At 47.5% G+C, this 71799-nt stretch overlaps 1 protein-coding gene across 1 annotated transcript; it reads right to left on the bottom strand.

Moving 5' to 3' along the window:
* Window positions 1–2636: 2636 nt before the first annotated feature.
* PARP1 (poly(ADP-ribose) polymerase 1) lies at window positions 2637–44141 on the bottom strand. Its single transcript, XM_061187355.1, has 23 exons — window positions 43849–44141; window positions 39265–39430; window positions 32191–32306; window positions 30665–30879; window positions 28983–29082; window positions 27013–27129; window positions 26207–26383; window positions 23716–23860; window positions 21915–22055; window positions 20984–21226; window positions 20612–20680; window positions 20292–20424; window positions 18208–18403; window positions 14028–14156; window positions 10920–11003; window positions 9321–9443; window positions 8634–8762; window positions 7040–7138; window positions 6385–6537; window positions 5286–5413; window positions 4441–4502; window positions 3748–3862; window positions 2637–3453 (listed from the first exon to the last, which is right to left on the bottom strand). The coding sequence occupies exons 1-23, from the start codon at window positions 43966–43968 to the stop codon at window positions 3372–3374; spliced, it is 3042 nt and encodes a 1013-aa protein (XP_061043338.1). The 5' UTR covers window positions 43969–44141; the 3' UTR covers window positions 2637–3371.
* Window positions 44142–71799: the final 27658 nt, after the last annotated feature.

Genomic DNA, 71799 nt, shown 5'->3' on the forward strand with positions numbered 1-71799 from the left:
TGCTTCCCAGACCATAGACTGGTCTCTGATCTTAAGCATATACTGGGATTGGGATTGACACACACACATGACTATATAGAAAATAGATAACTAAGGACCTACTGTATAGCGCAGGGAACTCTACTCAATATTCTGTAATGGCCTATATGGGAAAAGAATCTAAAAAGAGTGGATATATGTATAACAGATTCACTGCACTGTACACGTGAAAACTAATACAGTGTTATAAATCAACTCTACCCCAGTAAAAATTATAAAGAAGAAAAAAAGCATATTCCGGGGCCTAGAAGCTCGAGCCCCATCCCCTCAGGGTGCTGCCTCACAGCCGAAGCGTCAGAAGCCATTCGGCCTTCAGTCAGGCCACTTCCGAGGGACGGCGACTGTGGCAAAACACGGGGACTCACGGGCACGAGCCCACTGCTGCACGCACCACCTGTGCTGGGATGAGCCCCTCGCCCAGAAGCAAGGCTGCGCACACAGCATGGTGGTGGAGCGGGGCTAATGTCCGGGTGTCCCCATCGCCAGCACCGTCCACCAGTCGGCAACCTCTTACCTGAGGAAAACGTTTGCAGGCCCCGTTTTCTTTTTACTTTTCAAAATGAGGCTCCCCAAATCTACCTGCTTATAACCTAGATCCTGGCTTGGCTCTGCTCTCTTAAGCCAGAGAAATGGGCAAACTGAGGCTGCTGTCCTATCTTCCAGGCAGAGGTTCAAAACTGGCTATTAACCCCCAGTAAGTCACAATATAAAAGGCCTTGTTTGAAGTGGTAGAAACACTATTCCTTAAAAAAAAACAACTCCCGATCTTTGGGGAGTTGAAACACAGAATTGAAGGGGAAGGAAGTGAGGCCCCTTTGGAAATGTGAAATCCTTGAAGTAGCCGGGTGACAAGGAGCCCAACAGGTTGGAGATAACCGCTCCTGATACTCAGATCTCCATGGAGAGAAGACAAGAGGTGTCTGGAGCACCTTACACGAGGTCTAAGAGCTTTCCGCGTGAACACTGAACACACGGAGCACACACTCTGCACACGCCACGGGCTTCACTCAGGCGACTCCCTAAAAGCACAGTGCTTTGGGGTTCACCCCAGTGCGAAGTTCCAGTCATGCCACTACAGCAGCTTCACAGGAGTCCTCTGGGCTGTCGGAGGAACTGTTCTCAGCCTCCAAGAGAGAGCGGCAAGAGAGAAGAGCCAACGCCAAACCCATTGGCTAACACATCGGATCAGTGGGGGGGGGGGGTGCTCTGCTCAGAAAGTTTAAACCTCGGGCGTGTGCTACACGGTGTGGAACGGTGTGGACTGAAACGTGAGCCACGTGCTGCCTTGGGCAGACGCGGCTGTCGTGCAAGGGCATTTCCAGGCCAAGGCAGGAGGGCTGGCAGCTCCCAGGAGAGGTCGAGGGCAGTACCTCGTCTCACCGGGCACCCTGTGCTTCTGTATGATTTAAATTTTAAACTAACTGCGCACATTTTCGCTGCTACCCGGAATTTTTATAAAGTGAAGAAAGAAAACCAAAATATGAATACTGAATCATAACATGGCAGGTTCCCTCTTTTACAAGAAAAATACGGCATCAGAGATGTGAATCTCTCTTTAAGAAAGAAATCAGTTTTGATTACAGAGAACCTATGAAGCTATCACTCCAACCTGAAAATACTGTCTAATCGGGGGGGGGGGGTAATTGCCTTTCTCTGTGCTGATCAAAAAGGCGAAGAATACAGAATATTCAGGATCTACGGAGCCTGAGAGAATTACTGAATGGCTGGCTGATCGGGAGAGGGGCCCTCAGGTCAATGGTGCTAAGGATTTTCATCAAAATTTAAGGACACTGAAAAAACACAGAGACTGTTATCAAGTTGATTTGTCCGTATCTGAAATCCGACACCCTAACTTGGTTAGGGTTTGTGTGGCCCTCAAAGTTTGCTGACTGCAGAAAGTCACAAACATGCCTATGACGGGACACAGCCACAGTTCATAAACTGCACCTGCCATTATAATCACTAAAATGTAGCTCAGCTCAGAGAAAATGTGTTTTTCTTCTTTCCTGTCTAGAATGATGTCTGTCCTTTGTTTCTCTGACCAAAGATTCCGGTGCAACTTTGGGGTTTGAGACAACAGCTCACTCTGCTGCCTTCTCTTGCCTGTGACTCTACCTTCTGGCCCACGCTTCCTGTTCTCCTCTGTAAAAGGTCAAAAGTGTCATAAGATACCATCCTGGCTTTCAGGGAACTTAAATGTAAATATTTAATAAGCACCACACTCAAACATACAGTAGTAGTATGAGGCAATATAGTATATGTAAAATAGTACCCCACAGAATAGAACAACATGCTGACACGTGTTGTATCACCACTAAGTATCCGATAAACTGAAGAAAAAGAAGAATGCCCTCCTATGCTTGGTTTTCTGTCACTCAGACACGGCATTCCTACTGGGCACTGCCATTTGTTGCCTGGCACATTCTGTGGTTTCATAGATACGGGTACAAACAATCCCCCTATAGTCTTTGTGGACCTTGCACTGTGAAGATGAATAGATCTGCACTCAGAATGAGACCAGACACACAATACACAAGTACAGAAGCCATTTCAATTTTAATTCAGAATTACTATTAGCCCTTTGGTATTTTGGTGATATAGTTTTAAGTTAGAAGACAAAATTGTTGAGAGGGAAGTTGAGAATTTCAAATGCAACTTAAAATTACTACACTACATATTCTGAGAGCTGCCACGTTCCAGCGTCTCTAGAAAAGGAAAGCACTTTTCGTTTCTAAGTATGAGAAATTGTTCATGTGCTTCCCTTTGGTCTCCTCACACTCCTCACCAAACACCACCAACAAAAAGCTAAAAGGATGACAACAAATGCAAAATAAAAAAGGAAATTTAAATAGTATGAAATTAGTTTTTATTTTAACCTCAAAATAAATGCTTAACATTTTTCCAAAACTAAAGATGAACACTTAGAAATAAGGGTGGAAGATTATTTTTTCCTTCCCTGGGGAAACCAGTAAGGCAGACGTTCTAACGTGGCTTGCAAGCTTCTTTCATTGGACTAGTCTAGACACACAGAAAAACCCTCCCCAACTTTTCCTCTATTGTTAGGTGTACCTACCAGGGTTACGGCTGGCAGGAGAAAAACCCAAAGCAACCCCCCCGCCCTGCGCCCCGCCCCCGAGCAACACAAACAAGGGATTTGAAAAGTTGGGAGAATCATTTAACATGTGACCTAGTGTCGTATAAAATCCCTTCTAAGGAGGTTTAGTGAAGGTACTATCCCTCGGCAACTCCGCTGAAGTTTCTGCCTGGTCGGTCGGTGCCAAGCACGTCAGGCGAATTCACACCGCAGTCACTGGGCTGCCACGCCTCACAGCTCACCACAGCGATGTCTTAAAGTTGAACTTCAGCTTCAGCAGATACTTCAGACTGACCTGAGCAATATCATAGACGATGTACCTGGAGGGGAAGCATGTCAAGGTACAAACGGTTCCACGCGGAGAGTGCGCTTGCTGCCCCTAAGCCGGCCTACTGGCCACACCCTGCAAACCCTCACGGGGTGGCGGGGGGTGGGGGGGGGTGGTCAGGTCTCTCACCCCGACCAGGGAGACCACTGAGAGGAACTCTTCACCATGAGACACACCACAGGATAGTCTCTAGCCAGCCCACCCCAGGTTAACTGGCTGCGTATCAGTGACTCCACAGCCCCAGAACATTCCTTTGGGCTCACACAGCACACCCGCAAAAGGATACTCGTTATACAGCAGACAGGTGTCGTTAACACCAGATGAAATCCCGGTCCCAAGAGGAACCTCTACACCGTCCATAGTAATACTAGCTGAAGGGTCAGGGGTAGTTTTGCCTAAACCTGCAAAACAGAAGGCAGAAGTGATATGATTTGTGGCAACAGATGTTGAAAATGCTCCAGAGAGATGAGATCTATGTGTTCATGTAAAAGACACACAAATCCCATCCCGTACTGCATCATCCTTCTTCCAGACATAAAGCTGTAGGTACGTTATCAAGTTCCAGGGTATCAGCCTTAACTGATCTTCATAAGCATAGTAGTGCCCCTGCCCCTCTTTCTGTTGAGCAGAATTCCAAAGCCCTCGCTTCAACTAGGCAGTAGGAGGTCCTAATCATCACGGGCTACGAGCTGCATCAATTCAAGAAGCTCCAGGTACCACTATGCCACCAGAGGTCCCTCAATGCTGAAGCTAAGAGTCAGGTTAAAACCCAGAGCCAGTGCCCCTGGTTACTGGAGCTCCAACCAGGACTCTTCTATGGCATTTGCGATACTAGCGGCAGCCACAGAGTCTTTTTTTTTTTTTTAATGAACCTGTAATAGCTAGCCACAGGAACTGTGGCTTTGGGGGAAAGAAAGCCCCCTCCCTGCGCCATCCAGGGTGCCTGGGGCTGCAGCAGCAAGCTTCTGAAACACATTACCTTTGACACTGTGCTTGCCCTTGGGTAACTTGCTGATATGCGAAGCGTGCTTCAGTTCATACCTATTGAAGAGAAGACAGGTTCAGAAGAGCCTCCAAGGTCACTGGGCTCTCAGACCAACAGTATGACTAGCCCAGCAAGGCCACGGGAGCTGCTGAGATAAACACTCAGAGAACCCAGTCCACCTTCCCTGCTAGGAACTCCCTCCTTCTCTGGTTCTAGAAACTGACGGCGCAGCCCCTTTTGAACGGTTTATGCCCGTGATCACGGCCACGGGGCCGCTTTCAGGAAAGGGCCCGTTTAGAGCTGTGGTGTGGCTGGCCGTTCTGGAGGTTTCTGTCCAGCTCATGAACCTGGGACCCCTCCTGGTCTGTTACATAACCCTGCTCTCTTTGGGTTATGGTTGATAGGACCAAGGTGGACAGTCAATCCAAGCTGGGCCAATCAGACTTTCTCTGCAGGGAATCTGGAACTGGGATTGAGATGCCAGTTCAATCTGAGTTGGTCTCAGACAGAAAATGTACACATCAGCAGGGAGACAGGGGCCGTGAGGTGGCCATCCTTTGTGCAAGTCAACCTCTCTGTTTCGCAGTCCACAGAAAGAATGGACACTGCCAGTTCCTGAGGCCCGGCTGCATTCCTGTCCTTGGGCTTGTGAGGTGTTCCTGTATCTTGTTTGCTTAACATGCACTGGCGTCTGATACCCACTGCCTAACTGGTGGGTCCTCTTAATCATGGTGGGGAATTTTCAGGATCAACCCCCAGCCAAGGGAAGCTCTCCTTCCTACAGCTCACCCCATCCACCCCCATCAAGTGCCACCAGCCCCAAAGCCAGGGTTACTCACATGTTTCCAAGGGCAACTTCTCCCAACAGGATTAAGCCTATTGGGTCTCCCTGGGATGTGTGGCAGTAGTTGGCACTCTTAGAGACCATGTCGGCGAAATAGATGCCCTTACCGAACATGTAGCCCGTCTGGAGGGATGGAAAAGGGACAGCTGAAAACCTTCTCAGGGGAAGTTAGCAGCACCACCTACTGAGTGCCTGTCCCCACTTCCCACAGCGCCCCCGGCAGGCGGTAGAGGCCCATGCTCAGGAGCAGGCTGTTCAGATCCCAGCTCTGCCGGGTACCCAGGGGCTGGGAGAAGTTACCTAATCTCTCTGGACCCCACTTCCTTCTCTGAACTGGGGAAAAGCACCCCAGGGGGCTGCTGTGAAAATTAAATGAGTTAATAACAGCTTCTTAGACCAGGGCCTGGCACATGTGAACACCCAGTAAACATGGCTATTATATTTATTCCTTTTTGTAAGTGAAAACGAGGTTCAGAGAGATTAGGGCGTTTGCTACCTACCACACAGCACTCATGAGTCCGGTCATTAAGCCTCTTCGCTCCCCCTCTTTTTACAAGTACAAAACGAGGGGCTTGGAAGACGAGGGGCTTGGAAGACTATTCCTAAGTCCCTGCCTGGTGGGTCACGTCTATAACCCAGCAGGTGACACAGCAATCGCTCAGGTCTGGGTCAGGCTCTACTCATTTATCAGCACATTTCACCGAGGCATATGCTGAAGCTCAAGGAGGTCCCCCGCTGGGAGGTGTCAGAGGCAGGTCTGAACTCAGCCTGGCCTGCGGCCAAAGTCTGCTCTCTGTCAGTCAACACACCCAATTAGCATTCAAAGCAGGGCCCGGACACTTTACTTCTTTTGTTCCAGAAACTGTGCTTGATACGTTTGCAGCTATGCTCTCGATAGTGAGGGTCAGGAGAGGGACATCTGGCAACATTCACCTTATCAACCATGGCTACACCTACATCTTTAAACAAGGCCCCTTATTCACCGGGGCATGTGCACTTCTCACGCGAGCACCCACAAAGCTCTGGTGGAGACAGCAGCAGAAACAGGCACTGCCCACCCCTCTCTCCCCACAGCTCCCGGGCCAGGCACGTACCACAGGTGCTTCAGGTGGGGCTATCCGGAGACCTTGGGACAGGATGCCAGCGAAGTTGGTGGTCCTGGACCCGTGCCACAGCAACCTTCGGTTATGCAGCTGCTTAAACGGCTTGTAACGCCGGCTCTCTCCTTCACGCTCTATCTTAAAGATCTGGTCAGAGTATTGAATAAAGGAGAGAGGCAGGAGGAGCCACTTGTCACTCTGGTTAACTGAAAGATCTGACTAGACACAGGAGGACCGACCAGCTGTCCCCAGAGCTGGAACGCGTTAAGGTCTTTTGCAGTATGTAAGGTGCTTCAATCAGGCTGGGACGGAGCAACGCTGCTAGTCAAGGTCCCATTTAGCAGAGACTAGCTATTAAAATTAATGCTACGTGTAGATGCACACTTGAGGCTCTTTATTTGGGATCTCTGATAACAGTTCTGATTGCAAAACTAGGTTTTGGGGTAGGAAATGTCTTTTAAAAACAGAATAAAAAGCCAACCCCAAACCATAGGACTATGAACTTTTGTGTTCTACAAACAACTGAGTCACTTCCTCTGGTGATTTAAAGCAAAGTTAACTGCTCCTTTCTACCCAGGCCCAGGTCGGAGGAATAAGCAGGGAAGAGCTGGCAGGACACAAAGGGGGCGGAGAGAGGAGAGAGCCTTACATCGACGACTTCCAAGTCATATGCGTTGTGTGTGGTCGCGTGAGTGTTCTTAACATACTTCCTAATGATCTCAGCCTCTTCAGAATCTTTGTCCACCACCTAGAAGAAAGGCGTCTGGAAATGAGAGCAAGGGAGACCCCAAGAGAGCCACACAGAGGCAGGAGGAGCAATCACAGGCTCAGCTGATGCACAGGTAATAAACAGCCCACGTGGAGCCCGGGCGGGACAGAGCCAGCAGAGCCAGCCTGTGTTCCGAGCCCTACCACGCTCGCTCCGGGGCAGGCGCCAGGCCAGTGCCCCCACTTCCCCAGGCATCGGCTTCTGCATCACCTATTTGGATGAGCCCAGTGTTCCTTCCGCCTTAAAACCCTGTGCTTTGGGATATCAGGAAAGCTAGAAACACGGGGCTCACTGTCTGGGAACAGGGAACCTCTAGAACAAGGAGCTGGCTCTCAGGTAACGGTCCAGCTCACCATGAGTTAACACACCGGGGCCAGGAGACACCCTGCAGTCAAGACTTGCAATGAAGAGCAGCAGGGACCCGACAGACTACAGGGGTTTTGATGATGCGGATGAATGCTCCATCTCTTCTGAATCCTCAGGGCCATGCACATCATGGCTCAGAGCAAACACCCACCAAATAACCATCAAATAATGGAATCTCTGCCTAAATAAATGAGTGTGTTATGGGAAATACTACGTGTGTTCTCTTACATTTTCATATTCTTATCCAAAGTTAAGAGAATTCAGGAATTCTGGTCTTCCTCATTGCCTCTTAATTAAACGGCTTCAGAATCATAAATGGAGAGAATAACAACCCCTTCATGAGGAACCAGGCCATTTGGTGTCCTACCCTGCATACACCCACAGACTGATACTTTGTCCTAAGCACGAAGCAAAGACTCTTTTAGTGACGTAAACACACAACACCAGGCTCAACAGATCCTAGTGCACTTGAACCTCCTAACACTGCAGGGAAGGACACAGGGGCTGAGGAAGTGAGAGGCACACGGGAGATGTAAGACTAGGCTCAAGGCCAGGGCAAGCTCGGAGCTGAGGCAAAAGTCTCTCCTCCGGGTGGCCTAGGCAGGGTGATTGCTGCCCAAGCCTCCAGCACACCCAAGTTCAAGGACTATGTGCACCAACAGAGCCACTTCGACTCCAGAGGACATGAACCCAGGCACCATAGTTTTATTACAGCTGCCATCAGGCACTTCTACGTCTGAAGCAGGATACCAGTAACAGACCTTGCAGAGTTCACACCTCAACAACCTCCAAAAACAGAGACCCTCTCTAGATTAAGGGGAAAAACAAAACTTTAAGGCCCCACAAAAACAGGTCTTTACACTAAGTTGAGGCCTTGACTTGGAAGCCTGCCTCGCAAACAAGGTGCTTCTTTACAGGTGAAATGCTCTGAGGTTCTCAGAGTACCACAAGCAGCAACACCTGGGAACCTGTTAGGACGGTCAATCCTCGGACCCCAGCAATCTGTTTCAACAAGCTCTCCAGGAGATCCTGACGCACATTCAAGTTTGGGGACCACTGCTCTTGGGACGAAGGGTTTGGATGCTTCAGAAAGGGCAGGCCCTGTTACCATAATGTCAGTTTTGAGTTTCTCATAGTTGACATCGATGGGGTCCTTGCTGCTGTCATCAGAACCACCCCTGAGCAGACTGTAGGCCACCTCGATGTCCAGCAGGTTGTCCAGCATTTCCACCTTGGCCTGGAGGAACACAAGAAAAACCCCGAGCTAAGGACCAAGGTGAGGGAGAAAGTCTCACCCAGGTAACGTCTAACACAGACAGTGAAGAGGTGCCTCCTAGCTGCTCAGGGACAGCCCGTCATCCGTTCACAGTGAACACTCCTAAGGACTTCTGGAATGCTAAGGAGGCTGGCTCCCTGGGGGAGAAGAGGCAGAAGCCACACGGTGATGGTAAGAACGGTCTTTCCTCTTGCACGCACTGGTTGACAGGTGGGGACTGATCACTGGCTCCCTTATGAAGCAGGCAGGGAAAGCAGGGAGGAAGACGCTCCCTCTCTCATAAGGCTCCTTTTCCCCAGATTGACGTGGTCCAGCAAGGGCAGGAAAAACCAACCGTTCTACCCTTGGGCAGGCTCCCAATACGGGTAGAAACCCCACTTCAAAACGAGGGCCCAGTGGTGGGCCTCCAGCACTGGCCGCTGCCTTCAGGAATCATGACATGGAGGGGCAGTGGCACACGAGCGACACCCAGCCCTGCAAAGCCCGGGACCCGGGGCTCCTGCTGGACGTCGGTGCTACCTGCACGCTGTCTGAGTTGCTCAGGAGCGGAGGCTTCTTCATCCCGAAGTCGTGGGGGATCAGGGTGTAGAAGCGATTTGAGAGATCCAGGATCTGGGAGTCGCTGCTGCCCTGGGACACTGCCTTTAGGAGAGGGGACAGAGGGAACAGACTGAAGCAGCACTGAGTCCCCAGCACCTGGCTGGGCTTTCTCCTCTGGAAGCTGGGTGCTGCAGCCGAGTCCCGAGGCAGCCTGCGGTGCATACAGGCCAGGAAACCTCCTTCCTGGGGTGTCACTCAACTGGGCGGTGGCAGGATTTCATCCTCAAACTGTGCGGCTGGGCACACATGGGGCTTCTCGTACACAACTTCACTTGTACAGAGAGCTGTGTAGTTATAGACACATAAACCTCCACCACTCCGCAAAACGTCACCTGTGGCATCTAGGTGGTGGGCTCATGGCTTTCAACTTTTTGTATGTTTGTAAACATTTCATAATAAAATGTTGAAAGGGAGAAAAAACCCCACTGCTGTCAAATTCAGTCAGGCCCCTTTGGCCACTGACCTTCATCTGTAAGGTGGGGAATTCGTCTTTGGTGCCCCCGGAGGGCCAGGGCCAGGCACAGAAAGGCGAGCCCCTCCCTATGCTGCAATGCCAATTAGTGCTCTATGCAGAAGGTGCTCAGTAAATGCACAAAGCGATGGAGGAGCTGGACTAGTCACTGCATACTTGGCAGACACCCTAGGGGCCCACAGGATGGTAAAGGGGCAGTGACTCGGCACCCTGCAGGCACGAAGCTCCAAGTCTGCTTCTCACTGTGACACGGGCTTGTCCATACCATAAATCTCTGCCTGTGCTGCAGTTTGCTCTGTGCTATGGGCAAAGGACACCACCCCAGCCCCTCCACCTGAGCATTCTGGAACAGGAAAGAGCCTGGGCTGAGGAAAGCCTTTCAGGTCTCAGGCAGTGGGTAACGAGGAAAGGGGTCACTGCTCAGGACCGGCTGTAACCAGATTTAATTGCTACATTTCAGGGCCTCCTCTCCAGCACCAGCCAGAGCCCATCTCCCTGGTCCCACTTCAGCTTCCTGTGTGCTTTTCTTCTTTCACACGCCACTCCCAAATACAAGTGGAACCCTCCAGCCCCTTCAGGGCAGAGGCTTAAATCAGGCTCCGGGGACTGGGGGACATTGGAGATGCTCAGCAAATTGATGGTGAATGAACATAAATGAAAGAAAGACAATATTTAACTTCCTATTTGATGATTTCCTAGTAACTGCAAAATAAACTCAGCTTCTCTTAAGGACACACAAAATAAAATCAGAACATTTTTATGAGGCAGGAGAATGAAATTCCTCATTAGGTGTATAGGGAGTTTACTGCATAGCTGATAACTGAAAACACCGCTAATTCATTAGTATTGTGACCATCTTTTTGCAAGTGGCAGGCACTTGTCATACTTGTTGAATTGAAAACATCTAAATCATCATGAATCAGTACGTCTATTTCAGGTAACCTTGAGTAAATGTACTGCTGCATGCTCTCCACCGCCCCCCTGCCATGACAGGCCAGCCAGGAGACCCCCCGGGCAGCTGGAGGAGAGGTCGGACCCTCACTTACCTGCTGGACCTCACTAAGGATGGAGTACGCAGCCTGGATCTGCCTTTTGCTCAGCTTCCCCAAGGGCATCTTCTGAAGGTCAATCTGAGGAGACAGGGGTATTTTTCCCTTTGAAAGCACTGTGCAGCGAGATGATGGGAGAGCCAGACCAAGCACCAGCCCAGGCCTCCTGGGCCCTTACAGAAGCAGTCACAAGTCTTTCTGGTCCTCCCGGGGAGACCCGGTGACCCAGCTCCACAGGCTCTGCAGCCTCGCCCCCAGTGCAGGGGACAGGAGTCTGTGAGGGAAGATTCTGGCTCACTGCATTTACGGCAGGGATAAGCCAAGCAGGGCTCGCCCACCCCTGCACTCAGTCTGAAACAGCCCCACGCTTCTGGAAGAAGGTGACACAGCAGGACTCCCATCTAATTCCAAAGTGAGGACGAAGGTGCACCCTCCCTGGGGTCTCAGAGCCAAGGCCATTCCCACCCGGAAACTAAGAACCATAAAGCAGTGAAAATTATTTTTAAAAGGACACACTCCTGAACACACGTCTATACCAAATCAACAGTGTGCCCTTCCAGTCAGTCATCCCACAGGTTAAACACCCGCCCCTACGACAGTGCTGCTCGCAATACCCTGGGAACCAGCATCCAGGGAGGCGGCAAGCGGGCTACCGCGGCAGAAGCATGAACTCTGGGGGCCGAGGTCTGGTCGCCAGCTAGCGAGCGAGGCACCCGCTCCCTGTGGGAGTGACCTGCCCGAACGCCGGCTCGGCCCCTCTCCCGCCTCAGTGCCACATGGGGCCCCTCACTCTGAAACCTGAGCCACTGTCTCCAGGGTTGTTCCCAGCGGACCCTCTGAGCTCCCGGCCCCAGGACTGCACCTTGCCCATCTTGCCATCTCCAGCACCTGCAGGGCCTGGAACAAAGACTGAGCTGGACAAGCACTTGAGAGATGAGACCACTATGCCGATTAAATGAAATAGGATGTGAAAGTGCTCACAGCCCATCAGGAACCAATCAGGGGCCAGTGGTGACAGCGTCTAATGACGACAAGCTATGGCACGTCAGCGTCTCTGTACCCTCAGTACTGTCCATCCCCAGGGGAGAGCCGGTTTCTGGGAAGAGCTAAACAGTTGGCGCTCAGTCCGGGGAAGAAGGTGGATAATGTATTTTGAGCCAAGACCACAGTAAAATAAAAGAACAGAGTGACCTTAGCATGGACCGTGAGTTGGCTCTACAGCAATTCTAAAGAAGGAACTCCAGAAGATGCTCTGGGCAGAAGGGCAGTGTGACCAGAGGGAGAGCACATGCTCTGAGGGGAGCGATTTCCCTGAGCTGTCTCATTTTGGTGTTTATTTAAAAAAAGACCTGGTCTCTCTAACCGACACCCTCAACACACACACAAAGGCCACAAGAACAGGAACAGGGCTCAACCAACACAAGCTGCCTCCACTCCCAACTGTGGGCTGGGGGCAGGGGCTCCACAGCAGCTGCGTTTAGGGAGAAAGTGAAAAGTGGGAGAGATGCCTTGGGGTCAGGGCACTGAGAGCCACAGCTGCAGCCAGAGGGAGGCTTCTAGAGATGGAGCCCGGACTCTGGGTACAGCACACACCCTCCCGACCTCGGCTGGGACTCTGCTCTGGGCTCAGGACTCACCTGCCTCACAGGGAGCGCTCAGTTCCCCTGGGTACCATGTTTACTCATCTACCTGGCCACCCAATCCCACGTACAGCTCATCAGGCTGGGAGTGGGTGCCCCACTCTCCACATTCTCAACACAGGCTGCCTTCCAGCAGCAGGCCCCTGGCCCTCTGCTTCCTGCTCATCAACTAGTTCCCTGTCTTGAGTATAAAACAAGCTAAAAAAAAAAATGTCATTTTCACAGAAAGAGACTGGGTCTGATCACAGTTGAGAAATTCTATGAATCACAGATAAGCCACAGCACAGGAAGCCGGAAATGACACGTGGGACATTTCTTTTGAAACGTTAATGAAACGAAGATGCCTCCTGCCCTCCTCCCCGCCTCCCCGCACATCTCTCTGCCAGCATTCCTGGTGAGCCCACCCACAAGCTGTTCAAGCTAGTCAGACCTCCCAGACAGAAGTCGGGTTGTTTATCTGTTTGAACAAGACATCCGTACAAGCCCTGGCTATCTTCAAACCCATTAGGGGTTTCCTAGGAGGTGACCCAACACTCTGTTTTCTAACAACAGTGGAGCCTGAGTAGTCCTGCCAGGCTGAGCTCCAAGACAGGGAGATGCGGGGCTGAGGAAGAGAGGCTGCCAGTGGTTTATACCACCCAGATTTGTCCCGCCCCCCTCCAAGGCTGCCTGGAGCCTCTGGGAAGGCCCTGGGAAGAAGCAGGGAGGGAGCAAGCAGCGAAGGGGCGTAATGACCAAGGCCCATCTGCAATTCTTGCTCTCTCTGCTGGTCCCTGCTTGTTTTTCAGAGCAGCCTGAAGCTTCTGGGCTCGGTGGCTGGAGAAGAGGGGAGAGTCTGTTTGCCAGCCAGATACCAGCAGTGCCTGGACGACCTCTGTGGGAATGCCCCTTGGGTCAGCACTCAAGAGCACTGATGCCAGAGGCAGCAAGAACAAGGGGCCCTTCTGCACTCATTTCCCAGGGAAACAAACTGAAAACGCCTGGCCTTGGCCAGGGTCCCCGCCACTTTTCCTGGACAAAAACATTTCCATCACCCCCATCCCACCCAGCCCAATCTCTTCTTAAATACAGCTGGTATGAATTTTATCTGATGAAGCAAGTGCCAGAAGCTCTCTGCACTTCTGTCAGTGCTGGTTACAGCAGTTCTTTTACTGTAAGTGGGCTATGTCTTGGACTTCCCATGACAGCTCCAGGTGGCCCGCTTGGTTGGGCCACAAAAGACCATGTCCACACTCCATCCATCATGGCAACAAGGGGAAAAGTGCAAGTGGGTCTAGGGACCCAGGGGACAACACACTATCTATTTCACAGCAGGCCAACGATCCTCTGCAAAAGAGCAAGCACCCCAGGCCTCAGAGCTCCTGCATGTCTCAAGCTGAAGACCAGCCACCAAACTCGTTGCCAACTCGGCACTCAAATCATCAACCCCAGCAAACGCTCACAAATAAAACGGAAGTGCAGTAACCTCATACTCCACCATGGCTTTCTTCATACTTTCCACATCAAAGATCATCTTAATGAGGTCCTGCACTGGCTTGGGGAGCTTGGACTTGGTGCCAGGGTTTACTGTCAACTTCTTTACTGCCTCTTCATCCTTTAGGGAAAAAGAAAATCAGGAAGGGACACAATTAAACAACCCAAGCAAAGTGGTGGTGGTGTTTGGCAGAGAAAGGACACAGGACGGAGTGCCACCAGCCAAAAAAAAAAAAAAAAAGCTGTTAATCAAAAAGGTTTGGCATTAGTTGCCAGGAGAAGCATATATGAATGTGTACAGGATCAGATACTTCCTGTGCACCCCCCCAAGTCCTCTTGGCTGCTCCAGATTCTTATTCTAGACGCCACTGAAGCAACCAGCTCTGTACAGGCAGACCCGCAGGCACCCACACTCCCTTCATGCCCTCACCTCCTCCCTCACTGCCTCCCATGCCGGGGCTGCTGGTGCCCTGAGACTGGGAACCTGCCCGGGGCCCACTCATGCCCAACCTGGAAGTGCTGGGCAGCTATAAGGGTGATCTTGGACCCAGGGGACACTGGACTGATGGACAAATCTTGTCTCCTTTCTTCTCTTGCCCTGCCTCCCCCAAGACTGAATCCACACAGCCTTCTCTATAGTGCCAGAGGACCAAGCTAACAGTCCGACTTCCTGCCAGGCAGCTTGACAGTGTTAAAGCGCATCCTAGCATCAACCCTCCCAAGTCTGCACCCCTTACCCCTGTTCCCTGGGATTGCTCTTCCTAATATTCTACTAGCACAGGCCTTTACCCCTGCCATCTGGGGAATCCAGGCTGAGCCAAGACCCGGCTATACTGAAAACGCCTTAACCCTTCTCACTTTTGAACCCACAAGGGCAGGGACTATGACCGTCACGGTGTCCCTAACAGCTAACGGTGTTTGGTATTTGTTTTGAACGAAGATAACTGGCATTGGGCCTTGACAAAGCTGCAGAGAGGAACCTGTGTGCTAGTGTTCAGGGCTGCTGCTGTCAGGGGCACAATACATCTACTCTTAATGCTGAAACACAAGTCTTAAATGCATTCTTATCCTCTAGCTCAGTGGTCCCCAATCTTTTTGGCACCAGGGACCGTTTTTGGGGAAGACAATTCTTCCACAGACTGGGGGTGGGGGGATGGTTTCAGGATGATTCAAGCGCATTACATTTATTGTGCACTTTATTTCTGTTATTAGTACACTGTAATATATAATGAAATAATTATACAACTCACCATAATGCAGAATCAGTGGGAGCCCTGAGCTTGATTTCACTTGCCGCTCACTGATAGGGTTTAGATATGAGTCTGCAAGCAACTGATTTATTATTATGGTCTCTGTGCAGTCAAACCTCTCTGCTAATGGTAATCTGTATTTGCAGCCGCTCCCCAGCGCTAGCATCACCGCCTCAGTTCCACCTCAGATTGGGCATTAGATTCTCATAAGGAGCACGCAACCTAGATCCCTCGCATGCACAGTTCACAGTAGGGTTCGCACTCCTATGAGAAGCTAACGCCGTCGCTGATTTGACAGGGTGGAGCTCAGGCGGTAACGCGAGCGATGGGGAGTGGCTGTAAATAGAGATGAAGCTTGGCTCGCTGGCCCGCCGCTCGCTCGCCGCTCACCTCCTGCTGTGCGGCCCGATTCCTAGTAGGTACTGGTCCATGGCCCAGGGATTGGGGACCCCTGCTCTAGCTGTAACTTCACTGAAGGCAAACTATTAGTATGTTAAAAAGCCTTATTTAAATACATATACTCTGTGACCTGGTAACTCAATCTCTAATGATAACAAGCACAGAGATAAGTATATCAGCATCATTATAGCAAATACCTGGAAATAATCTAAATATCTAATTGGGGCATGGAAGAGCGTTGTTTGGTAAATTACAAATAATGGCCACCCACAGGATGGAATTCTATACAAACGTAAGAAATGATGCTCTAGTTCAGTGCAGTTTAATACGGTAGTCACTGGTTTTGACATGTGGCCACTCTGAATTGGGCTGTGTTGTAAGAGCTAAAAATACACCCGCTATCAAATATTCAGTTAAAAAAAAAAAAGGTAAAAATATCTCAATGATATTAATATATCAAAATGATAATATTTTGGACATTCTGGGTTAAATACATAACTAGTATTAATTTCACTGTTTCATTTTGCTTTTTAAAATGTAGCTACTAGAATATTTAAAATTGCCTAAGTGGCTGCCTATCTCTCTCTGTTGGACAGCATTGCTCTAGAAGACATGGGGAAATGCTCCTAGAACAGTAAGGCCAAAGCTGGTGGTGGCAACACAGTATGTAAGGAAAGACTCCAGTGTTATAGTGGAGAAAAGTAGCTGTGAAGTGAAAGAAGTATATAAAGACATATACCATGATTTTAATTCTTTGTGCCTCTGTCTTTCTCAAAATTTTCTAAAACAAATACAGTTGACCCTTGAGCAACTCAGGGACTAAGGGCATTAACCTTAGTCTGTGCAGTCGAAAATCCGAGAATAACAGAGTTGGTCCTCCATATTCCTGGTTTCTCCCTATCCTCAGTGCTGCATCCGTGGATTCAACCAACCACAGATTGTGTGGAACTGTAGTATTTGCTAATGAAAAAAATTCCACATGTAAGTGGACCCATGCAGTTCAAACCTGTGTTGTTCGACTGTATATATTTTTGAAATGGGAAAAATAAACTCAGTAGGGGGCACTGCTGAGTTAGACCAAGTCTGTGCAACTCTAAACTCCAAGTTCTCCACCTCAACATTATATGAGCTAATTTCTATTTTTAATGGTAGAGCTCATGACACTCTCTATAAACTAGAGAATTCCCCCTTTAAGACATGTTAGGGCTCAAAAATTTGGAATTAAATCTGTACCATCTACAAATCTCTTTCTTTCTGCAAAATAAGTGTGCACCACCCCCCATTATAAAAGCAGTAAGTTTTCATATAAAAACAAGGTGCGACTTCCCTGATGGCACAATGGTTAAGAATTTGCCTGCCAATGCAGGGGACACGGGTTTGATCCCTGGTCCGGGAAGATCCCATGTGCCGTGGACCAACAAAGCCCGTGGGCCACAACCACTGAGCCTGCGCTCTAGAGCCCGCGAGCCACAACTACTGAAGCCCACGTGCTGCAACTACTGAAGCCTGTGCACCTAGAGCCCGTGCTCCGCAACAAGAGAACCCACCTCAATGAGAAGCCCGCCCACCACAAAGAAGAGTAGCCCCTGCTCGCTGCAGCTAGAGAAAGCCCACGTGCAGCAACGAAGACCCAACACAGCCAAAAATAAAAATAAATAAAATAAAATAAAAACAAGGTAAGCATTTTGTCAAAACCAATGGCCACAAGTATCAGCCAAGAGACAACGGAAGGCTGTCTGGTAATATATAGGCAGATGGTCAAGCAACAAATATAAATAATGGGAACTTATTAGGAAATAATTTGGGACTAAAAACTGGGACCTACTGGAGCACGTCAAATCACTATAATTCTATCTTGATGATAAAGCAAGTCACGTGATCTATGATTCAACATAGCTTCAGAGAAGAAACCTCACCTGGAATCTGTGAATTACTCCCTGTTGTGTTTAGGGAGCAACTTCAAAGACTGTTCCTCCTTGACAGTCTTACAAATGCTCACACTGTTCTCATCTAAGCGCCATCTCATATTTCACGGTGTAGATTCTATTCATGAAAGGGCGCTGGATTTAATGAAATGCCTTTTCTATGTTTATTAGGATGACTGTGTGGCTTCTGTCCTTTATTCTATTCATGTTATATTACATTGACTTAACTTGCATGTTGAACCAACCTTGCATTCCTGGGATAAATCCCACTCAGTCATGGTGCATAAATCCTCATGTGCTGCTAGATTCAGTTTGTTAGTATTTTGTTGAGGATTTTGCATCTATATTTATAAGGATATTGGACTGGAGTTTTCTCATGATGTCTTTGGTATCAGGATAATACTGGTCTCACATAATGATTTGAAGAGTGTTCCCTCTTCTTCTCTCTTTTGGAAAAGTTTATGAAGGACCAGTATTAATTCTTTAAACATTTGACAGGATTCACCAATGATGCCATCTGATCCATGGCATGTTTTTAAAAGAATAGTGTCCCTTCCTTTTACCAGAACTAGAAGGTGTAAGAGCATTAAGTGATTACCTGGCCATAGTCAATCTCCAGAGGGTAGAACTTTTTGGGATATTTTGTGAAGTTTTTGGAGTGCCAGGCATTCCCGGTTTTCTCTTCATATAATTTCGTAAAATGCTCAATGGCATCCTCCTTGGATGGCATCTGCTCCAGTTTGTTACTACCAATTACCGTGCCCACGCGGCCCCAGGACCTGAATATCCAATACCTGTGGGAGGAGAGGAGGAACATCAGATACAAATTCATGGGTCAGCCTGTTGTATTTCAGAATGAGTTTCCCTTCCCTGCCATTCCCCTTGAGGGAGAAACAACTGCAAACACCCCAAAATGATGGTGACTGACAAAGAGGAACAAAAGGAACTGGTATTACAATGAAGGACCTTTATTTTACTCTTATTAAACTGAGCGTTGTAAGTTTAAAGTAATTAAAAAATGCCCTTCCAAATCACATTGGCAAATGGGCTATAAAAAGTACCAAAGAACAGGTTAACCTTGGATCTGGCAGCCAAAATTGAGGAGTAAATCCTGAGGCCTACAGACCTTCACGTAAGAATATCCAATTCTCTTCCCCAAAGAAACACGGCAAGTAACACTTGGAAGTCATGCGTTCAAGGTGATGCAACCATCAACGACATGTATTAAAAATAATGAAGAACCTTTGGCTCAGATCAGAGGCTGAGATGTGATGAAATGGGAGGGGGCGGGCCACTGGCCTGCAGGGTCAGCCACCTACAGACCCAGCTAGCATCTTCAGTTTCTATCTCAACCTAGGGCCAAGTCTTGGGTACCCTGCGGGCTGTGCTGCCTAGCTTCGGGCGAGTTCATTTTTCTTAGTGGAAATCATGCATAAGTTAAATTTTACATCACAATAAACACAGATATATCGGAAACCCAGAAAGATTTGGATGCATTTTAAAAATAAAACCAGAGATTTCAAAGAAGATTTGGGGCTTCCTGCTGTTTTTTTGGGCTATTGCCCAGAGAAATACAAGTTCATTCTCTGCTGGGTTATTTCCCTCTGGAAATGTTTGGAAGACACCACGCTGACCTATCCTGAAAAAAACCTTCTGACTCTAACAGCCCACATTGTCCTTTCCCTCTAAAAACCAATAAATCTAGGCCACCAGAATAACGCCCATGTCCAAAATCACCATTAGAATTTGCTTGCTGGAGGTGGACAATTCTGTTCTCATTTGCCTGTTGTTTAACACACTCTGGCACTCAGCACATTTCCACAAAAACCCTATCCCTTCTTCTGCACTCCAATACACATCTAGCTTTTGGAAGGTATGTTTTACAAGCAAGATACCCTACTTTGACCTTCAAATCTCCAACAAGAGTAGGTAGTAAACTAAATGACGCAGGATTTTATTTCTTCAGAAATTTTAAGTAGCCACACAGATACTGTGTGCTCTTTTAAGGGTCACTTCTGACATTCACATTTTCAATGCAAGGTTTGGTGAGAAGCTGAAGGGATGTGAAGAGCCTGAGTCTGCCACTGCCTACAACCTGCGGCTGGCCAAGATGCACCGGGCGCTGACTGTATCCCCCGGGGGCTGCCACTCTCACAGGGGTTTGCCTTTCAACGAGGAAAGCTTTTTAGATCTCCTGGAGTTCCAATGTGTAAATTGTTTTCATTTGCTAAAAAGGAAAGGTCAGTTTAATATATGAAAGTGCTTTCCCCCCCACCCTTAGAACTTAACACACCTTCCCCGCTTACATAGAGCTCCTGTTCTGTGCTGGCTGCAATGAGGGCCCATCGACTTGGCAGAGAACTGCCCCTACTAGAAAAGTGTGCGTGGCCAAGCCAGCCCAGCCCCTCAGCACCCCAGAACTGGCTCTTACCTGCCTCCACTAAGTTCAAAATAAAACATACAGATGCAAACCCAAACGCCTTTAGTAACTGGGGAGCCCGAGGTAACACTGATGAGTGAGGACAGAAAGGCTGTCCGGGGGCGAGGGCCTCTTCCCTCCCTCACTGCAGGCCTAACGACGCACCCATGCTCTTCATGAGGCGGCTGGCTCCCCAGGAGCACTGAGAGCCTCAGGAGCACAGCTCTGCTGGACGCCACCCCCCCCACCCCCCGCCGGCGCACCTGCTCTCTTTGTCATCCTCCAGGAGCTGCAGCTTGTAATAGGAGTTGGTTCCCTTAACGATGTCCACCAGGCCGAGGGTGGCGCTGAAGACCTTCCCGCCTTTCTCCAGGACGTGTGCGCTGTGTTCCAGACCTGTCACGGGCAAAGCTCCTGTGACGATTCCCACAGGGAGAAGGGGGTCTGCAGGTTCCCCCCAAGATGTGTGCGCTCTCAGGACCGGGGAGCCTTGAGGCCGGAGGGCAAGGCGCGGCCCGCCCCACACGGTTTCCCCCACCAGCGGGGCGCCCACAGCTCACTCTGCTCACTCCCGCTTCCTTACCAGAATCAGGGTCGACAGCTGCTCCTCCTTTAAGAGTTAATTTCATTCTCTTTTCAGATTTGTTGGTACCTTGGAAGGGGATAGGGAAATGCAAACATTAAATTAAAAATAAATAAAAAGTAAGGGGAAGGTGGCAGGCAGGGCGAGTGGGTCACCTTCACCTGTGTCAGATGTCAACATGGCATCTGTGCGCTGCCTCGCACCATCCTGCGCCCAGGGAAAACGAATGAGAAAACTGGTGTGGGCAGCGTTCAACAGACCATTCGGGCGCCAAGGCAGAGGCTGTGCGCAGGCGGACCTGGCCAGCCTGGCAGAGGCCACGGCCCCCGGCGGGATGGGGCCACGGCAGGGCGGGGCAGCTCGGGGCCTCACCTTCCTCCTTGACGGGGCCCTTGCTCTTCTTGGAGAGCACAGCCCCCGACTTCCCTTTTGGGGCCACGGCTTCAACAGGCTCCGCCTTCACCTCGGCCCCCCAGGGGGACAAGAGGTGGGTTGAGAGCAACTCCTGAAGGCTCTTGGTCGAGGCGGAGATGTCCTGGAGGAAATCCTCAGACACGACGCAGACGTTAGCTTCTTTTACTTCCTCCATCTTTTTATTCATCTTGTCGACCTCCTCTGTTCAAATCGGAAGGAAAGAACTTTGAAATCTCAAATCACTACATAGTTATTACTTGCTGGATACTTCCCAACCCTCGTCGCCCACAGCTCTCCTCTCCTTCAAAATCTAGTGCTTGGGGCCTTGGTTCATTTCGACAATCGTCTCTCACCAGCAACATCCCCCTTTTTCTAAGGGGTGATGAGTGAGAGCTGCTTTCTCCAAACCCTCTACAGAACGAGATGTTAACAGGTATTACACAGAGAAAGGAAGTCAGGTTCACATGGGAAGAGCGGTGCACTGTTTTCTGGCCTTGGAGACTTACAATGGTCATCGGCATATTAAGCCTGCAAAGAAACCTGTTCACCTTTGTTTAACTCTGCATTTTCCAAACCTGCTTAAGCTGCGAACTTTTTGTCTGGAGGCAAACCTACCAACATCTTGTGAACAAGGTGAGAAGAGTAGGCTACAGTCTTTACTTGGGAGTTTTAGGTACGTGAATATAGACCACAACACAGAGCAGCAATGACAAGTACAAGTGCCCACATCCCTTTACAGAGAACCTGAACAATGCCAGCGATGATAAGAGACACATTTTTGGGGTCCCTCTGTGTGTCAGACACCGCGCTCAGCACTTCACCTCATTTAATTCTCAACACAACCACAAGAGACAGGGATCCCTCTGGTTCACAGGCAGACCGAACTCACTTTTGGTACTGATGCACAGGGAGGCCTTGTTGGCGGTCCCTGTCAACTTCCCCCCGAGTTTCTCGATTGTGGCCTTCACTTCATCCTTGTTCTGGGACAGTTTCCCAAGAGTCAGGATCTTCATGTTGGATAACGGCTTGTCTGGGATGGGAGAAAAGGATCACTAGGCAGGGCTGCTGCCTGGGGTGGAGGGTGGGAGCAGGAGACCAGGCGGCAGCTCCCAGGGAAAAGCCAGACCGGCTGCAAGGCCCCCGAATGGCCTCAGCACCCTCTTTGATCAGGGAGAAAGGGATCTCCTTGAGGAGAAGTCTACGTAAACAGAAGAAAAGAGTAAGAGAAGCAGGAAAGCAGAGGACAGGACAGCAACCTGTACCCAGTCCTCAGCACCAAAAGGACCGGCCAGGGAGAAGCCCTGCACTGACACTTCTCCACAGCGGGCCTCGAGCAGAGGCGGCCGGGGGCGCCCTGGGTCTGCTCCACAGACAGACAAGGAAGGACCAGGAGGCTGGCCAGAGGGTGGGACGCCGGGGTCGTGTGAACTCCCAATTCCTTCTGTCATTCTGTTCCCACCCCATGCCTAAAAGCAAACTACAGTTCTCACAGGATGTTTATTAATCAACCCCATTAAAAAAACTAGCCTTGGGGAATTCCCTGGCAGTCCAGTGGTTAGGGCTCCGCGCTTCCACTGCAGGGGGCATGGGTTCGATCCCTGGTTGGAGAGCTAAGACCCTGCATGCCATGCGGAGTGGCCAAAAAAAAATTAAAAAAAAATAAAATAAAAAAGCAGCCTTGTCCACGGCAGTCACTGAAAGCTTTTGTCAGCTTGACCACACTGAGCTGAGAGAACTGATTCAGGCACCAAGAACCCTGGCATTTTAGGTATTTAGCACTGACCACGGCCAGAAAGACCTGGGTCAGGGGTGTGCCTTCTGTTTGTTGCAAACGGGAACATACAGAGCTGCTTACACATTTCCACAAGAGATGCTGTGGGGAGGAGTCCTTTAAGCTGTCCCTGTGAGGGAGAACAACTAGGGATACCCGTAGGGTTTAACTGAAAGTTGGCCGAGGTCTCCTCAGGGAACGGAATCACTTAGCTGTGAACTGCAAGGAGGGGAAAGCAGAAGGGACCCTCAGGGCAGGGCCCGGACGTCGACCCCGCCTGGCGCACCACACTTGCTCTTGGACCCAGGCTGCAAGCAGCAGGGTGAACTTGGGATGACCGCCCACACGTCCCCTCCCCAGAGGATGGAGGGAGGTCACTGCTGGGCTCACGTTCACGGAAGAATCCTCATCCTCCAGCCAGCACACGGTGGCCGTAACCATTAGACTACGCCACATGTCCCTGACTAAACAAAGACAGCAGTATCTTCTGCCACAAAAACACAAACTCATCTCACTGTCTTTGTTGGTGTGGAGTATTTCTCGCTGACACTGATCACAACACATACAGCAGGTCTCTGCAGGCGACAGAGACCCAGCATCACATCAGGCTCAGGATGACTGGTGAGAGCAGGGCTGCCCGGAAGCACGAAGCTGAGCCCTGGAATGCTGCTCTGTAGCATAGCGCAGTCAGGCAGGAGGGTCTGAATGCCCCTCGCAGGTAACTGTCTCCCTGGCCTTTCTCAGAAGCCCCCTCCCCAACCTACCTCCTCCTGCTGGGGGTGGGATGGGGAGAACAAGGGCAGAGATTCCCCCCAGGATCAGCCAGCAAAGAACCCAGACGGACACCCTCTCCACCCTAAGCTCAGGGCCCCAGTCGTACCCCCCGCCCCCCCCGCCCGAGGCTGGCCCGGAGCTGCACCTGGGGGAGCGGAGTTCACAGTGGCGGGCGCTGAGGCTGCAGAGGGCAGGGGTGCTGCCGCCAGCGGGGCGCTGGTCTCTGGGGGGAATATACGGTCCTGCTTTCTGATCTTCAGTTTCTTGAGGCAAGAGATTTCTCGGAATTCCTAAGGAGTGTAAGTTTTAGTTAAGAAACCAGTTCTCCCTTGAAATAACCACCTGATAGAGAAAAGAACTTAAGAATCTTTTTCTTCTTACAATAAAGAATAACACAAAATAGGAAAATTTGAGGCTTTTAGTATGAAATGCAGTATTACTGCTGATATGGTGCTTATTTGCAGTACTTCTACATTTATAATACAGCTGGTATTGTGATGCTTGAAGAGAAAAAATATTTTCCTTAAAAAAACAAAAACAAAACAAACAAACAAACCCAGTTGATAATCTGGTCAGGGAACCACTGCTGGAACCTGATTACAACCCCCAGGCCTCATTCTGGAGTTGTTCCCCTCAAGAATGAAGAGGCCTCTTCCTGGGGTCGTATGTCCATTCCATGACCAAAAGCCCCCCCAGACTCCCCAGAGCCCGGGAGAGAGATTATGACCCGAAAGGAAATCAGGGCAATTCCCTTCCCCTTCCTAGAAGAAGGGACCGTGAATGCAGGGAGCCCATCAACAGTCAGTGTTCAATATTAACTCTGCCACCAGCACGGTCCACCTGCATTCCAGGCGATTCACAATGGGCTGTGCTCTAAGTGGTCACTCAATAAACATCACAAACACCAGGCTCAGGGACCAGGTCCCTACCCTCCTAAGTCTTCTTCCCATCAAGAAACAGCCCTTCCCTGCTAGATCCATGGTCAACGACTGCCTGGTGGATAAAACGTATGCTGGGCATCTAACACAGTGCCACACATCACAGTGTGTTTAGAAAGAGTTTCTGCCTTTGAGAAAGAAGCTCAGCCTTGACCGACAGTCAGATATACGAAGGCAACTTCTACATAGGAGCTGGCTTCTAAACCAGAGGCGTGCTGAAGCGATGCAATACTGGGAATGCTGGGAGGGCTCCTCGGAGGCAGTGACCTGCCAAGTCAGGGGCAGGGAGAGGGAGGGAGGGAGGGAGAGAGTGTGAGTGTGTGTAGGGGTGGTGTGAGTGGTATGTGAGGAGAAAAAAGGTGGCAGAAAGAGGGGCTGCAGAAGGTAGCTGGAGCCAGATCATGGAGGGCTTTGGGGGAGGGGAGTTCAAGCTAAGGAGATTGACCGTGATTCTGTGATCCAAGCCCCTGGGGGCAGCACAGTCCCTCTACCCATGGTCTGTAAATCCATGAATTTGCATGGGCAGCAAGCACTGTCCACCTGACAAAATGTCTTGCACCTGTAGGAACCGTTTTAAAATAGCCCTTTAAAAATATACATAGATGCGGTGCAACTGACATATAAAATACTAAATAGTTCATATCACGATCTTACTTTTTCCTAACCTAAGACATTAAAAGGGATACAAATACCACAAACGGGCCTGTAACAATGGCATTCTCAGAAGAACTGGGAAAATATTTCTAGAAGAAATGGGGAATCACTCTAAGGTTTTAAGGGTGGGGAAAGGACAAGGTCAGACTTGTTGTAGAGCAACCGAGCAAGCAGAAGTATAGAGATACGTATACAGTAATTATGGTAGTGAACAGAGAAAGCAAGAAAAGAATGAGTGGAAGGGGCAAGCGGGAAAGTGGAGTTCAGCTCTGGATGCTGAGGTGGTAGTGCCACCAGGACCCACAAGCAACAATTATGGAGCGCTTACTATGTGCCACTGGTCCAAATGCTCAACCACCTGGGGAGAAGGCACGGGCAATGAGGGAACTTGACGGACATCAAATCCCAAGCCCAGGGAGCCCACGACAGCCCCAGGTGGTGGGGCGCCAGCTCGCACCGAGTCTGAGGGCACGGGGTAGTCCTTCCAGCAGCCAGCCCCCCAAGACACTGCTGGCTCCCCCAACAGCGCGGCTCCTAACAAGGTCCCCCAACTGAGGTTTTTTACATTCTGAGAATTCAAGAGAGAGAGAGAGATCAACAGGAGACGTGAACTCTGGACCCAACTCCCCATCTAGCTCCAAGGCAAGGAAATGTCTTGCTCTGAGAAACACTCTCCCATCATGAAGGCAGGAATTACCATTTGTTCACCACCATGTCCCTTGTGCCCAGAACAGTGCCTGGCAGAGGGTAGGCACTTGATACACAGAAATAAAAGTAACTCACAGTCTTTGCAAGCAAGAAGATTTTACACCAGTTGGACAAACCTGTGCTCCAGTTGGAAGTGCTTTGGTACTACATCTGTGTAGTTTGCAAATGTACAGAACCAAGGACATAATTCTATAATCTGATTATGAGGATGGCCTCGATGTAAAGAGGTCTGAGAAACTCTGCTCTGCAGTCGTGGTGACCTGGAGTGTGGACAAGCCCAGAAGATGGGACCAGGTTTTTCTGCAAATATATCGCAGGATCCACACCCCCACTTACCTTTGGGGTCACCCACTCCTTCCGGTTGGGCGTCTGTGTCTTGACCATACACTTGGTCCAGGCAGTGACATCCCCGGTACAGTAATAGGCATCGCTCTTGAAGACCAGCTGGCCTGAGCATTCCTCGCAGGGAAGGAGGGCACCGAACACCATGCCGTCGGCCACTAGGTCCAAGATCTGAAGCCAGTGAAGAAGAGAAGCAAGTCAAGGAGGAAAGGAGCAGCTACAGGAGAGGACGTTTACCAATGTGGGATGAAGAATCTGCATGGACTCCACTCGCTAAAAAAGAAGGGAGGGACTGCCCTGAGGTTCCTAACATTCCCTGGAGAAGGTGGTTTACAGTTGGAGCTTGCATTTTTGTGCTTTATGAGACCTTATTTCCATGCCTGAGGGGTTCCTGCAGCTCCCCTTTCCCTCGGTGACTTAGAAATAAAGGGAGAACCCAGAACATCCACTGTTTCTGCACCAGAGGGACGGCAGGGCAGGGCCTGCAGGGGAGACAGCCCTCGCAGCCCTCGGGGAGTCTGTGAGAAGAAGGCAGCAGAGAGGGCTCCTCGGGCCAAAGTTTGTGGCATGAACACACGAGGCAGATGTGCAGCCCACCTCGGTCCTTGAGCACCTGCCCCTTCCTGCCCCCGCAAACGGTGACCTCGATGGCGATGACCATGCAACATGACTATGGAATTTCACTCCCAATTAATACCAGCAGGTGTTCACCCGGAGGGCCTCCCACACTCCACCGGGACAGTCACCGCGCACGGCCTGGCCGCTCGGCTCGTGGCGCCCGTAACACAAAGGCAGCTCACCGCCGACTCCCCGGAGGGCACTTGCTGCTTGTTGAAGATGAGCAGCTCTTTCAGGTCATTCGTCGAACACACTTTCTTTAGCTCGTCCTTGATGTTCCAGATCAGGTTGTTCTGGGCCTGTGCACGAGAGCCAGCAGCTGAGAGACCAGCCCTTCTCAAAGGAAGAAACCCAACTGGAGGAAGACTCCACCCTCGCTCGCTTCGGCCTCTAGTCACAGCCCCGCGCTCAGCTGAGCTGCCCCGGGGCTGCAGCATCCCCAGGACTGTGCTCCCAGCTCGCAGCCACGGCGTCGGCCTGGGGCGCTGGCGCTCAGGGAGGGCCAAGGCAGGTGGGGAGGCGGCGGCCCAGGCGCCAGGGTCCCCAGAACCGGCCCCCCAGAGACAAATCCCAGGACACACAGGAACGCGCCCAAAGCACCAGGTTCATCTGCCCCAGCACCCGGCCCCCAAGGGAGGAAGGGGCGGCTCCTCGACAACCTGAAAGCGAGCAGCAGGGGCAATCCCCAAACACCTCCCACCTCCTCAATCCTCAGAATCGCGGAGGAACAGACTTAAGCTCCTCTGAAGATGGAACTTTAAACCTCGGTGGTAATATTCATGCAGCGCCTACTCTGCGTGGGACACTTTTCACGCCATCGCACGCGCCCTCACGACCACCTTGGCCAGCAAGGCAGTAGTCTCCTGACGTCAGAGGCAGGGCAGGGAAGAGCTTCCCCCCGTCTGAGGGTGGTGGGCGAGTTACTCACGTCTCAGCCTCAGACCCCACCACCTCTGCAAAACATGAAAATGCCGGCCCTCTCTGCACCGAGTGAGGAGGAGTTTAACTCGCTTGACAACAACTGTCATCACACACACGCGCCCTTTCCCAGCCTCTGTAAGGGCCTCTCAATAACATCCTTGCCTGCAGCGTCACGTGCTGGGCCACTGGTGATGGAGATGAGGGAGCACGAGGCAAAAGTCTAAGGGTATAAGGTTAGATCAGAGAAGCAGAACTATCTCATCTGCGCGACCAAGGATGGGAGGCCAGCACAAATGGGTGTGCCAGGGTGGGGACCATGGGCAGTGTTCCCAGCTTCTGACCTTCTTTTTACCTCTGACAACTCTGGAGACGGGGAAGATGGGCACGAAGGGCAAATGCAAAAGAGCACCCCAGCTCCACTGCGGCTGGGGTTGGCACCAAACTGACACATTTTTAATTGAAGGACAACCACACTGAATCTGTGATTCTTATCAAGCAGCTGGAACCACACCAGAACTTGCTTCTAATGTTTTACACCACCGGCAAAAACGGAATACTCACGTAAGAGTGCAGCAGAGGGCTCATGGAAATCACATTCCCAAGAAGAGACTGACTGCTCTCCCCTAGTTTCCTGAACACTCACCTTTTTCTGGTTAACAAGTTTTACTTCGTTTCGACACACACGTAACCAACACAGTGACAAATTTCTCTGGTCAATGACCGCTGACCTAACGGGCAGTTTGCTCCTCTTAATACATGCCTTTTATTATTATTTTTTTTAACAAGAGATTTTCATTAAAAAACATGGAACTTCATCTCTTCCAGCCATTGTCTGTGCCAAGAACCTGTGGCATCCTTGAATTCAATACGCAGTTTCTAACATGCTACAGGCCCGGGAAGCACAGTGACGCACAGTGTGGCTGAAGCATGACGTGCCCACCCCAGCGTGAGGCCGCCGAGCGGAAAGCGACAGCTCAGCTCCTGCCGAGCCCGCCTACTGCTGCCCTGGCGCCTAGAGCCCACTGTGGGTGCTTTCGCATAAGAACTGTTGCTTTGGGAGGAGGGAAGAAAACCTGGGGGAAAAGCCAGGCTATTTAACAACAGCTATCAAGTTGGGAATTTTTAAGCTCTCATTAAAGCAGGACACACGCACCTCCTTGAACTTTCTTCCCAGAATGAGGAAAAGAGTTGAGACTGAATGGCGAGAGGAGACGCCCAGCTCGGGACTCACCTTGAGGGCCTTTTCAAGCTTACTCTCCTTGTCTTTTTCTTTTCTAGATTTCTTCTTGGCCACTTCCTCCATTCCATCCACCTCGTCGCCTTTTCTCTTTCTGAAAGAGACAAAGGATGTAAGGGAAAGAACCAGAGCCATTAAAGCCCTGAAAGCCAACAGCTCTGGTGACACAGTATCCTAAGGCCATTCTCATGCGGCTCAGCCAGGCCCTGCCCACTGAGGAGCTGGCCCTCTGCTCACGCAGTGTCTGCGGCTGACGTCATCCATTTCAGGAAGCACAGCTGCCAGGAGGGGCCATGGAACAACCCGGCGCAGCACAGATGAGATGGCCTGGAAGGTTCTGGCAGGGACTATGCCAGAGGTGACCATAGCTGAGGGCAGGGACTGCAGAAAGACAAAGCACCAGTGCCAGGCGCTGAGCCTTTCAATCTAAGACACAGGGCTGCTCCTGAGGCCAAGAGGCTGTTCTCAGACCGGGGAGGCTGTGCTGTCATTTAAAGCCCAACAAGAAGCGGTGGTGTAGGCGCTGCCAACCAGTCTGCCTCAGCCGGGTCAGCAAACGCTGCCGACCAAGTTCAGCAGCATCACTCCTGACCTAAGAGAGGGCACTGAGGGTCATCAGTAGGCCCTAGAAACAGGGCAGGTCAGCCACGGTGGTTAATACTCACTTTCAGCCATCACACAGGCCTGAGATCAAACCCTTGCATTTTTCCTCATCCGTAAAAACAGGGAAAAGAATACCATCTACTCTGTAGGATTGTGGTGATGGTTAAATGAAATATCCTCTGTAAAAGGCTTAGCATAGTGCCCGGCACACCAAAAGTGCTCAACCAATCCTGGTTGTTACGGCACAAATGTGAGCTTGTCCACTCCTACACCTACACCCCATGTCAAAGCACCCTGAGGCTTTTTACATCTGTGGGTCCGACTTTCCAGTTTTCTTTCACATTCCAGAGCCACGTGTGCGGTGCAATAAACTTGTGTGTTTTGAACTGAAATACTGCGCAAAAGCCGCTTGATGATGGGGAGGTGGGGTCACCCCGACCCTACACTGTCCAAGGAGCACAGTGTACACCACAGCCCTACCACGCCCCCCTCAGTGGGCTCGTCACCAAGCAACTAGACTGGGGCCGAGGGACCAACAGAGGGAACACAGGAAGGAAGTGTCCACAGGATCAACATAGACCTAAATGTTAGCACCGTATGAAACCCATACCATTCTGAACTCTCAACCAGGTAACTTATTGGCTGCCCACCCCCCCTATTTAAAAATAGTCAAGATTCTCCCAGCGCCGTTCTCAAGAGAGACCCAGACACACAGGGACACATTCACACACGAGGACATGAGGGGGACGTGAAAGTGGGTCATGCAGGGGTCAGAGGAAAGGTGGTGGTGGACTCCAGCTAGGGGAACGCTCAGACAGAGCAGGGGGAAGTGGGATTTGCTCTCTGCCTGTCCATGGAGGTCAGATGCGGGACAGGGAACAGACCACCAGGAGCGGCAGGAACATGCACTGCAGGCTCCCCAGTCCTTCCCGCTCTGTCCCCCACCGCCTCAGCTGGGGAAGGGGCGGAGCTCTGCTGCCCCCCAGCTTTCTGACGGGCAGCAAGGGGAACACAGGAGCGATATGGACTCTGGGCCTGCGTGAAGCCTCCACCCTGCCGGCCCCCGCACCCACCCTTCACTCTTGATGCCCGGGAGCTGCTTCTTCAGGGCTTCTTTGTCCTCTGCGGTGAGGAGGCTGAAGCCCTTGAGCTGGCTCGCGCTGTATTCGGGCCGGAAGCCCAGCTCCTCCCTCTTCTGAACAAAGCAGTTCGGGTGGTACCAGCGGTCGATCATGCCTAGCTGGGGCTTCTCGGGGTCCAGCATCTTCTTGGACAGGCGCACCTGGCCCTGTAGGAGAATCCACATGTGTTACCGAAGACAGACAAGGAAGGATGGTCAAACATCGGGGGGCCAGGGGTGACCAGGTCCACACCGAAGGCAATGGGAGGGGTGCTGGGAGGTTATGGCTCTTTTATGCCACCAAGGATTGTGTTACCCTCAAGCCTCAGCACCCCATTTAAGAAGGGGTTAAGTCCAACCAGCTACCCACCTACCTAGCTGCCTGTGCAAGTGAGGAAGTAACAGCATTACCCTGAGGATGTTCTGCTGACCTGGTGCAGACCTAAGAGCAACGCCTGGGTTGCAGTATTGCAGGCTCAGAAGGAGCCAGTGCAGGCCCCAATTCCAGCAGGGACTTTCTGCAATCCCCTCACCCAGACTCTTCAGTCTCTTTACATATATGAAGACCCCCTAAAATGCAGTAATAAACTATCTATAAGCTAGAATCTAGTCCTGCCATCCTCCCCAGGTTTACAGTTCCCAGGCCTGACATTCCGAGTGAGTTTCACGCCTGTGAGCCCAGACCGGAAACCTCGGAACAAGGAGCACTGACACTACTCCACTTAAGGCCGAGCAACACTCAGCAGCACGCAGCCTCGGGCATTCCCTTTGGAACCTTAACTTTTGCCTCAAATTCTCGTGGTTGAAGGTAGCTGGAAAAGATCTAGCAATTTCATGTTTTTCCTTTCTAAACACCCACTGACTCACCTCAATTTCCTGTATAATACCAAGGAGGTAGAAACCTTTAATCGATGCCTTGAATTAATCAACCAGCATGTTTACCTAAGATCAGAGCATCTTGGGTAATGAGGCTAAAGGGCACAGGCCGACCCCTCCACCTGTGTCCCTGCTACTCAGATAGCCGTCATTCTGCCAGACCAGCTGTCATTCTTCAGGGATCAGAGTTGGTAGGGAAGGGTGGTTAATGAAGTTCCTGATTAAGGGGAAGAAACCTGGAGGCTCATACCAGGGAACAAACACACTCCTTAAACTTAATCCTACCATAAAACACAGCTTTCCCCCAGCCACTGCAGAGTCCAGGAGAGAGCCCTTGTGTAAATGTTTTTCAAACTCTCCCAGGTCTCCTAAAAGCAGGTGCAGCGACGTACATGGACTGGACCATGAATAATCAGGGCCAGACCTGCCTGGAAAAAAAGTCACTGTCATCTCCTGTCTCTACTAAGATCTTCACTTTATTTTTTAACCACTAGTGTTGAGCCAGCACCTAAAGCCCCTATTTTGTCTTTTCTTTTGATATATCCAATGACATCCAACACAAGAAATCCAGAAAGTCAGACAGGTGAAGTCCAAAGCTCTCACCTTTTCGATCTTCTCCATGCAGCCCTTGCACGTGCTTCTGTTGGACTTGGCGTACTCTGCCGCAAAGTCGCCCAGTGTCTTCTCCGTCTTGCTGCCAACTCCACCTTGGCCTTTGCCTGAAGCATGAAACACAGCCACGCTCATTTCAGCAGCCTCCGCGCAGCTCCAAGGAGCCCCCCTCCTCCTCCTCTACCTCTTGGGATTCCTCTACCAGGACACCTTGTGTTCTGGGTGACCACAGCTGGTCCAGCTCATCTATACTTGTTTCTAACCATTGTGGTTGGTTAACAGAGCTTCTTTTCTGGCAATAAAATAAAAAAATTTCTCAGACAGCCTCCTGGAAACAGCACAATGTTAGCTGGCGGTGGTCTCACTGTCCCCCTCGCTCCATTTCCTCTGTAGCCCCCTTCTTCACTTTGGAAAGAACTTAAGTGCTTACTATGAAAACCTTGTACCATACTAAATTCCAACACTGCCTTCTAATTTCCATTACACTTTCATTTATCAAAGTTGAGTGTTGAGTTAAAGGGACTATCTTGATATAGGAGCAGATAAAAGTATATGTAAGAATTAAATATGTGGAGCTACAAGGATATATTGTACAACACGGGGAATATAACCAATATTTTATAAATATAAATGTAATATATTACACGAGTCACTCTATTGTACACCTGTAATTTATATACTATTGTACAACTATACTTCAATAAAAAAAACAAAAACAAGAGAGCTGACAAACAACAACAAAAAAACAAAAAACCCTCCATAATCAAGAGAAAAAAAAAATTAAATATGTGGTAAGGTGGCATTCCTAATTAGTGGGGAAAGATTGAATCATTCAATAAAGAATCTTGGGGAAAAATGGCCAACCATTTGGGACAAAAACTAGATTCTTTTCTTATATAAAAATAAACTGCAAGACTGAATGTTTCTCTCCTAAGATCAGGAATAAAGCAAGGCTGTCTTCTCTTACCACAGACAACACTGTACTGGAGGCTCTAGTATGTGCAGTAGGCAAGAAAAAGAAACAAAACGCGTAAGTGTAGAAAAGAACAAGTAAAGCCATCTCTATTTGTAGATGACATGATTGTAACTGGGATTAGTCTTAAGAATCTACAAAAAAGCTACTAGCACTATTAAGTGAATTTAGCAAATTTGCAGAGCACAAGGTCAATATAAAACATTTCTATATATTAGCAATAAACATACTGGAAAAAGAAATTAAAGCACACTACTATTTAAACAGCATTAAAATACACAGAACACTTAGAGATAAATTTAATAAGACAATAAGACGTACAAGATCTCTCTCTACACTGAATCTACAAGATTTTGCTGAAATTAAAGAAGAACTGAGTATCATGTTTATGGACCGAAAGACTCAATTTACTAAGATGTCAATAATCCCCAATTTGATCTACAGATTTGATGCAATGCCAATCAAAATCCTAGCAAGCTTTTCTGAGGGAGAAATTGACAAGTTTACCACAAAATTTGTAAGGCGATGACAAAGGACCTAGAAAGGTCAAAATACTATTGAAAAAAAACAAATTTAGAGGAATCACACTATAAGACTTCATGACTTACTCTAAGGTTACAATCATTAAGACAGTGGAGTAGTATAAATCAATGGAACCAAATAGAGACCAGATACAGACCTATCATCAACTGATTTTGATAAGGAAGCCAAAGTCTTTTCCACAAATGGTGCTGGAACAAAATAATAGCCACGTGGGAAAAAAAACAAAAAACGTGTGCCTCACACCTAACACAAAAGTTAATTTAAGATAAATAAAATTAAATAATTTAAGATAAGCTAAAACTACAAAACTCCCAGAAGTTCTGGAGTATATCCTTCAATGACCTTAAAGAGTAGGCAAAGATTTCTTAGGAGACAGAAAGTACTACCCAAAAAAGGAGAAAAAAAACCACAAAAAAACAACAAATTGGACTTCATCAAAATGAAAAACTATTGCTCTTCAGAAAATGTCAGTAGGGCTTCCCTGGTGGTGCAGTGGTTAAGAATCCACCTGCCAATGCAGGGGACACGGGTTCGAGCCCTGGTCTGCGAAGATCCCACATGCCGCGGAGCAACAAAGCCCATGCTCCACAACTACTGAGCCTGAGCTCTAGAGCCCGAGAGCCTCAACTACTGAGCCCGCAAGCCACAACTACTGAAGCCCGCACACCTAGAGCCCCTGCTCCGCAACAAGAGAAGCCACTGCAATGAGAAGCCTGCGCACCGCAATGAAGAGTAGCCCCCGCTGGCCGCAACTAGAGAAAGCCCGCGCGCAGCAACAAAGACCCAATGCAGCCAAAAATAAATAAATTTTTTAAAAAAGTCAGTAAATAAATGAAAAGACAAACCTCTGACTGGGAGAAGGTATTTGCATTATTTATATCTAATACAGGACACGCACCTAGAATATTCTAAGAACTCTTACAACTCAATAATAAAGACATGCAAATTAAAACCATGATATCACTACACACTTATTGGAATGGCTAATATCAAGAAGAGTGACCATACCAAGTGCTGATGAGGATGTGGAGGAACTCTCAAACAGTGCTGGTGGCAATGTAAAATGGTACAACCGCTTTGGAAAACCGTTTGGCACTTTCTTTAAAAAGCTCAACGTACATCTAATGTATGATCTACCACTCCATTCCTAGGTATATACCCAAGAGAAATGAGAGCACATGTACGTACAGAGCTTGTACACAAGTGTTCGTAGCAGCTGTATTTGTAATGGCCCTAATCTGTCAACAACTTAAAAGTTACCAACAGGAGAATGGATAAACCAAGTGTGATATACTAAAAGACTACTCCTCAGTAATAAAAAAAGAACTGATGACACATGAAACAACCTGGATAAGTCTCACAGACGTTATGCTGAGCGAAAGCAGCTTACGAGAGAAAAAGATACTATTCCTTTTTCCCTGAAACTCTAAATCACACAAAATTAATCCAAAGGGATAGAAATCAGAACAGTGGTTACCTTGTTGAGGGGGAGGATGACTCGGAAGGGCATAAGGGACCTTCCTGGGGGTGGCGGGTACAGAAATTTGATGGGGTGAATATTAGATGTGTGTATGCATTTGTCAAAACTCACTGAACTGTACACGTAAAGTTTGTGCATATAATTGTATGTACATTATTTTTAAAATTCCGGATGAAAGATTTCAAAATACCAAAAACAGATACTTTATTCAAAATACCAAAAACAGATACTTTAAGTGAGAAAACAGATATGACAACAAGAACATTTAGTCAAAGATGACGCTTCAATACGATGAAACAGAAAATAAACCTATCTAAAAGAAAAATGTCAAACCAGGAAAAATATCTGCAAAACATGAGACCAAGAATTAGTATCTTTTGTACTTCACTAAGGAAAAGAAAAATACTCTAAGAGAAAAATGAGGAAAAGACACACACAACTATTAAAGTAACACAAATGACTGATCAACACATGACAAAATGTTCCATGTCACTAGGAGCAAAATGAAAACGAATGAAAATACTTAGGGATGGTGTGGAAGTGGAGAAATGGCTACATCTCATATTGTTGGTACAAGTGGAACTGATACAACCTTTCTGAAAGGCAAGTTGGCACACACACAGAAGGCCTTCAAATACTTCACCTCTTTCCGCAGTATTTCCCCCTCTTGGAATTAAAGAAAAAACTGGACAGGTGCCCAGGATATACCAGAAATCTGCGGCAGCTCTATGTGTAATAGAGCCAAATGGTTTAAAGTCTAGTTTCAAAAGCAAGAGAGTCTGGACTTGAATCTCAGCTCGAGTATTTACCACCAGCGTAACCTTGGGCCACTTACCTAACCTCTAGGTGTCTCAGCTCCTCAACTGGAAAAACTGGTAAAGGGCTGGGGCAAGGATTCAATGAAATTAATATATGTCAAATACTTGAATGATGCACAAAATTTAGCAAGACCTCAAGAAATGAATACTACGTACCTTTAACAATAATGATGGAAATCTATAACTTTTAACACGAAGAGTAAATATTAAGTTGTAAAATGCAATAGGTAGGTACAGGGAAATACAAATCAAGATCACAATGAAATACCACTTCAAATCATTAGGAAGAGTATTACTAAAAAAAAAAAATCCTGAAAAACCAACCCCCCGCCCCCACCCGCCAAAATCCAGGAAACAAAAGTGTTGATACGGATGTGGAGAAATCAGAACCCCATGTATTACTGGTGGGGATGTATAATCCCGCAGCTGCTGTGGCAATAGTACTGCAGTTTACACAAAAAATTGAATATAGAATAACCATACGATCCAGCAATTCCACTTCTGGGTATATACACAGGAGGACAGAAGACAGGGTCTGGAACAGATATTTGTATACCAATGTTCACCTACCACCAAAAGGTAGAAACAACACACGTGTCCATCAACGAATGAATGGATAAACAAAATCTGGTATGGCCATGTAACAGAATATTATTCAGCCTTAAAAAGGAAGGAAATTCTGACACACGCCACATGAATGAACCCTGAAGACATTATGCGGAGTGAAATAAGTCAGACACAAATGGACAAATATAGTATAAGCCCAACACTGTATGATTCCACCCATATGAGGTACTTAGTAATTAGAAGTAGTCAAATTCACAGAGACAGAAATAAGAGTGGTTGTCAGAGACTGGGCGGAGGTAAATGAGGAATTACTGTTTAATGGGTATGGAGTATTAGTTTGGGAAGATGGCAAAGTTTTGGAGATGAATGGTGGTGATGACTGCATAACAATGTCAATGCACTTAATACCACTGAAACGTACACTTAAAAATGGTTAAGATGGTAAATATTGTGTTATGTATACTTTATCACAAGAAAAGGTGACTGAACATTAAAAAAAAGTTAATACTTAAGGTAGAATCCCACTTCTGCAGGAATGAAAACACACAAACACACACGCATCAATATTTGAATAGAAAATAATTTTCTTATAAGACACCCGCAACATTAATGATAGTTCTCTCTGAATTACAGGATCTAGGACGATTTAACTTTTTGTTCTCATCAACAGCCTGGAGTCACAACAACAGGTTAAACTGGGTCAGTTCACAGCAAGGCAGAGAAATGAGAATGCAGTCTCAGGAGATCTCCTTCAAAAGGGGACAAAAAAAAAACTGTTTAAAATTTAAAGGCATCTCAGCAAGTTTGCGGATGCTGACAAACTGACCAAGGCTTATATGGAGAGGCAGAGGACCCAGAATAGCCAATACAATATTGAAGAGGAACAAAGTCATGGGACTGACACTGCCTGACTGCAAGACTTGCTATAAAGCTATATAATCAAGACAGTGTGGTAGTGGTGAAATACACAAATTGATAAATATGCCAGAATACAGCCCAGGAGTACACCCACACAGATACAATCAACTGATGTTTGAGGAGCAAAGGCAACACAGTGGAGAACAGCCTTTTCAACAAGTGGTGCGGGGACAACTGGGCATCCGCATGCAAAAAAAAGAAATTTAATCTAGAAAACAGATTAAACCTGTCGCAAATATAAACTCAAAATGGATCACAGACTTAAATGTATTGATAAAACACAAAACTATAAAACTCCTAGAAGATAACACAGGAGAAAATCTAGATTACCTTGGGTATGGTGATGACTTTTTAGATACAATACCAGACCTAGTACATGAAAGAAATAGTTGAGAAGCTAGACTTTATTAAAATCAAAAATGTCAAAAAAAAAAAAAAAAATCAAAAATGTCTACTCTGTGAAAGACAGTGCCAAGAGAATAAAAAAGACAAGCCACAGACCGGGAGAAAATACTTGCAAAAGACACATCTGATCAAGGACTGTTGTCCAAACTATATGAGGAACTCGGTAAAACGAACCTGACTAAAATTGGGGAAATATCTGAACAGACCCTTTACCAAAGAACATATACAGATGGCAAACAGACATGTGAAAAGATGCTCAGCATCATATGGTACTAAGGAACTGCACATTAAAATGAGATACCGCTACAAACATTTTAGATTGCCAAAATCCAAAACACTGGTAAAAAATGCTGGTAAGAACGTGGAGTAACAGGAACTCTCATCCATTGCTGGTGGTAATGTAAACGGTTTGGCCACTTTAGAAGACAGCTCGCAGTCTAAACACACTCTTACCATACAATCCAGCGATTGTGTGCCTTGGTATTTACCCAAATGAGTTGAACACTCAGGTCTACCCAAAACCCTGCACATGGATGTTTATAGCAGTTTTATTCATAATTGCCAAAACTTGGAAGCACCCATGGTGTCCTTAAATAGGTGAATGGATAAACTGTGGTACCTCCAGACAATGGAATATTATTCAGTGCCCGAAAGAAGTAAGTTATTGAGCTGTGAAAAGATATGCAGGAACCTTAAATGCATTATTACTAAATGAAATAAGCCAATTTGAAAAGGTTGCATACTGTTTGATTCTAACTATGTGACATTCTAGAAAAGATGAAACTATGCAGATAGGAAAAATGTCAGTGGTTGGGAGAGGGAAGGATTAACAGGTGGAACACAGAAGAATTTTATAAGGGAGTGGAAATACTCTGTACGACGTTATAATGATATATGTCATTATACATTTGCCCAAACCCACATAAGACGTACAACACCACGAGTGATGACTAATATAAACTATGGACTTTGGGTGATGATGTATCAGTACAGGTTCAGTGACTGTAACAAATGGACCATCTGCTGGGGGATGTTGATGGTGGCGGAGGTCATGCCTCTGTGGGTACATGGGAACTCTCCGTACTTTCTGCTTAATTTTGCTGTGAACCTAAAACTACTCTAAAAACAAGGTCTATTAAAGACAACAACCGCAACAAATTTAAAGGCTACATTTCAAGCATCTGGAGAAATAATATCCTGCACCAAACAGAACACTGGGTCACTGAGGCGCTGCTGAAATAACAGAGGGGTAAGCTGAAGGACCTTTCCTTTGCTCCCACAGAAAAGCTCCCCCTCCCCCCGACAACCCAGGAAGCTTCCGGGGTTGGGGCGACCCCCGCACCTCCCCGGTGTGCACGCACCCGTCACTCCTCCAGCCTCGGCCGTCTTCTTGACCTTCTGCTGGTCGTCCCAGCGGAGCTCGGAGAACCCATCCACCTCGACGTCAGGGTGCCGTATGGAGTGGCCGACCTTCCAGAAGCAGGAGAAGTGGTACCAGTGCGGGACCTTCCCGTCGAACATGGGCGACTAGAGGGGCGGAACCAGAGGAGGAAAAGAGCAGTGAGCCTCAGGCCCGGCCCTCAGCACCTGGCATCCTAGCCCCTGCTTGCTTACCTGTAAACCAAGGGCAGCCTCCTCTCCACTCCCCGACATCGCAGGGGAAAAGCTGCAAACGGATGGGCAATCAGCACCCACCCCTCAGCTATGAAAGCTGCCGCGCCTGCTGCCGAGCCCGCCCTGGGGACAGGGACCAGGACGACCCTCGGGACTGACCAGCGTTTCGGCTAAGAGTTCAGCGTACTGTTACCAAAGTCGCGGCCATGCTTCAGTCACAGGCTCAGCCCAGAGCTCGGTGAGGGCACAGGAGACGCAAGTCCTGCGTCCTGCACGCCCACACGCGGACAGGCCCCACCTCCAGGCCCGGCCGCCAGGCCCAAAGGGCTCTGTGCACTTAGAACAATGCGGAACAAGTCCCAGCTCAGGTGCCAGGCCGAGCAAATGTGTCAGAGAAGTGTCACGCCGGCAGCGAGCCACGCAGATGTGCGTGTGATGGAGAACTTCTACGAGGGAGAGTGAGAGGGACGGGGGGGGGGGGTCACCTCACCCCCAGCAGCTGGGAGGTCCCTCCTGTCCCTCACCAGCCACCAGGGGACACCCTGCAGTTGCCTCTGGGGAGCCAGCGCCCTTATTTCACAGTTGCATGGGGGTGGGGGTCAGACAGGCAGCAAGTGACTCAGCCTCAACTTGAAACAGTGACCACGGTTGGTTCTTTCCACTACACTGTTCGGCAGGAAGAGGTACTTAAAAATATACAAACGGTCTGACCGGAGCAAGAGAGGCCCCAAACATCTGCTTTGATAGAACATAAATCTAAATGTCAAGCAGATGGCATAAAACAGCATTAAAAATAAATACCATGCAGAACTTCCAGGATGGAGTCGTGCGGACAGGGGAAGTACTCTGAAAAAGCAGTGACAACATCTCCCAACTGGCCCTCTCCTACTAGGTGAGCGGCCTCTCTCTGGATTTAATATACGGTATTAAATAAAGTGTAGGGTTAATAAGGCTGGGGCACAAGGACTCTTCAGCATCAAGCAGCTTGGGTTTACAGCAGCATCGGCTGTTCCCTGGGCCCAGAATGTGCCCCAGCCCTACCTGCGGCGAACGGCACTTCCTCAGGTCCCATAACACCCCTTCCCATGGCCCCCCAGAGTCAAGATCCGTTTGGGTTATTATTTGATCAATGTCTGTGTCCTGCGTCGGGTTAGAAGCTCCCAGAGAGGCACGATGCCTGTCTTGCTAGCAACCGGCAACGCCCGCTCACGGCAGGCACTCAAACAGTGTCTGTGGAGTGCCCCAAGTCTGGAGGGAAGAGGGAAGAAAGGTGGGATGGAGGAACTCCTGCCGTGGAAAAGACGCTCCCTCCAAACCTAAGACAGCCCTCCCCACCCCCAACCAGACGACAAACGGCATTTCAGAGAGTAGACTTGTGCCCTGGCTCTCAAACTTTCACCAAGGCAGCCGACACATCGTTAAGCGTCTGGACGTCTTGCTACAACATCTGTGTTGGCCTCGACCTGGGTCTTCCTGCCCTGGGACCCCTGTCTAAGCCTGCTCTAAGAGCAAAGGGGGGCATGTGGCTCAGTGGCTTTGCCCCCCACTGGAACTCATGGCCGTGACACTTCTTCCTGGCTCTGCTGGGGCCCGACACTTGCCCCGTAAACTTCGGTCTGAGTGCCATGCCCCCAACCACTGGCGCACTGCCAGGCACCAGAGAGGAGGCCTGCACAGGGTGTACTCACAGCACAGGTGTGGGGACTGTTAGGGCTCCCGTCCTCCCCCAAAAGAGGAAAGACCCCTTAACCAAGGCAAGGCTTTACTTTAGAACTCAGGACTGAGAATGATACAGCCGGAAGGGAACTGGACCAAGGGCACAAGACCACTGGCTCCACTCGGCAGCTACCAGGCTCGAGCAAGCAGCAGAATCCTTGGCTGTACACTCAGCAAACATGAGCGCCTACCACACACCGGGGTCCTCACCCAGCCACTCTCAGTCTGTTTCCAGAGAAACGGGCCATAAAAGGAGGGAATGACCACTACCACGAAGAAAGTCACCATGCAGTCTGCTGCAGGCCCTCCCAAGAACACCAACAAGTCAAAACACTGGAAGGCCCAGTTCATCCCCTCGAGGCTGCCCCAGGGCATGCCAGCTAAAGTATCAGGTATTTGATACTCAGAGAACAATCCTCCCATACAAAATGTAAAAGAAGGTATTTAAATCCAAGGGAAGTGGGGCGGGGCGGGCAGGGAAGAATGGCTTCTTTCTTCCTGGCCTTCACCAGCTCAGCCTACAAGACCAATGTTACATTCTGAGTTAAAACTCCACCCCCAATGACAGTTAGAGAAAACCACACTTAATTTTAATCATAATTTCCTTCACTATCGCAGAAGGAGGATCCAGAATGTTAGACTTTCTCGCCGCCTGGACTCCGATAGAGAGAGCCAACCCACCTCTTCATTCCTCACCAGTGTCCTCGTCTCCACACACTGGCTGGACTGAGGTTTTCTGTCTGTCTTTCACAATAGAACAGGGTCATCTTGGCTGTCCAGTGAAGGCTATGCATGTCTCTTTCTCAGACTAACATTTTAAAATGCATGATAAAATACATAGGCTCACAAAGGAAATCAACTATATTGAAATAATTATCAAAACATTTAAAACATTTACTGGGATACAGTCATCTACAAGCTTTAAAGCATTAAATAACGAGACACAGTACCCACTTTAGTAACTACTGTGATCTTGTAGCGATGTGTGTAAATGGGTTATTTTAAGAAATCCCCAACAACTGTAAAGTGATGTGAAAATAACAGTAACTACTACTGATGACAAAAATCACAGGTACTGCTAATGCGCCTTTGCTTTGCAGGTTACATTCATAATTGTAGGAAGTAATGAATTGTAACTTAAGTCTAGTGAAGATAGGGATGCATATTTTTTCTCACTGAAACTCATGGACCTCTTGAGTTCTATCTGCCATCCCACAGACTCCAGGTTAAGAGCCCCGGCAATAATGGCAACTTCATACGATCGGTGGCCCAAACATTAGGGTGAAAAGATGCTCTGCGGGAGATATAGCGCCTCAAATGGTAGGCCTTGCCCACTTCTCCATCCTCAACTTCCTGCCACTTCTGTGGTGAGCTCCCATCTTGGGCACATCATGCCTAGGGCACAGCTCCATCAGGTGGCACCCACCCCTGTACAGCAATGTTTACCAGTCATCACCCCTTTAACCAAACTGGAAGCTCCCAGGGGTGGAGTCTCTCCTTGTGCCCCTAGTACCTAACACAGTGCCCAGAACCTAGCAGCTGCTCAGCGAGTGTTTACTGAACGAATAAGTATTGTGTGCCAGGTACTGAGCTAGGTGGCCCTGAGGATGATTCCAAGATGACAACCTCAGTCCTTGCCATAGTATGAAATGAAACAGCCTGAGTACACTATGGTACCCACTCCCCTCCACCGAGTAACTGCTGCAAATCCAGCAGTACCATCCGGTCATTCATAAAACACATACTGCCTCACCGCCCGGAAAGAAAAGGAAAATCAAGTTACCTTGACCATGAGCACTAAGCTTGGATAAAAGCTTTCTATTGGGGGTGGGGAAGACAGGGCAGGTGGGAACCCTGATTAGGCAGGCAGACAGGAGGCAGGAACCTCCAGACACACTACCTCACTCCAACACCCCTCCCGCCATCTGGCAAGCCTCAGGGACCACCGGAGGGAAATCCCGAATCTGTCAAGAAGCCCAGTTGAGGAACCCCAGGAGCCACTCTTACTCAAACCAGATAGCTGCAAAGGCATCAGGAGGACGTGTCTGTGAACTTGGAAAGTTTGAGGAAAATGTTAAAACATAAATTAAGCCAAAAGTGAATGCACTGTACTGAAATGACACCAACTTGCATAGTTTTGCATAATTTAAAAAAAAATGAGTGAGCGGGTGTTGAAATGATAGCCAAAAATAGATTAAAAAAAAAACCCTCACTTGCCAGTCGCCACCATCAATGTAGGACAAAAATCTTCCAGAATAAGGTAGGTCAAAACCAGACTAGCTTCAAAAGACCACGCGTACGTTTTCTTCCCAAGGCGAATGGCAATAAAACAAACCCAGAAATAAGGACAGAAGCGGCTGCTTATTTTTACAAAGTAAAAGGCATCACCAGCTCCTGACCGTATTTCCCGGGCTTTTGCTGCAAGATCAGCAAAACCTTCCAGAAAGGTCCACCCGGCGGGCCATACACGGGACGAGAGGAAGCAGCTGCGCCCGCAGGCCCCGCGCGGGCTCGGAGGGGCCGGCCCGGCCTGCAGCTCCCGACCAGCCCTCCCCCCACCCTCCCCGGACGCGCGGAAGCCCCAGCCTCGCACAAAGCGGCCTCTCCGCCCGCACCTGCACCATGATGGCCATCCGGAGCGAGTCCTTGGGGATGCTCTCGCTGCATTTCTTGCAAGAGGCGCGCCCGCTCTTGGCGTACTCGACCCGGTAGAGCTTGTCCGATGACTCCGCCATCCTCCTCCTCGAGCTGCTGCAGCTCCGGGAGCCCGACGCCGCTACCTGGAGACCCGCTGCTGCTATCGCCGCCTCGCCCGCCGGTCCGCTCCCCGCTGGCGCCCGAGCGTCTAGAGACGCAGCCGCCGCCGCCTCCGAGCACGCAGCGTAGGCCACCCGTCGCTCCGGATAGATTGCTGATGCCTGGCGGCGGGCACGCCCCGGCGCCCGCGCTCACGAGGCGGGGCCGCCGGCGCGCGCGCCCCCTGCCGGCAGTGGGGCGGCGTTTCCCCGGCGCCTGAGGCTGCGGGAGCTGAGCCCTGGCTGCTGCGAACCGAAGCCGGGCTTAATCCAGCGCCTGTAGCTCTTTGAAGGACGAAGCGCCACCCCTTTAACCATTTGTCCCCAGGAGGGCTTACGTGCTCTCACAATTAATTCCACCCTCGTCCCTTTTTAATACGTGTATCCTCTCTCCCCTGAGGGCGGACAGGTCTGGAAGGCGCTGGGCTGGCTCGGGAATGTGGTTGATCTGCCAAAGAGAGGTCAACCTGGGCTGGCCCTCGGCGGACGTTCTAACTGCAGTCCGCAGACCGTTGGGACCCAATACTAACTGAAATCTAGCATCGCCTTCATTATGAATTTTAATGCATGGATACAGATTCAGGGAGTCTTAGCAATACCTGTGACTTTGTCAGCAATAGTTACCACAGGTGCTTTCGTATCACTTTACGATTGTTGGAGAGAACTCAGTATTAAGCTCATCACTACTTAAATTGCGGTAGTTAAGAAACTTGCTGTGGGACTTCCCTGGTGGCGCAGTGGTTGCGAGTCTGCCTGCCAGCGCAGAGGACACGGGTTTGAGCCCTGGTCTGGGAAGATCCCACATGCCGCGGAGCAACTAGGCCCGTGAGCCACAATTACTGAGCCTGCGCGTCTGGAGCCTGTGCTCCGCAACAAGAGAGGCCGCGATAATGAGAGGCCCGCGCACCGCGATGAAGAGTGGACCCCACTTGCCACAACTAGAGAAAGCCCTCGCACAGAAACGAAGACCCAACACAGCCAAAAATAAATAAATAAATAAATTAAAAAAAAAAAAACCTTCCAAAGGCTTCTCATCACACTTGGAATAAAAGCCAGAATTCTTCCCGTGGTTGAATCCGAGCCCTGTCTGCTACCCTGACTTAATGGCCACCGTCTCCTGAGGGCTCCAGCTGCCCCAGCCACACCGGCTTCCTGCCTGTTCCTCAAATTCACTCCCACCTTGGAGATTTGGAGATTTGCATTTACGTTTCCCGGAACAGTCACAGGACTCACTCCCTCTCTTCGTTCAGCTTCTGCTCACACATCTCTGTGATGACCCCAGCTAAGATGCTTCGTCTGCACGCCATCTTCAACTTCTTGCCCTGCTTGTGTTCTTCTTTGCACTTATTACTCCTAAGCATATTTCATACACATGTATATGTTTATTGTCTGTCTCTTTCACCAAAATGTAAGCTCCACCAGGGCAGGGGTTTTTATCAATTTTGCATGTAGTAATATTCTCAGTGCCTGGAACAGTGCCAAGCACTCAAAATATTTTGTTGAATGAATGAACGAATCCACATTTGGCACTTCCTCTGCACAGCCCACCTGCTTAATAATAAGGTTCCTTCACACTTATATAGAGTTTCGTGTTTTACAATGGGCCTTCCCAAACATTATTTTGTTTGCTTCTCATTATAATGCTGTAAAATAGTTTTCTTTTTTCAAAAAACTAATAAACTATTATATTTACTTAGAAGCATTCAGGCTGTCACAAAACTGTTACAACTCCCCTGACCCCTAATTACAGAGTAGAATTCAGTAACAGAACAATTATTTCGTATAAGCTGCATGAGAGACAACTGAAAAAACGACAGTGCCCCTATATAATTAATTTGTCCTGTGCACCTACAAGAACCTGCTTTGAATTCCCATGCTGGGTCACAAGCCGTATACAATACCAGATAAGGTTAGTGGCCTTGGAAAATATCACCAGGACAGGGTTGTATAAAAAATTATTTGGGAATTCTTGTTAACAATAACCCCCCACCCCAAAAAGGGGCAGTTTAAAAGAAAATCTTACCCAGCTTTACATTTCAATTTTTTTTTTTTAATTTAAAAGGAATGAAAAAAAAAAATGAATTGTGTCCGGGGAGGTTAAATGCTTAACAGACAAGAAAAAAAATGCTGCCCTAGAACCACTTCATTCATCATCATCATCTTCAACTTTGTTGTCTTTATCTTCCTCTTCCTCATCTTTCCTTCTTTCTCTTTCTCTACCTTTTTATTCTTGTCTGGATCAGCCTTGACAGCCTCCTTTTTTTTTTTTTGCCACATCAGCTTTCCTTTGGCTCAGGATGCAGCAAGATCCTTTCGGTACTTTTCCTTCCTCTGAACAGCCTTCTTTTCAGGCTGCCTGCCGTCCGCAGCACTGTCACTCACATCTCTCCCAGTTTCTTTCTATTGGCATCATTGCCAATAGACAGACCAGGATCTCCTGTGGTTTGGGGGTGGTACTCAGAAGACGAGAAAGAGGCCAAAGGAGGCTTTTTGGGTGGTTGAAATCCCTGAACTTCTTTTGGTTTCCATTTTGGGAGGAATAAAAGTTTTCATTTCTGTTTTAATTTCTGTTTCATTTCTGTTTAAGGGGCCTTGTCCACTCTTGACATTTCTCCAATTTCCTTTCTCTTTGGCAGACAAGGCTTTCCACCTTTCCGAGCACTTTAAAGAACGTCTTGAGAAGTTGACCGAAGCATCTGGATGGTTTTTCCTGAGCTCCTTCCAGCAAGTTTACCCAGAGTGCCTATGATGCCATTTGGCCTCAGTCTTTTTAGGACCTCCTCTGCCCGTGTTTAGTTATTTTTCCTCAGGGAGGCACAGAGCTGCTCGGTGCCCCTTGCTCTCACTTGCCTCGGCAGTGTCTCTAGGTATTTTTAATCCCCGTTTTCAGGTAAGAGCATGAACCCGACAGGTCTGGAGACTTGCTCATCCCTTGGGCATTTAAGCCTTGTCTGCTGCCTCTCCTACTCTTTCCTCTCCCTCCCTCTGCCATTGTCTTCACCACCTTGCCCCGCAGCATTATTCTTCTCACCCTCTTTCAACATGTCCATTGCCAAAGTTATCTTTTTTAAAAACAAGTTTGGTCACGACTTCTACCCTGCTCAAACCCCTCTGTTGAATGCCTGTATTAACACTTTCTGATTATATGTGACAGAAACCCGGCTTGAAAAAAGATAGGCCAAAAGGGGGATTTGGGGAGGGGGTATACTGGGGTATCTACAGAACAGAAGGAAGGATTAACCAGACCATGGGAAGGACTAAATGCAGATGAACAGCAGAGATGGTGGGATCTAGGGACTGAGATGCCTCTGGGACTCTGTCTGCTTCTCGTCTGTGCTTCTCCAGAGCATCTTTCTCATAGGAGACCGGCTTCTGCCACATCCGGCAGAGATCAAGGCCACCGATGTCTCTTGACCTCTCTTTTTTTATGGCTCCTACCACCAGGCGGAGGGTCTTTTTTCCTCTGTTTTGCATAAGACACTCCGGTTGAGAATTCTGATGAAACCATTGTGGGTCAGATGCCCACCCCTGGACCAATCAACAGGGACCCAGAGGTACAGTCATGTAAGAACATGGGGGCTTTCCTAAAGCCATGTGGATGGGGTGAGGGATGTCCCCAGAGAAAGAAGGGGCTAGGCAGACAATAGTCACTCCACTTCGCCGAACCAGACCCAGACAGCTGGTGGCCTGAAGGGGACATTCGGCCTATGACATTGTCTTGAATAGGCTTAAAATTGTTTTGAACTATTTGTCAACATTTCAAAACCTGGATATTTCTCATAAAAGCCTGGATTTCAACATATTCCTTGAAAATGTTGAAATGTGGGATCACTGGGCCCTTACATTCTCACGTGGCAACAACTGGCTGGAGCTGAATGGAGGTTGCTCATTTAAATGGGGTATTCAATTTTTGCTGTCCTCTGACCTCTTGCTACTTCCCTGTTGTAGTTATCTATTGCTGCATAATCAACCACTCAAAACTAAGAGGTGAAAAACAATAAAAGTCATTTATGATCATTACCTGTCATGTTTCCGGGGGTTTGCTGGGTTCAGCCAGGTGGGTCTCACCCAGGGTCTCAGGTGGTCGCAGTCAGAAGGGGATGAGGCTGAAGTCTTCTCAGAGGCTTCCTTTTGTGGCTGCAGCTGGCTCTTGGCTGAGATGTCAGCTGGGGCTCTCAGCTGAAACACCTCCACGTGGCCTGGGCTCCCTCGCAGCATGGCAGCTGCCCTCCCCTCTCAGGGCAGACTCAATCCTGTGCTCAGTGCTCTGGGTTCACTTTTTAAGTTACATGCTTTCATTTTCAGGTAAGAAAACGAGGACACAGAGAGATGAATGGATGTGCTTAAGGTCACCTGGTATTCAAGCCAAGAAGAGAACTGAACCTCTGCCTTTTCCCTCTCAGTTTACAGGTTAAGCTGCTGTCTCCTCCATCCTTCTCTCTGTGCTGAAAGCTCTGTTGTCTTAGGCCCTTCCTCGTACTGCAGCCAGCTGTGGCCAGAGCTGGCCCCTCGCTAGGTTTCAGCTCTTCCTTAGCAGAGACTCTGTTTTGCCCAACTCTTTTTCTCTATGCCAGCTTGATGCCTGGCATTTAGTAGCCCTCAGAAGATGTTTATTTAATCAGATCCCTGTTTTTCAAGCACCCTCAATTTTCTCTTAGTTGTCTAGCCAGCTCCAAAGGAACCCCAGTTCCTGGTGTGTGTGGGGATGGGCAACTGAGTAGGAGTAAGGAAATGTGTCCCCACCTGCTCACCACCTCTCAGGACCTCCAGAGATGCCTGAGGAGCCCCTGAGGCCACATATTGTTGTCTTGTGGGGGAAGGGTGTGTGTGTGTGAGGGACTGAGCTTAAGGGATTTATTGTGGTTTTCCTTTGATAAAACTAAACAACAAAAACAAACAACAAATTAACTAATACAGGCATAAATAGAATAAAGAGTGAAAGCCTTTAATCAATCCCTCCCTGTTCCTGTTCCCACACTTCGAGGTCATCAGTCATCACTGTTTACAGTTCCTCCTATATCCTGCCAGATTCTTTCTCTATACACACACACACACACACACACACGCACACACACATGAGATCATATTATGTACATATTGTACTCTACATTTTTTTTAATATCCCAGAGATATTTCTTTCAATGGCTGCAGGCAAATTTATAAAATAGATGAACCATACTTTTGTTGGTTTGTTTGGAGAGATGACAATGTTATTTATATTTATTTTATCTATACTGATTTTTCATATTTCACACATGATATACAAACACATTCTTTCTGTAAAATATTTAGACCTGTGTTCAATACAGCAGCCACTAGCCGCGTGTGACTACCGAGCACCTGAAATGCAGTGCGTTGGAATTGAGATGTGTTGTACGTGTAAATGCACATTGGATTTTGGAGACTTAGTATGAAAAAAATAAAGTAAAATATCTCATTAGTAATTGTTTATATTGATTACATGTTGAAATGATACTATTTTGGAATATTGGGTTAAATAAAATATATTATTAAAATTAATTTTATGTTTCTTTTTCTAAAGTGCGGCTAGTAGTCACAGGGAACTATAGTCAATGTTCTGTGATAAACCATAATGGAAAAGAAATTTTAAAAGAATGTATACAGTATATGTATAGCTGAATCACTTTGCTGTACAGCAGAAATTAACACATTTTAAAGCAATTATATTTCAATAAAACAGTAAAATGTGGCTAGTAGAAAATTAAAAATTACATACGTGTCTTGCATTATATTTCTTTTGGGCAGAGTTGATTTAGAGAATACAAACATGTACAGAACAAAAGATGAAAGTTCTACTTCATCATCAAACCTCCTTCCCTCCCTGAGTTGTCACTTATTTTTATCTTTTTTCCAATGTGTATTTAAGGCTATATACTTTATCCTGAGTTATGTTTTTGCTATATTTTTCAGATTTTGTATGTATATTGTGCTTTTGTTTGTTTTTGAAAAAGTTTATTCTCTTATTTTCCATAAATACTTTAATTGCAAATAGAGTTGCTTTAAATTAAACAAGTAATACAAGACTTTTAAAATAAAGACAGTGAACTCTTCTTGTTTTTCCACAACCCTGATCCTTCTCCAGAATGCATTGTTTTGGATATTGGCATTGCCACTTACCAAATTAAAGACAGAAGTAGAAATGCTAATATCTGAATAATAAGAATCCCAGAAAGAGAAGAATGGAAATGGAGATAAGGAAATATTTCAAGAAATAATGCAACAAGGTCCTACTGTATAGCACAGGGAACTATATTCAATATCCTGTGATAAACCATAATGGAAAAGAATATTTAAAAAAAAGAATGTCTATATGTGTATAATTGAGTCACTTTGCTGTACAACAGAGATTGGCACAGCATTGTAAATCAACTCTACTTCAATAAAAAAAATAAAATTAAAGAAAGGAAAAAAGACATAATGAAGGTAATTCCTCAAAATTAAAAAAAAAAAAGGCAACAAACATGAAAGACATTCAGTTGCAAGAGCCACAGAATTCCAGAGAGAAAAGAAAAGGAAAAACCCACCCATAGACTCATACAGAAGTGTAAGAATACCAAAAGTAAAGAGAAAATTGTAAAAACCTTTGTAAAGAAAGAGAAGATCACACAAAGAAACAAGAATCAATTTGCCATCAGATTTTCCAACAGCAAAATGGTGTAGTATTGATCAGAGAGAGACTTCAGAGGGAAAGATATCTTTCATAGGAGAAGATACGGACATCAAGATTAACTAGCAAATTAACACATTCACCATAAACCTTAGACGTTAGTCAGACCTTATGAGGAAAAAGAGACAAAATAGGGAGAAAACAGGCAAGGCCTCAGAGGGCTTTCCACATTTTGATCACCCCAAAAAAGAAGGCAAGAACACAGAGAGAGTTGAGGTGTCAGTGGAAGTGGAAACTGCACATCCTGATGGGCCTGGCAAAGGAACCCTCTTGTGATAATACTGCTATACTTAAAAACCCACATGCTAGTGAAAAAAGCACCAATTTGAAGGAGCCACCCATGATTTAGGGTGCTTCAACTTGGAGAAACATCTGAGGTAGAGTTTGGGGAGGGTCTGAACACAGACAAAGATGTGAGGACATAGAGAAAGAACGTGAGTTATGTTTTAAAAGTATCAGTCTATATGATCAAGAGAGCTTCCGTAAAAGAAAACACTGATAAGTTGTACTTCATCAAAATTTAAAACTTGTGCTTTTCAAATGACACTATTAAGACGCCAAAGAAACAAGTTATAGACTATATTTGCAACAGGTGTATCTGACGAGGAATTTGAATCCAGACTATATATCAATAAAAAGCTTCTATATGTTAATATTAAACAAGCAAGCAACCTAATACAGATGAGCAAAAGACTTGACTAGACATCTCAGGAAAGCAGACGTATGGATGGGACTTCCCTGGTGGCGCAGTGGTTAGGAATCTGACTGCCAATGCAGGGGACACAGGTTCGAGCCCTGGTCCGGGAAGATTCCACATGCTGCGGAGCTACTGAGCCCGTGCGCCACAACTACTGAGCCTGCGCTCTAGAGCCAGTGAGCCACAACTACAGAAGCCCGCGCACCTAGAGCCCGTGCTGCGCAACAAGAGAAGCCACTGAAATGAGAATCCCGCGCACCGCAACAAAGAGTAGCCCCCGCTCGCTGCAACTAGAGGAAGCCTGAGCACAGCAACGAAGACCCAATGCAGCCTAAATAAATAAATAAATAAATAACTTAATTAATTAATTAAAAAAAAAGAAAATGTGTGGATGTCTTATAAGCACATGTGAGGAGCTCAGGAGCATGAATCAGCAGGAAGTGCAAATTAAAATCATAATGAGATACTATTTCATACCCAACGGAACAGCTACTATTAAAAAGGCTGACAATTCCAAGTGCTGGTGAGGATGTAGAGGAAGTGGAGCTCCTCTACCTTGCTGGTGGGATTATAAAGGGAACAACTACTTTGGAGAACTCTTTGACGGTTTCTTATAAATTATATATGTACATCTATGCCATGATCCAGGAATTCCATTCCTATATTCTCAAGAATAATGAAAACATGTGCCGTAAAAAGACTGAAAGAATCATATCAATTTTATTTACAGTAGCCAAACACTAGAAACCACTCAACACCCTTCAATAGGTTAATAGATAACAAATTATACTATATTCTTACAAAGGACTATGCCTCAGCAGTAAAAAGCAATAAACTACTGATAACAATAAAGACAAATATTAAAAACATCATATTGAGTAAAAGAAGCCAACTACAAAGTATTAATACTATATGATTCTGGTGATAGAAATCAGAACAGTAATTGCAGCAGGAGTGGGTGGGCAGGTATTGACCGGAAGGGGCATGTGGCATCTTTCTGGGGTGATGGAAATGTTTTGCATCTTGTTTTGAGTTTTAATAACTTGGGGGTTTACAGCTGCTGAAACTCACCAAACTGAACACTTAAGATCTGTGTAGTTTATTGTGTGTAAATTATACTTTGATTTTTTAAAATTAATTAATTAATTAATTAGGTCTCATCGGGACTTAGTTGTGGCAGATGGCTTCTTAGCTGTGGCATGGGAACTCTTAGCTGTGGCATGCATGTGGGATCTAGTTCCCGGACCAGGGATTGAACCTGGACCCCCTGCATTGGGAGCCCAGAGTCTTAACCACTGCGCCACCAGGGAAGTCCCTACCTTGATTTTTTTTAAAATGGTTATTCTTTAAAAAAAAGACTAAATAAAAAATTAAAATGCTCAGAACTGAATGATAGTGAAAACATTTTGTTTCAAAGTTGTGGAATCTAGCAAGATTGACCTTCTAAGGGCAATTTATAGTCTTAAATACTTATATTAGAAAAGAAGAAAGCCTCAAGTGATAATAAATGTCCATCAACAGATGAATGGATAAAGAAGATGGGGTATATGTAACAGTGGAATATTACTCAGCCATAAAAAAGAATGAAAAAATGCCATTTGCAGCAACATGGATGGACCTAGAGATTACCACACTAAGTAAAGTAAGTCAGACAGAGAAAGACAAATATATGATATCGCTTATATGTGGCATCTAAAAATGATACAAATGAACTTATTTACAAAACAGAAATAGAGTCACAGAAGTAGAAAACAAACTTATGTTACCAGGGAGGAAAGAGAGGGAGGGATAAATTGGGAGATTGGGATTGACATATACACACTAGTATATATAAAATAGGTAACTAATAAGGACCTACTGTATAGCACAGGGAAGTCTACTCAATACTCTGTAATGACCTCTATGGGAAAAGAATCTAAAAGAGTGGCTATATGTATGTGTATAACTGATTCACCTTACTGTACAGCAGAAACTAACACAGCATTGTAAGTCAACTATACTCCAATAAAAATTTTTAAAAAGTAATAATAAACAACAAGGATTTACTGTATAGTACAGGGTGCTAGATTCAATATCTTATAATATCCTATAATGGAAAAGAATTGAAAAAAATAATATATGTATCTGAATTGCTTTGCTGTACACCTGAAACTAACATAATATTGTAAATCAACTGTACTTCAATTTAAAAAAATAGGTAAAAAAAGGGAAGTGACAAAAAACAATAGAATAAACTCAAGGTAAGTATAAAGACAGAGTAAAATAAACAAGAGCAGAAATCAGTGATCAGTGAAATAAAAAATGAAGGTAAAATAGAAAATATCAGCTAGCCAAAAGTTGGCTTTTTAAAATTTATTTTAACTGTGATGAAATACACATAACATTTACCATCTTAATAATTTTTAAGCGTATGAACCATTTTTAAGAGAATGTATTAGTTGTGGATGGACCTAGAGAGTATCATACTTACTGCATGAAGTAAGTAAGAGAAAAGCAAATATCATATAATAATGCATATACGTGGAATCTAGAAAAATGGTATAGATGATCTTATTTGCAAAGCACAAATAGAGACACAGATGTAGAGAACAAATGTATGGATACTAAAGGGAAAGAGGTGGGGGGAGAGGAATTGGGAGACTGGTATTGACACATATACATTATTGATACTATGTATAAAGAACATACTGTACAGCACAGGGAACTCTACCTAATGCACTGTGGTAAGCTAAATGGGAAGGAAGTCCAAAGGGAGGGGATATCTGTATGTGTATGGCTGATTCATTTTGTTTTGCAGTGGAGGCTAACACAACATTGTAAAGCAACCACACTCCAATAAAAAATAATAAAAAAAAGAGAATGTATTCAGCTGTAGTGTTAAATTCATGTTGTTGTGCAATCAATCTCCAGATCTCTTGCCGTCTTGTAAAACTGAAAGTCTATACCCATTAAATAACAACTTCCCATTTGTTCCTCCCTCTAGCCCTCTAGCCCCTGGCAACTACCATGCTACTTTCTGTCTCTGTGAATTGGAGGTATGTTCTAGGTACCTCATGTAAGTGTGGAATCATATAGTATTTGTCCTTTTGTGTCTGGCTTATTTCACTCAGCATATTGTCCTCAAGGTTCAACCTTGTTGTAATGTAGTATGTGTCAGAATTTCCTTCATTTTTAAGACTGAATAATATACCGTTGTATGTATATACCACATTTTGTTTATCTGTCCATGGACACTTGGGTTGCTTCCTCCTTTTGGCTATTGTGAATAATGCTGCTATGAACATGGGTGTACAAATATCTGTTCAAGGTCCTATGTTCAATTATTTTGGGTATATACCCAGAATATATATTGATATTTTGGGTATATATGGTAATTCTATTTTTAAAAATTTGAGGAACAACCATACTGTTTTTCACAGCAGCTGTACTGTTTTACATTCTCATCAACAATGCTTAAGGATTTCAATTTCTCCACATCCTCATCAACACTTGTTATTTTCTGTGGGGTTTTTTTTTTATAGTATTCATCCTAAAGGGTGTGAGATGGTATCTCAATGTGGTTTTGATTTGTATTTCCCTAAATGATTAGTAATGTTGAGCATCCTTTAATATGTTTATCAGCATTTGTATGTCTGGAGAAATGTCTATTCAAGTCCTTTGCCCATTTTGTAGTTGAGTTGTTTTCTTACTGTTGAGTTGTAAGACTTCTATATATATTTTGAATATTATCTCCCTTATTAGATATATGATTTGCAAATATTTTCTCCCTTTCTATAGGTTTCCAACTCTGTTGGATGTGTCCTCAATGCACAGAAGTTTTTAATTTTGACGTAGTCTAATTTATCTCTTTTTACTTTTGTTGCCTGTGCTTTTGGTCATAACCAAAAAATCATTCTTAAATCCAGTTTCATGAAGCTTTTCCCCTATGTTTTCTCTGAAGAGTTTTATAGTTTTTGCTCTTATGGTTAGGCCTGTGATCCATTTTGAGTTAATTTTTGTATATGGTATAAGGTAAGGGTTCAACTTTATTCTTTTGCATGTGGATACCCAGCATCATGTGTTGAAGAGACTGTTCTTTTCCCATTGAATGGTCTTGACATCGTTGTTGAAAATCATTGGGCCATACATGCGAGGATTTATTTGTGGGCTCTATATTCTGTTCTTTGCTCTGTATGTCTGCTTTCAAGCTGGTACCACACAGTTTTGATTACCGTAGCTTTGTAATACGTATTAAAATCAAGAAGTGTGAGAACTTCAACTTTATTCTTCTTTTTCATAAGTTGTTTTTTAAAAAATCAAACACACTGTCAGAATTGATCAAGAGATGAAAGAAGACACAAAGAAACACAATTAAAATTTTTTAATTTAAATTTTTAATTTTTCTGTTGAAGTATGGTTGATTTGTAATGTTTTAGGTGTACAGAAAAGTGATTCAATTATATATATACATATATATATCTATTATCTTTCAGATTCTTTTCCATTGTAGGTTATTACAAGATACTGAATATAGTTCCCTGTGCTATAGTAGGTCCTTGTTGTTTAGATATTTTGTATATATTGGTGTGGAATTTTGACTGCAAAGGGGGCCCAAAGCCCACGCCAGGGATTTCCTATCAAGCAAGCGAGGCAGAGGTTGCACATATGCACTTGGTTCCCATTCCACTAGTCACATGCCATGTTAGGTACAAGGGAGGTGGGGATGCAGTCTAGCCTGGGTCCCAAAAGAAGGCCGGAACAGATTTCTGTGGACAACCGGCAGTGTCTGCTACAGTTTCGTTCTGAATCATTCTTCTTAGTACGAAGTGGCCATTGCATCTAAAAAGCTGGGTCTTCAGTTCTGGGAAAATATTTTCCCTATCATTGCTTTGACTATTTACCTTTTTCCATTTTGGAAATATCCTCTCAATTTCAAAACTTTCTGTTTATTTCCTTAACCTGTTGCAGGTTGGTGAGAGATTTTCTTAGCTCAGTTTCCCAGCTCACTAATGAGTGCTTCAGCTGTGTCCTCTGTGCTCTCCACTCCACCTTTTATTGGCTTTTTCATTTTAGCCATTACATGCTTTACTTTCTAGTATCTCTAGTTGGTGTTTTTATGGATATACACTTGCATTTATTGCTTTTTAAATAGTGTTTCTTTAGGTGTTAGTTCTTCTGCTAAGTTTGGTACTTATAGACCCTACAGTAGTACAGGAAGGGTCACCCCAAAAAAACACAAGTGATAAAACGTTGAGGTTGTATAATCATGAGATTAATAAAAGGATTGCTCTGAGCCTTTCAACTATAGCCAGCTGGTGGCAATTGTCCTCTCTGGCTTACATATTGATAGGGCAGTTTCGGGTCCTGCAACTGCCTGGGATTTCTGGACAGCTGCAGCATTTCCAGGAATCTCCTCTTTTGTCAGTCTGATCCAGAAATCTGGATTTGAAGAATCCTTGGGACAGAGGGATCCAACCTCTGCCTTCCACTTCTGAAGAGGGTCACTTGCCATTTCCTTACCTGGCTGCTCTTTCCTCCATGCCCCCGACCTCAATCTCCTCCAAAGATAAGATTTATCTTGCCCCTATTAGAGAATCAAGGCATGGGGAAGAAGGGCACCATGACCAATCACCTGAACTCTGAGCCAGAGCTGTCACTGGGTTTTCCTGTGTGTGGCTTTCGTAGTGTTGGCAGTCTTCAAACGTTTAGTGGTTCTTGGTCATCTGCTGATTTGTGTATTTGAGGTTATATATATGTTCATCTCCGGTGTTGTCTTCCATGGCCCATGACTGGCGATTTTGTGTGTGGGAAGCAGGGGGGGGAGGTGAGGGTGGGCGCATGCTCCTGCGATGGGGGTGCTCGTGGGTTGTCTTCTGCCTGCAGGAGTTCCCACACCCCTCCTGGGGTCAGCAGAAGCCTGGAGCCATGAGAGCCTCTCCAGTCCCCACATCTACCCAAGATGTGCCCTCATAGCCTTGACTAATGCCCCTGAACCCCTCTTCCTCCTCTCAGCTGTTGTCTGGGTATGCAGCTTTCCTTACCCACTGTATGGCTGTTAGCATAACTGACGCCATCTTGGACACTTACAGTTTCTCCTGTCCTTCTGCTGATCCTACTCAGGACTGTACTGTGCAGTGAATCACTTCTCTGTTGTCAAGGGCTTCTCAGTTAATAGATATTGTTTAATAATCATTAGGACCAGGTAGCCTCTATGCTCTGTTATTCCCCAGACAATGATGAAAACCTTCGCTGATATATTCCTGGCGCCCACGAGACTAGTTACCCATTTGTAAATCTTGACTTAGGAATGCATGTCCTGTGTCCAAGCACCTACCTCCGTTCTCTAGGTTCACTACAAAAATTGTCCCAGGTGCAGAGTGCAGCCGCAAATGCTTCCTGATTGTCGTCCACCAGGTCCTGATCCCACCCTGTGAGTAGGTGACCCTATAATATGGAGCTGCCGGCCTCATTCTTTTAGTCTCAAGATGCCTTCTCAGCTCGGTGGGCATTTGTCATTCCCTCCAGCCTCCAACACCCAGTCCTGCCCCTGCGGCAACTTCTCCTGCGGTGTCATCTGCGGGTCTCCCCACACATCCTACCCTACCTGCTCTCTACCATTCAGGATTTCCTGAGGTATTGGTCCACTGTGTATTGTAAGGCCTGGGATGCCACATGCTGCTTTGCCATCTTTGGGCCTCACAGGGCCCAACCCTGAGTTCCCCAGCTCTCACCAGTGTGTCCCCCCCCCAGACAGGAAAGGTTCCCCACTAGCTAGCTCCTCTATCAGTTGGACCAGCAGTACCCCACCCACCTGAACCTCGTTGATTGGCAAAAATGCACAATCTACAAGTTGAGAATTATGTTTTATTTGCTGCATTACTGAGGACTCAAGCCCAGGAGGCAGCCAGCCTCCCTCAGATAGCTCTGAGGGCCTGTTCGAAAGAGACAAGGGAGGAGCCAGGATATATAGGCGTTTTTGAAAAACAAAAAACAAAAAACAAAAAAACAGGTAGTTGAACATCAAAAGATGACTGCTGGGACTTCCCTGGTGGCGCAGTGGTTAGAATCTGCCTGCCAATGCAGGGGACACGGGTTCGAACCCTGGTCCAGGAAGATCCCACATGCCGCCAAGCAACTAAGCCTGTGTGCCACAACTACTGAGCCGGCAAGACACAACTACTGAAGCCTGCACGCCTAGAGCCCGTGCTCCGCAACAAGAGAAGCCACCGCAATGAGAAGCCCGCGCACCACAACGAAGAGTAGCCCCCGCTCGCCGCAACTAGAGAAAGCCCGCGTGCAGCAATGAAGACCCAATGCAGCCAAAAACAAGCAAACAAACAAACAAATAAATAAAAAGATTACTGTTAATTAAAGAAAAACCAGACATCTCAAATTAATGAATTTAGTACTTTTCTATGTTTGGGAAGATGCAAGAGTCTGAGCTTAATGAAATTATGCCTTTGATATGCGCCTTAACTCTCTAGGGCCAGTATCCTGTTTTTCTCCATCTTGAATCCCCTCAGGGTGCACCATCAGGGGTGGCTGCAGTGGCTGAGGACTTGGCTACAACATCCTTGTTTACCTAAACGGCAGGCGATATTCTTTGTCCACGGCCTCACCCTAAGGGGTTTCACCTTCCTGACAGTCTGAAAATTTGCTCAGATAAGCCAATCACATTCTCCCGTGGGAACCAAAGGTCACCCCACCTTCTTGTCACTACAAAGCCTGCCTCTGACAGTCACTGCTTGTTCACTCTGCTCCCGAGTGCAGCCCCGGCGTGGCCCTTCCTGGTGTGGGGTGTCCTCCACCCCGGGCTGTGATGTAGGTGATTAATAAACTGCTGTCGTCCTCATCTGCCCAGTGTCAGCTGTCACGTGTTTAGCCATCTCATATTGTTTAGGGCAGGGGATCCCTCCTTCACCAGTCGGGTGATGAGGAGGTGATCAGAACACACCGATAGTGGGGGCTTCCCTGGTGGCGCAGTGGTTGAGAATCTGCCTGCTAATGCAGGAGACACGGGTTCAAGCCCTGGTCTGGGAAGATCCCACATGCCACGGAGCAACTAGGCCCGTGAGCCACAACTACTGAGCCTGCGCGTCTGGAGCCTGTGCTCCGCAACAAGAGAGGCCGCGATAGTGAGAGGCCTGCGCACCGCGATGAAGAGTGGCCCCCACTCGCCGCAACTAGAGAAAGCCCTCGCACAGAAACGAAGACCCAACACAGCAAACATAAATAAATAAATAAATAAAAAGGTAACTTACCATTCAAAAAAAAAAAAAAAGAATACACCGACAGCACGCTTTCTTGTTTTCTTGTGCTATTATGGGCTTATTCATTACTTTAAAATACTTCTTCTCCAACTCCGTGGATTTGGGGTGGGACGGATATTAGATGACATGCACTCAGTCTGTCTCCCCTTAATTCACTTGGCTTTTATAAAAACCTAGGTTGCCTACTGTTTTTTTGTTGTTTTTTTGGTTTAAAAATAATGCTGCCATTTTCACCTTTACACGTGTGTCTTTGTACACCCCTGCTATGATTTCTGAGATGAATTCCTAGAAGTGGAATGATGAAATAAACATTTTTAGAGACTCTGGCAAATTGCTGTTCAAGGAGGCTGTACCGCTTTTATACTTCCTCTAGCAGTGCTTGAGACTAACAATATCCACTGGAAATTGGGAAAGTGTGGGGAAATGCACAATCCCTTAAATTCTGAGAATATAATGACTTCCTGGTTTTGCTTGTAATGATGTTACTGAAGAACAACATACAGTGACGTGCACACGTCTTGAGCGAACAGTTTGATGAATTTTACTGAGTGAATCTACCTGCATGATCACCACCCAATTCAGGATACAGAACATTCGCAGCCCCTTACAAGCATCATGCCCTTTCCCCGCTATCACCTCCCACCAACCACTGCTCAGCTCCTATCTTTATAGTTTTGCTTGCTTTTAAGCTTCATGCAAATGGGCACATACACTCTGTGTTCTTTTGTGCTTGCCTTCTTTTGCTTACCATTACGTCTGTTAAGATTCACCCCACGGTTGTGTGTGCTTGCCCTTTGTTCATCAGATTGCCATGTACTATTCCACCGGGTGACCACACCTCAATGTACTTCTGTTCTTTTGTTGATGGATATTTAGGATATTTTTGGCTGGTTCAAATCTCATTACCATCCACTGGAATGTACATATCTTTTGGTGCTCTTATCGGGTTTTAATATTATTTTTATTTAAGTAGTGTTTGATTGCCAGTAAGGTTGAATATCTTTTTTATATTCGATGGCTGTTTCAATTTCTTCTTCTGTGAATTTCTTGTTCTACCTCTTGCCCATTAAAAAATATTCCCCACCTCGTTTACTCTGAGTCATAGTTCTTTTTAAATGATATAAACATGTCTTACTTTATTTCCCTGTTTGTTCTTAACTTCCAAATGCTCTTTACCATACGTTATGTTGCCTGGTTTATTAACAGAGTGAGACTAGAGGAAAATAATGCTCTTGCATGATGAGGGAAGACAGAAATGATGGTGGGAGACTGGGGTGGGCGGTTGAAGCCAGGGGTCTGTGCAGAGGGAGAGGCGGAGAAGGGCTGTTTCCATGGCTGCCTCCACCACACGTGGCCTCACCATCCTTTTCTTGTCTTCCTTTTTAAAAAGCCACAATATAAACAGCCTTGTTGTTTTTCCTGATTATATAAGTAATACTTGCAGCCTGTAGAAGCAAAGCCAAGCCACATGACTTCGAGGATGAGAAATGATGCAAGACTCCTGCTCTGTTAATGTTTTGATGGCTACCCCAGAAGGAGGTGCCCTCGGGTAGGCCCTCTGTGCATCTGGTTCTTGTTCACTGCTGGGTCCCTGGCGCCTGGTGTAGTGCCTGGCATAAATGTGGCGACGTGGATGACTTCAGAGCTCCCCCTCATTTTGAAGACTTCCTCCTAAGCCTCGCGCAAGAGGAAGACGTGTAGTTTGAGCTGAAGGAGCCCTCGTGGGGCCCCTGGTGGGGGACAGGGAATCTCCATGAGAGACTAGTTGTTTAGTTTAATATACAGTCCACAGTCATGCTGTAACCAGTACCCCTCCCCATCAGTCTGAGCCCTGGCATCTTCGGGGCCCTCAAGGCCATTGTTGCTGTGGCCCTCGGATGGAAGCATTTCAATCAGTCAGAGAAGTTTTGATGAGTGGGTGGAGAGGTTGGGGTCTGCCTTTTTCTCCCAAGAGTCTCCTTGGGCCTCTGCAGTTTTGTTCTCTCCCACCCCTCAGTACCAGATCTGCACACCAAGGAGTCCTAGGCAGGGAACACTTGGAGGCCTCACCTCAAACAGGTGTAATGGGGGGCTCTGGACTTTTTGAGTGATTGGGCAACACTTAACACAGATTATTCCAAAGGGACACCTGGGTCAGGCAATTTAGTAAAAACAACTTCTCTAGAAGTGAACGAATGAATGAATGGAAGGCAGCCCCCCTACAGTGACCCTCATCGTGCCAATCGCATTTCCTACTAAACTGTAAATCCTTTGAGGACTGGCACTTGCTCCTTGAGAGTCTTACTCATATTATACCCGCGGTGCCCTGTGAATGAATGAATGAATGAATGAGTGAGTGAATAACACAGCTCTCCTACTTGGCAACAGAGGTAAGCTTTAACACATGAATTCTTTTGTATTCTTTACCCTTAGCCTCGCATCTGCATATGGTGGGCACCTAGTGAACATTTGCTGAATGAATGAATCAATGATTGAATACATATATAAATACGTTAAAAAAAAGTTTTTTTGACTTGCCTTTAAAGAAGTGAGGGCAAGTCCAACAGGGCCTGGTGAAAAGCAGAAACCCCCAGAGGAGGATGCAGTTCAGCCGGCGGGTTTGAGCCCTGGCCTGTGCCCGTCTCCTGAGTGCATTTCTCACAAAGCAAATAAGCCTCGTTATTTTGAACCACGAGGCTGACATAAAGACACTCACAATTGCCTCAGAAAATTATGTTCCCTGCTAAGCCCACGCAATTGTCCTGGATGCTGATTTTCTGTCAAGAACGGGACTTTGTTGGGATGGACTGAAATATTCTAGAAAGATGAAGATCAAAGCTTGGTCTGTAGGTCTGGGGCCGATGCAGGAACTTAAGCGCTGGCAGCAAGCTCATTTCTCGAGTGAGAGCAAAGCCACGAATAATGTACATTTTCATTCCCTTGTTTCTAGTTTGAAGATCTCTGTCCCTGTTCTCTTATTGACTAAGCCAATCTTATTTTACTCCTTTGTTCTTTAACAAAACATATAAAGGAGGAAAGGGAAGAAATTTAAGTTAGGGGTAGCTTCCCAATTCAAGAGGGTAATAGCTTCCCCAAGCCACAGTTACATTATGATGCAGCTGGGAATCTTTGTGTTTATGAAACAGAGCTGCTTTGGAAATCATTGCATAATTCTCATCAGAGAGCAGATTTTCTAACCACATTCACACAGAGGCGCCTTTCAACTGTTATGATTTATTGTTCAATAACTATTTTTTTTAAAAAATAGCATCAAAATCAGTGATTCTCCTTTCTGTACAATTTCAGAGGGCAGAAAATTTAGTTAGAACTAAATACACACAAATAATTTAATGTTTTAAGATTTGGTTGTTTGAATTACAGTAGAACACCATTGTAGTGTGATTTGTTATTTGACTTATTGAGAAATAACTGAGTGGAATTTAATTCCCTGGAATACATTAATAGCAGCCCAACAGCCCCACTCTCCACCCCCAGACTTTTTAAACAGGGAGGGATCTTGGAGTTGTGTCTGGTCTCCTGGATTTACAGCTGAGGCCAGAGGTAATGTGATTTCCCAAAGGTCACCAAGCTAGTGAGGGCAGAGTGGAGAGAGCATAGCTGTTCCAGCCAGGCTTTCCCCACTCTGCCCCAGTAAGGAACAAGATTAATTTATATGAGTCGAGGGCTAGTGTTCTGGAAAGAAGCATTCTCTTATTGTGAGACAAAGGTGTGGGCAAGCGTATAAAGAAGCAGCAGTGAGCAAACCAGTGATGATGGAGACTCAGGAAGCCAGGTCAACCCCAAGACAGGCTTGGTCACCTGGATTATACCATAGATGGGGCATGGAGGGCAAGGCCCTTCTCCAGACCCAGGGACAGTGCCCTGGAGACACAACCAAAGACGGCTTCTCTCAAAGCTGCCCAGAGTCTAGACTAAACTCATGGACTCTCCTTAACCATGTGCTGAATCCTGTTTTATAATAATCTGCTCACATAGCTGGCTTTCCCTTCTAACCTGTGAATCCTTGAGGAAAAAGGCAGTATCTGGCTCATTTTTGAAATTCTACCTAGCACAGTGACTGACACAAAGAGAACTCAACAAATATTTGCAAAATAAATGAACAACGGTGACTGCCCCATTTAGAGCCAATCCCAGTGCAGAATAAAATCACAACCAGCCATTGCCTAATAAAATTGAACTTGTTCATCCCTCTGACCCATAATTCCATTGCTAGAAAAATACTTGCCCATGAGCATCAGGAAGACTAGAACATTACAAAAATTTTGGTAGTAGGATTGTTCATAACAGTCCCAAATGGAAAGCACCCATCTTTCAATGGAATACTATACAGCAATGTAACTGAATGAATTACAGCCTACGTATCAATATACATGAATCTCAAAAACACAAGGCTGGGTGAAAAAAGTCAGAGAATAATTCATTTAGACTGCATCCATTTATATAAAATTCAAAACAGTGGGAAACTAAACAATATATTGTTTAACAATATATTGCACACATGTTATGATACATTAAAGAAAAGCAAGGAAATGATTAACACATATTCAATAGTGGTTATTTCTGGGAAGATAGAGGGAAACACAACTCAGAGAGCTTCAAAGTTATTGGTGTAATTCTATTTATCAAGCTGGATGATGAGTACATGACTATTATTATTCTTTAAAAGGGTTACACATAATATACACATTCACATAGTTCATAATAAAAAATTTCAAACAACACACCAGCACCAAACAAACTTAGATGGAAGCTCTCCATAACACTTTTGACCCGGTCTGTCCACAGAGGTGGGAAGGAACCTGTTGGGGAGCCCACGGCCCTTGAACAGTCTGACTCTACCTGTAGTGGGTTTGTCTGCTGGGGTTTGAAACCCTATCCATTTCAGTGCCTGTCTGCTGAGTGCTGTCCCTCTGATTGCAGGGGTCTGTCTGTAGCGTAAACAAGGACATGGAGGGGCAGGTGTCCTTGGCCCAGGGGGAATTGGATATCACCCCATAGGACCACTTCGAGCATCCTTAAGGAGGAAAGAAAGGCCAAGAATGTGCTTAGAAAATCTTTCCCATCAGGAGTGAGGAAGAATCCTTCCCTCTTAACAGTGATGGTGGTGGGTTTGGGGATGCTCATGGGTTCATTGTACATTTATGAGCCCCAGCTTTTTATTAAATAAGTATGAGGCAAAGTTATCTCTTATTCCTTCCTTCTTTTCTCTTGAAAACATTGCCTATATGATACCATGAAAACGTCCCCAAAGCCCGGGGTAGTAGACTCTGTGGGTGCTCCCAGCACGTTCCCTCATCTCCTCTATTCAGCATGCTCCCACCTCCATTCCAGCAGCTGCGATCTGCTCTGGTTGATGACTAGAAATACCCCAGCTCCCTTGCCCTGGGGGTGGGATCATTCTGAAGCTCCCAGGGTTTCCCATCTGGATTAAGCTTCAATTGCCCTCAGAGGGAACCTAAAGCAGCCTATTTTGGTGATGGTCCCTCTTCTGTTTCACTTCTTACCCACCTCCCTCCCACTCCGAAATAAACCACCACCCAAATCCTTGTGTCAGGTTCGCTTCTGAGGGAACCCAAACCAAGGCACTCTGGAAAGAGGGACTCTCTCCCTCTTCACTCTATCGTTGGGACAAGCATGGAAAGCATTGAGGTTATGAGTGTATGTCCTCATCCTATGACTGACGGTTCCAAAGAGTTGCCTCTTTATAGGTGGACAGCCATTCGTCCTGGTTTGCATAGGACAGTCCAACTTATACCTGCAGTGCTGGTGTCCATCTGGTTTAGCATTTCTCTTGGAAGACACTGTCCTGGCTTGGATGATAAATGGTATGGTCACCCCATTTCCAGGAGACCTGTGCTTGGCAGGAGGAGTGTGATCTAATCGGACCAAAGGCTGTTAGAGCTGGAAGGGATTTTGGATTCATCTAGTATAAGCTGCTTGCTTACAGATGAGGCAATGGAGGCCCTGGGCACTAGGAAAACTGCTCGTGGTCAGGCATTTAGCGGCAGAGCCAGCCCTGAGGCCAGGTCACCCTCTGTGTGGAACAACCCTAATCTTCCCTTCCCTGGACCTACTGCCAGGGCCTTCCAAGAAGGCTGTAAGTCACCTTTGCTACATTGACCTTATTGTGGAGTCAAAGCAATCTTTGCTCTGAAAATCTGGCTATGTACTAAATCTTTGATATTAGAAGTCCGACTAGGGCTTGAGGAGTTCATTCCATAGCCTGGAAATAGGTTGTCCTACTGTCCACTAGATGGTGTCCAATACACACCCCCTACACATGCATCACTGGAACTGCACAACTAAGCCTGATGTTGATGAAAGAAAGATCTAATCCATCCCAGTTTGGTTGTCTTGTTTTGTTTCCTGGCAGCATGCTCTAGAAGAGATGTGGGGGCTGGCAGGAGAGGAGGAAGACGTGCCTTTAGACAATCTCTCTGGATGAACGGTTGCAGGACGTGAGGCAGAGAAATCGGAGCCATGCTGGTGAGAGGGGATGCTGGCCTGGACCATGGCTGTGCGTGATGCAGATGGAGAGCAGTGGATGGGTCTGGAGGCAGGAAAGACAGGCCTCGATGAAAGGTTGGATCTAGCACTCCCTGAATTCCCTAGTTTCAATCTCTCCTTCTATAAGATGGCAGAGGGGTTGGCTTATCAGTGTTGGCATTTCCAGTGCAGTGCAGATACTCAAAATATGGAGGCTTTTTGGAAACTAATGAATAAAACAGCTAAGATTTATTGAGTGCTTATGGGAGCCCTTCTAAGCACTTTACATGTATTAATTTCCTTTATTCCCCCTCAAATACACATCTTGGGCCCCTGCCCAGATCAAAACCTGTGGGACTGATGGGCCTGAGCCAGCGTATTTTGAAAAATCTCCCCATGTGATCCTTATACACTTCTGGCTCTGGTGGGAGAAGGAGCTGAGGCCCAGGCAGGCTTGTCCTGTGAGGGGATCTGGGGCTCCCACCTGGCAGAGCTGCCGGCCAAGGTCTCCCAGAGGCCTCAGGCCTCGCGTCTCTCTTCTACTTTGACCTTCTCCTCACTTTAATCTGCCACACACCTCACGTGCTTTCTTTCCTCCTTTCTCCCGTTCTTCTCCACAGAACACCTCCAGGCCCTGCTCAGTCTCTCTCTCTGTCCCTTATCCCTCCTGTGAATCATGCACAGCCCTGGAGCACATCTGTGGTGTTGGCCCTGGTCCCCCCAGGTGAGAAGCCCTGTCCACTCGGTGCCCTCCAGAGGGGCCGTCCTTGCAGCCTCCATCCTGCCCTCCTTGCAGGGGCAGCGTCTGGCCTCCACCTCAGGCCCATAGCCCTCCTCACCTCTTCTTCCTGCCAGCCGTCCTCAGGGTCCGCAGCGGCCCCAGTACCAGTAACCTCCACTGAACACGCCCTCCCCACCTGCCTGTGCTGTGCTCGGAGCACAGAGAGGCGGAAGGCCTGGCAGCACAGAGGCCTGAGGACGTGGCCGCGGGAAAGGCCTTGCTGTGCTGCTCCCTCCCCAACAAATGTGAGCCGGGGGCTTCCCTGCTGGCGCAGTGGTTGAGAATCCGCCTGCCAATGCAGGGGACACGGGTTCGAGCCCTGGTCCAGGAAGATCCCACATGACGCAGAGCAACTAAGCCGTGCGCCACAACTACTGAAGCCTGCGCTCTAGAGCCCGCGAGCCACAACTGCTGAGCCTGCACGCCTAGAGCCTGTGCTCTGCAGCAAGAGAAGCCACCGCAATGAGAAGCCCGTGCACCGCAATGAAGAGTAGCCCCCGCTCGCCGCAACTAGACAGAGCCCGTGTGCAGCGACAGAGCCCGTGTGCAGCAACAAAGACCCAACTCAGTCAAAAATAAATAAATAAAATAAATTAAAAAAAAAAAGTGAGCCGGGGCTGTATTTAGTTCAACTACCATTCATTGGGTACTTACTGCACACCAGGCACCCAGCTAGGCCTTGGGGTTACCAAGGTAAGACACCCTCCTCCCACCCAAGCACCTCACTTCTGTTCACAGATGCAGCCACAAAACATCTGTTACAGGGCACCTGGTGGAGAGAAGGTGCCCATGCATTGGTCACAGGGAAAAGGGGGATGTTAATCGAGGCTGTGGGAGTCTGAGAAAGCCTCCAGGGAAGGCTGTTGTCCCTTAAAACTTCGCTCGTGTCACATCCCCCCAGAAAACCTCAAGCCCCGTTGGGAAGACCCCTAGGTTGATTTAAGAGCCCTGCCTCTGGGCTCCCAGCACCCCCATGGCAGTTACTGCATCATATGAAGAGCTGTGATTCCCAGGGTCCCTCTGCCGTGAGCAGCTTCAGGCTGGAACCATGTCTCCACTTCCCACCCCAGAAACCAGGGCCTGGCACACAGTAGGTGCTATGTATTTGCCTGTTGAATGAATAGGAGATGCCATCTGAGCTGGATCTTTGCGGATGGGGAGGATTTAGAGGATGAGAGTGGGGGTGAGGGCTCAGGGAGCAGGAGGTGAGGTCAGGAAGCACGGCAAGAGGCCCAGCTACTTCGGTGCCCCCTTCTCTGGTTACTCTCTGGGGCATCTGAGCATTGGGGACTCCCCCCGCCACTCCGCCTCCAGCCAAGCTTTGCAAGGCCAACCTTCACCCTTAGAGCCCGGGGCACTCGCCCAGGGTCTACACCCCTGTCCCCTTGTTCTCTGGCCTTAAAGGGGGAGGTAGGTGGCGGGATTGACACCCCTTCAACCGGGGGTGGCCCATCCTCTCTCTCCCTCCCCAGCAGCTGTAGCTGAGCCTGTTGATCTCATCTCTGGGTGAACTTCAGAATCACCAGAGAAGCTTTTTAAAAACACCCATGCTTTATTTGATTGGTCTGCGGTGGGACTGGGGGAGCATCGTTTTTAAAGGCCCTTAGGCGATTCTAACGCATAAATGCACTAAGCCAGCCCCCAGCTGGGGCAGGACCCCCCCTCCCGCAGGGCCTCTCCCCGCTCTGCTGCTCCAAGCCTCCTTCCCAGCAGTTTTATCTCAAGCAGCACACCCCAGAGCCCTCTCGGCACTGAATTATACCCATCCCAGCAGACTGCTGCCATGTGAATTACTGAGGCCGGAGCTGAAAAGGCATCTCCTGGTAAAGAAATTAAAGTGCTCAATCATTCGGCCGAGAGCCAAGGCCAGAGAGATTCTCAGTCCCTAGAGAGAAAGACAGGGGGGTGCATGAGCGCAGGGAAGGGGAGAGCCTCCTTTGAGGCGGAGGAGACAGAAGGCAGTGTGCTGGGGGCATGTGCCACAGCCAGCAAGGAGGGCCCCCCCTCCCTGACTTTCCTCTTTGGAAGGCTGGCACCCAAGACCCCTGTCTGGGGTATGGAGGCCACAGGCGGGCAGGAGCTACCGCTCGAGGGTTGGGTGAGCTGGGCGTGGAGACCTCTCAGGGCGGGCAGTGTGAGGTTAGCCAGATAAAAATGGGGTGTTTCAAATGCCACCTCCCATAGCAGCCCTTCAGGGACTGAGCCAGACATTTCCTTCCTAAGAAACAAGGATACGGCCTCCCAGCCCCCAGGACACAGACAATTGGGACTTCCACAGGCTGGAAGCCCTCAGTCACTCTTTATTTACACCCCGCTGAGTGGTACCCCAACTGCAGCTATGGCTTTGGGCAGAGGACAGGGATGTGATGAGGAGGGCTTGGCTCCTCAGCCTGCGGCCCAAGCTGTGGCCCCCACTGGGGGCTCAATGCTGCTGTCTTGACATTTTCGGAGTCACAAGCTCATGACAGAGGTGTGGGAGTCCCTGTGAGGCAAAGGGGGAGCAAGGAGGGTGGTGCTGGCGTTTCTGCTCTTACTGGGACACATCTTTAAAGATGGCTCTCCTTCTCCTTCAGCAAGTATCTGGGCCTTTGTCCAGGAACTCTCAGTGGGGACATCAGCTACGGACCACAGATTCCTCCCACGTGGCCATCCTGTCTGTGGGATCTCACAGGCGTGTGATGAGAGAGCTGGTCAGGCATGGTGGTGGGGAGCCAGGTCCGTGCTTGGTCTGTTTCCTCGATCACAGTTGGTTCCCCGGGCAGCAGTTCATCATCTGTGCCCTGGGCGGGGGATCTTTCCCACTTACCAGACAGTCAGATGCCCAAACACAGGGCCTCAAGCCAGGAGCATCATCCTAATGCCCCAGGGGTAGCCCCTTTTAGGGTCCCCAGCTCTGATTCTGGATAGCCCAGAGAAGGCAGTGGTAATCCCAACACAAACCGGAGTTGTATCTTGGTGGAGGGATTTCCATTGCACCTGTAACAGAACAACTGCTTGGTTAGATAGCCCTTGCTTGGCACTCTTTAAATTTCACAGCACACATGCTGAGGTTTGTATTGACTAATTGTTAAATTGAGTCACTACTCTGACTGGACATATTTAAGAGGTTTTTTTTCACATAAGTGAAAGTGAAAAATATATAGCCACCTATAAATGAGGAAGTGGGTTGTCCACATCTTCTGGTTAAGAATTTGACTCTGCCCTGCACATCCTGGGATTGCACAGAGGGCAGTGGGGGCCTGGAGGGTATGGTTGGGTTGTTCCCTGTTCAGGAACCTGACACCTGAGGAAGGATTACCAATGTTTCCATCAGAAGGGAGGCTGGAATGACAAACATGGTATCGACCATGGGAGGGTGCAGAGCCAGGGGAACACAGCCTGGGGTGAGGGTCTTGGGCTGCCGGGCTGCTGGCAGAGCCTATTTATCCCTCGCCCAGAGGCTGTCATCAATTTCCAATTAGCTGGAGGCTTGGCGGGCAGCTGCGGGCTCCAGACTCCACCATATTAATGAAAGCACCGGCCCTGCTGGAGACAGTGCTGAACAAGGATGGAAGTCTAATTAGGTTATCCCAGTAGAGGGACATCCAAGCTTTGGTTTGGGGCTGTCAGCTTACCTCTGGCAGGGCTGGGAATTTCCTCGGGCTCTGAGGGTGGACTCTGCCCAACATCTTCCTCTGGGCTGGGGTGCCAGGGGTGGGAGATTTTTACCCCTGGAGCTGAGCCTCAGGGCTCTGCGTCTTCCTTCTAGAGCGGCAAGCAGGAGCTTAGGACAAAGCTGTGGGGTTTTCTGTCATCTAGGGCTTGTAGCAGGGAGGAACACTGGGGTCCCAGGGCCCTCCCTGGGTGGGGAGCTGCATTGACTGTCCATGTATAGATGAGGCAGGGGGACCCAGGAGTGGCTGGCCCCTCAGAGTGATGGGGACGGCTCAGAATCCATGATGGTAAGTCTGACCAGCCTCAGGCCCCAGCTCTTAGACAGAACCCAGCCTATTTGCAGTAACAGGAAAGGAGGGAACGCTGACTGGTGGTAACAAGCTTCAGAGCACTTGCTGGGGAGTCTGTGGGAAGCAACCCACTCCCTTCTGCAGAGGCAGAGCCCCCGGGGAGTATCAGCTTCCCTTGTTGATTTGCTCTAGTCTATCAGATGCAAACAGGTTTTCATAAAACTCAAGGAGACATCTGCTGAGAAAATTAATTCAATGGGCGACGAGGTGTTTCTCTGGGGAGCCTCCATGCTTGTTCTTTCCTCCTCCCTCCCCCTTGGCTGCTCAGAGGGGTCTGAGGTGTTGATGGAGCCCAGTCTGGCAGCCCTTGTAGCCCAAGGCTCAGATAGCCCAGGGTCAGGACCAGCCCCTTGTCTTTTTGCCTGGATCCTTGGGAAGGTGGAAACAACTAGATGCCTTGACAGGGAACCTAGCAGAGGTGGTGGGCATGCGGCTTGTCCTGACTCACCCTTGACACCCAGGTCACTACCTTCATGACCATCATAAACCCTCCCATCGCTGAGTGTCCAGCACTAGGCAAGGAGAAAAGGAGATGTGGAGGAAGGAGAAGAATGGGTGGCAGAATTGAATGAACACTTCTTCAGTGAAGTCTCGAGGTTGAAAAGCCAAGGACTTGGGTTACATTCACAAGATGTGAATCCTGTGAATCAGGTTCCTTGGCTCTAGCATGTAAGGTTCTTACATGAGAGGAGAGGAGCTGGAGAGAGCGGCCTTCCCAGGAGCCCTGTTAGGTGAGCCGGTGAGACACCATATCCATCTCTAGATGCAAGACAAAGTAGAAGGGTCCCAGGCAGGTGAAGTCCATGGCAGAATAGGGACATAGAGGGAGGGGTCCCTCATCAGACCCCATGCTTTCTGCCCTCGTT

This window comes from Eubalaena glacialis, chromosome 3 (genome assembly GCF_028564815.1).
Source record: "Eubalaena glacialis isolate mEubGla1 chromosome 3, mEubGla1.1.hap2.+ XY, whole genome shotgun sequence".
Lineage (NCBI taxonomy): Eukaryota > Metazoa > Chordata > Mammalia > Artiodactyla > Balaenidae > Eubalaena > Eubalaena glacialis.

Bases quoted from the DNA above. Each gene is read 5' to 3' on its own strand.
- PARP1 (XM_061187355.1), bottom strand. From the start codon at position 43,968: ATGGCGGAGTCATCGGACAAGCTCTACCGGGTCGAGTACGCCAAGAGC. The intron at 20,681-20,983 runs GTGAGGCCCCGA...TCCCCTTCCAAG, and splicing joins GGGCCCCGTCAAGGAGGAAG to GTACCAACAAATCTGAAAAG. The intron at 14,157-18,207 runs GTAATCACTTAA...TTTTCCCTAAAG, and splicing joins TGGAGATTGACTATGGCCAG to GATGAAGAGGCAGTAAAGAA.